The sequence below is a fragment of the Salmo trutta genome, chromosome 25, assembly GCF_901001165.1.
Source record: "Salmo trutta chromosome 25, fSalTru1.1, whole genome shotgun sequence".
Lineage (NCBI taxonomy): Eukaryota > Metazoa > Chordata > Actinopteri > Salmoniformes > Salmonidae > Salmo > Salmo trutta.
The window spans coordinates 30,436,921-30,509,009 of record NC_042981.1 but is presented as its reverse complement, the minus strand read 5'-3'; the positions used below and the strand labels follow the sequence as shown (position 1 = coordinate 30,509,009).

Sequence of the window (72,089 nt, the reverse complement as noted above, 5' to 3'; positions counted from 1 at the left end):
CGACACAGACAAACTGAACATTATGTGTAGTGTGGATGCTGCCAGCGGGTTACTCTTCTCGTTGTGTAATTGGGTGGATAATGTTCCGTGATTCCCTCTCTTTTGCGCCTCCATATATTCCGCTTGAGCAGCTCAGTGCCTTTAAGCATCCTGAAAACAAAGCCGGGTCAGCGAACGGTCGTGTCACCCCCCTTTGGTGCTCCGATTCGTAAGATGAGCCGGTCCCCCTCACTAGAGAAACCAGGGCAGAGTTCATTCACAATGTTATGGGCCCTAAGCCCTGGCTTAGTCTCAGGCTCCCTGGTGGCCCTGTTGTTGTTTACACTGGGAAGGTTTTTTATTTTGTATTATTAAGTTCATCAACGTTATAGCCTGGACTGTAGAATCGATACTGTTCGAAAGGAAGAAACATATGCTTTGGCAGACACAAAGAGTGAAATAAATATTTTCTTCATAAATCACAAAATTACATACATGTTTCTGTGTAGCGGCCAAGAACCTGGAAAGCTGGTAAAGTCATTGGGAACATACAGTTCTGTGTGAGTAGGAGAATGTGGGTGGCCCTACGCTAGGCCTGGGTAAGTTTTCTGCAGCATACCACTGTTGAACACCGAAGCCATGTGCATGTGGGGCTGTACATTTGGAGAAGTAATTACTGTATAACAGAAAGACAGAATCTTTACTGAGAGCACTGACTTGTTTCTAGACTGGAGAAGTGGAATCGCTTTAGACCCTGCGCAGTCATGCCTGTCAGGTCTTACCACAATGTATGACCCACTGTGCTGTGTAGAGCTGTCTTATTAAACGACACAACTTAAAAAGTCCAAAGCAACATCTTAAACGATCCAAAGCAATTTGTCCATCCTATGGTTTGTGTTTTGTAAAACAGTCTATTCAGTAAAGCAGTTGGAGAGGAGAGACCTAACAGTGAGGTTCTGACAGACTAATGTGTGTTCAATGTGTTTACGCGGACTTGTTTTGTGATTGACACTCCCGAGAGGCGCAGGTTTTGAGTGATGTCATAAAACTTCAGAACAGCAGGGGACCTCCGGCTCAGGTCCCTGTCTAATTATTTATAGACTGAGTCCAGACATGGAAATAGAGAAGGAGGATCATTTATATTGGAGAGTGTCAAATCCATGAAGACATACAACTGTCCTGAATTTCTGGAATTCTATGAACAGCAGTTGATTTGATGAACTTGTTGAGTCATAGATTCCAGTGGATGATATATTCTCTGCACACTATGGGGGAGATTTTAAAAGGAAAGCAGAAAGTGTAGATAGTAGGTTCTGGTGTGGTTTTAACAGTCATGAATTGACTAATGACAATTTATATAAGTTGAGCCTGACAGTGTCTACACCTCCGTTAGTCTGTTGTACGGAGTGCATCCATAGCAAATTCTTGATCGTCAGGCACTCAATCTAGTTTCAACACACTTTTGTAAAAGTTGCCCAACTCAAGTCTGACACCAACAGGTTCTTGAACAGCTTCTATCCCAAAGCAATACGACTGATAAATAGCTAACAAAATAGCTACACTGACTGAGTTTCCCTTGTATCTTTATTGGCCTTTTATTTCAATATTTTGCACTGTCTCTATGCACACTCACACACACTGTCACTCCAACACACACACACACACTGTCACTCCAACACACACACACACTGTCACTCCAACACACACACACACTCACTCCATCACTTGCTCACTCACACATAATATGCACATACATTTATACTGACTGTATACACCCGCACACCCACTCACATGCAAGCTGCTGCTACTCTGTTTATCTTATATCCTGTTGTGTTGTTACTGCTATACATATCTACCTCCATCACTCCAGTATCCCTGCACATGTAAGTATGGTATTGGAACTGACTTAAAAAAATATTCCCTGTATATAGTGTGCTTACTTACTTACTTTATTGTGTATTTCTTATTCTTATTTCTCATGTGTTTTTTTTCTAGTAATACATTGTTAGTGATTATTGCAGTGTTGGGTTTTGAGTTTGCAAGAAAGGCATTTCACTGTAATTGTGCATGTGACATTCAAACTTGAAACTTGAAACAACTCGGTCCTCATCCATGCAGTGTTTTCTTCCTGTCTGTACATAACGTCCCCAGGACACTGGAGGATACTGGAGGAGACCACAGCTGGATGAGGAATCTTACAGATCGTTTAAAACGTCTTTCTTCATTATGTTCTAATCAGTATCCTCCCAACAACCATTTCTTTAACGACCAGCATCTGTGGGCGATGTCTCTGTTTCCTGCCTTGCGTAAGTATCTCCCAGTATCCCAGCATTGTCCCTATCGTTAGCTTGTCTCTCCCTTTATGTCTCTGTCTTTAAGGTTGTAACACTCGTTAACTATTGATTTAACATGAGGTAGCTGTCTTAATTACGTACCCTGTGTTGTTTATGGCTATTAGACACAAGTAGTCCTCCTCCTTCTGTCAAGAAGGGAAATGGCAACAGCAAGCTGTTGAGAGTATTAACGTCTGTCCTACAGTAAACAACAATGTACATGGATTAGAGTGTTCAAAGAACTGACGTAAAACAGCACAATAATCCATGAGGCCCATTTTCTTCCCAAGTTCCTCCTCAAAAGCTTACATTGTCGAATTAGCCCTTAGTGAGGAATGACCGTGACCCCTCATCGTTCCAGGGGTCAGTGCTGGGCCGTTGACGCGCCTGAGACAGGCTCTGTTGACGGGATGATTGTGTGAAGATGTTCAGAGTTGACCTCGCTATGTTCTGTTTTGTTGTGTTTTCTAGCTAACGCTTTTATTTGATGACTGGGAATGCCAAACATGTTGCTCTTGACCTACAGACAACATCCAGCTCCCAGATCAGCTCTGGATTTGGCTCCCAGATCAGCTGTGTTCGAGTAAAGGACTTTCATAGGCCTACATCTCTCTCTCTCTCTGTCTCCCATACATCCTTCGCTCTCTCTCCCTCTCACTCTCTCTCTCCCTTTCCCTCTCACTCACTCTCTCTCAACTCTCTCTCTTTTCTCTCTCCCCCTCTTTCTCTCTCTTTCTCTCTCTCTGCCACACCGTGATGAACTGAGCAGTGCAGTGACAATGTGGATTACCACTTGATTAAGAGAGATATTTTTATGTTGAAGCTCCAAATCAAATCAAAGTTTATTGGTCGCATACATAGTTAATTTATTTATTTTATTTATTTCACCTTTATTTAACCAGGTAGGCAAGTTGAGAACAAGTTCTCATTTACAATTGTGACCTGGCCAAGATAAAGCAAAGCAGTTTGACACATACAACAACACAGAGTTACACATAGAGTAAAACAAACCTACAGTCAATAATATAATAGAAAAATAAGTCTATATACAAAGTGAGCAAATGAGGTGAGATAAGGGAGGTAAAGGTCATGGTGGCGAAGTAAATAAAATATAGCAAGTAAAACACTGGAATGGTAGATTTGCAATGGAAGAAAGTGCAAAGTAGAAATAGAAATAATGAGGTGCAAAGGAGCAAAATTAAAAAATTAAAAAATACAGTAGGGGCAGGGGTAGTTGTTTGGGCTAAATTATAGATGAGCTATGTACAGGTGCAGTAATCTGTGAACTGCTCTGACAGCTGGTGCTTAAAGCTAGTGAGGGAGGTAAGTGATTCCAGTTTTAGAGGTTTTTGTAGTTCGTTCCAGTCATTGGCAGCAGAGAACTGGAAGGAGAGGCGGCCGAAGGAGGAATTGGCTTTGGGGGTGACCAGAGAGAGATACCTGCTTGAGCACGTGCTACAGGTGGGTGCTGCTATGGTGACCAGCGAGCTGAGATAAGGGGGAACTTTACCTAGCAGGGTCTTGTAGATGACCTGGAGCCAGTGGGTTTGGCGACGAGTATGAAGCGAGGGCCAGCCAACGAGAGCGTACAGGTCGCAGTGGTGGGTAGTATATGGGGCTTTGGTGACAAAACGGATGGCACTGTGATAGACTGCATCCAATTTATTGAGTAGGGTATGGGAGGCTATTTTGTAAATTACGTCGCCGAAGTCGAGGATCAGTAGGATGGTCAGTTTTACTAGGGTAAGTTTGGCAGCATGAGTGAAAGATGCTTTGTTGCGAAATAGGATGCCAATTCTAGATTTAACTTTGGATTGGAAATGTTTGATGTGAGTCTGGAAGGACAGTTTACAGTCTAACCAGACACCTAGGTATTTGTAGTGTCCACATATTCTAAGTCAGAACCGCCCAGAGTAGTGATGCTGGACGGGCGAGCAGGTCCAGGCAGCGATCGGTTGAAGAGCATGCATTTAGTTTTACTTGTATTTAAGAGCAGTTGGAGGCCACGGAAGGAGAGTTGTATGGCATTGAAGCTCGTCTGGAGGGTAGTTAACACAATGTCCAAAGAAGGGCCAGAAGTATACAGAATGGTGTCGTCTGTGTAGAGGTGGATCAGAGACTCATCAGCAGCAAGAGCGACATCATTGATGTATACAGAGAAAAGAGTCGGCCCAAGAATAGAACCCTGTGGCACTCCCATAGAGACTGCCAGAGGCCTGGACAACAGGCCCTCCGATTTGACACACTGAACTCTATCTGAGAAGTAGTTGGTGAACCAGGCGAGGCAATCATTTGAGAAACCAAGGCTATTGAGTCTGCCGATGAGGATGTGGTGATTGACAGAGTCGAAAGCCTTGGCCAGGTCAATGAATACGGCTGCACCGTATTGTTTCTTATCGATGGTGGTTAAGATATCGTTTAGGACCTTGAGCGTGGCTGAGGTGCACCAATGACCAGCTCTGAAACCAGATTGCTTAGCGGAGAAGGTACGGTGGGATTCGAAATGGTCGGTAATCTGTTTGTTGACTTGGCTTTCGAAGGCATACATAGTTAAACAGATGTTATGGCGGGTGCAGTGAAATGCCTTGAGTTGTCAACATCACAACTCTAAATAGATCATCAAAATGGCTGATGTCCCAAAACTCTAAGCACATTTTCAATCGAATGAGTACAACGAACACATTTGTTCACTGCACCAAATCACTTTTTCAATTTGGATGCATATTCAAGCTAAGTACAATATCTGCTTTTCAAAATGCAATATTCACTTTACTTCTGATTCGATTTTTGTCATTGGTTAACAATACAATGAACTAACACTTAATCAAACTGCTCCAAAAAGATAACTACTGAACAAAAATGAGGTAGCGCCTAGTTAACATATATAGTTTCTATATTATCATTTGTATATTTTTATGTTGGAAGATAAAGCCAAATCTTATATGGATGTGGCTGTAAATACTGAGCCAGTGTGCTTCAATAGGACAAAGTGGAATTGTAGTGTAGTGTACAATGCATTGCTGAAAATGTGGGTTGTACATAACAATATTCCACTCATTACCTGAATTTATCTGAATTTCATTGATACACTGTAAGCTGATGAATTTCAAGCAGAGAGACAGGTGATACTGTATCAGTTGACAAGTCATGTAGAATAGGTGATGTTGTACAATGTTGCACGGGGAAGAAATGGCATAAGACACCATGCAATCTTTTTACACTAGCCAACTGCTTTACATTACACTATTTCCGATTTTTTTTAAATGTATTGCTTTGGTACTATTTTGTGTGGTGAATTTTCAAAACTATTAGTACAAAACTCCAAACTGGTAACACTTGTAACGCAGACAGTCTTACATTCAAAACCTTTAACTGTGTATTAATTCTGTTTGTAGACATCTTTCACCACACAATCATTGATTCAAAATATAAGTTCACTGTGAAATATGAGTACGTTGTTTAATCACCCAATACACAACATAATATCTTTTCAATTTAGCTGCTTTAACAACCAGTTAATACCCCCCTTCCCCCCCAAAAATGCAAGATACATGTTTCAAAATTGTCATTGGAAGTGCTGAAAGTAATATGCTACTGTACTGTAAATTACAGTACATTACACTGTTTTCACATAAGGCTACATACTTGCACTACCCATAAAAATTGACTGAACATAAAATGTCCATTATTTCTATCCCATGTGTAATCAAAGGTGTGTTCATTGAAGACATCTTTCACAATCATTGATGCAAAATATAAATGTACTGTTCAGATATAATACAACAAAAAGTTGTATTGTCACATACACTGGGTAGATGCAGTGAAATGTTTTGTTTTACAGGCTTTTACAGGGTGTTAGTAATTACACTACAGTACTGTATTGTGCATATGTCGTGCATGTAGCGGTCCAGTATGGCTCAGTAAGAGCATAGCACTAGCAACACCAGAGTTGTGGGTTTGTTTCCCACTGGGGTCACATATGAAAATGTCACTTTGGATGAAAGTGCATGCTACATAAATGGTATATACAGTGCATTTGGAAAGTATTCAGATCTCTTGACTTTTTCCACGTTTTGTTATGTTACAGCCTTATTATTAAATGTATTAAATTGTTGCTTTTTCCTCATCAATCTACACACAAAACCCCAGAATGACAAAGCATAAACGAAATGTATAATAAAAAAAAGAAATATCACATTTACATAAGTATTCAAACCCGTTACTCAGTACTTTGTAGAAGCACCTTTGGCAGCAATTACAGACTCGAGTCTTCTTGGGTAGGACGCTACAAGCTTGGCACGCCTGTATTTGGGGAGTTTCTCCCATTCTTCTCTGCAGATCCTCTCAAGCTCTGTCAGGTTGGATGGGGAGCGTCACTGCACAGCTATTTTCAGGTCTCTCCAGAGATGTTTGATCGGGTTCAAGTCTGAGCTCTGGCTGGGCCACTCAAGGACTTGTGCTGAAGCCATTCATTCCTGCTTTGTCTTAGCTGTGTGCTTAGGGTTGTTGTCCTGTTGGAAGGTGAATCTTCGCCCCAGTCTGAGGTCCTGAGTGCTCTGGGGCAGGTTTTCATCAAGGATCTCTCTGTACATTGCTCCGTTTATCTTTCCCTCGATCCTGACTAGTCTCCAAGTTCCTACCGCTGAAAAACATCCTCACAGCATGATGCTGCAACCACCATGCTTTTCCACGGGGATGGTGCCAGGTTTCCTCCAGACGTGATGCTTGGCATTCAGGCCAAAGAGTTCAATCTTGGTTTCATCAGACCAGAGAATCTTGTTTCTCATGGTCTGAGTCTTTTAGGTGCCTTTTGGCAAACTCCAAGCGGGCTGTCATGTGCCTTTTACTGAGGAGTGGCTTCCATCTGGCCACTCTACCATAAAGGCCTGATTGGTGGAGTGCTGCGGAGATGGTTGTCCTTCTGAAAGGTTCTACCATCTCCACAGAGGAACTCTGGAGCTCTGTCAGAGTGAACATCGGTTTATTGGTCACCTCCCTGACCAGGGCTCTTCTCCCTCGATTGCTCGGTTTGGCCGGGCGGCTAGCTCTGGGAAGACTCTTGGTGATTCCAAACTTCTTCCTTTGTAGAATGATGGAGACCACTGAGTTCTTGGGGACCTTCAATGCTGTAGAAATGTTTTGGTAACCTTCCCCAGATCTGTGCCTCGACACAATTCTGTCTCAGAGTTCTACAGACAATTCCTTTGACCTCATGGCTTGGTTTTTGCTCTGACAGGCACTGTCAATTGTGGGACCTTATATAGACAGGTGCGTGCCTTTCCAAATCCTGTCCAATCAATTGAATTTACCACAGGTGGACTCCAATCAAGTTGAAGAAAAATCTCAAGGATGATCAATGGAAACAGGATGCACCTGAGCTCAATTTCGAATCCCATAACAAAGGGTCTGAATACTTCTGTAAATAAGGTATTTCATTTTTTTTATTTCATATATTAGCAAATATTTAAAAAAATGTTTTTCGCTTGGTCTTTATGGGGCATTGTGTGTAGATTGATGAGGAACAAAATATATTTAATCCATTTTAGAATAAGGCTGTAACGTAACAAAATGTGGAAAAGTCAAGAGGTCTGAATACTTTCCGAATGCACTGTAGGCCGTATGGCTTGTATTGTTTAGCCAGCTATTTGTTATGTGGGGGAACTGCCCCGGATTTTCATAGCATTAATTATAACAGCACAAAGTAAATGGACCGTCCTGCGGCGCTCAAATGTGCATCCGTTCAGTCAGAACTTCTGGGTCTGCTCTCCCTCCCAATGAGTATCTCGCGTTAGACGGCTTATTTCAGCATGTGAGACTAAATCTTCTTTGTCAGGTACAGAGGACACTAAAGTAAACAGCAAATTGTAATTAACTTGTAAATAAATGATCATAGCAGTTATGGAAGCCTGGGACCTGATAAACAGGACAACTACTGTACATCCGACAAGGGTCAAAGTACAGAGGGATACTGGTAGAACAAAAAATCACGGTTCATTTTGTTTCACACATGTTGTTCATTGGGTTCTACTGTAGTTGATAGGGTGACATGTTGTGTGGACTAATACAGCATAGAACAAAGCATTATTGAGAAATAGTTTGGTCGATTTTGGGGTCAGATTTGCCAGTTACAGTTGAAATCGGAAGTTTACATACACCTCAGCCAAATTCATTTAAACTCAGTTTTACACAATTCCTGACAATTAATCCTAGTAAAACTTCCCTGTCTTAGGCCAGTTAGGATGACCACAATATTTAAAGAATGTAAAATGTCAGAATAATAGTAGAGAGAATGATTTAGTTCAGCTTTTATTTCTTTCATCACATTCCCAGTGGGTCAGAAGTTAACATACACTCAATTAGTATTTGGTAGCATTGCCTTTCAATTGTTTAACTTGGGTCAAACGTTTCGGGTAGCCTTCCACAAGCTTCCGACAATAAGTTGGGTGAATTCTTCCTGACAGAGCTGGTGTAACTGAGTCAGGTCAGTAGGCCTCCTTGCTCGCACACACTTTTTCAGTTCTGCCCACAAATTTTCTATAGGATTGAGGTCAGGCCTTTGTGACTTTTGTTGACTTTGTTGTCCTTAAGCCATTTTGCCACAACTTTGGAAGTATGCTTAGGGTCATTGTTCATTTGGAAGACCCATTTGCGACCAAGCTTTAACTTCCTGACTGATGTCTTGAGATGTTGCTTCAATATATCCACACAATTTTCCTGCCTCATGATGCCATCTGTTTTGTGAAGTGCACCAGTCCCTCCTGCAGCAAAGCACCCCCACAACATGATGCTGCCACCCCCGTGTTTCACGGTTGGGATGGTGTTCTTCGGCTTGCAAGCCTCCCCCTTTTTCCTCCAAACATAATGATGGTCATTATGGCCAAACAGTTCTATTTTTGTTTGATCAGACCAGAGGACATTTCTCCAAAAAGTATGATCTTTGTCCCCATGTGCAAGTTGCAAAACGTAGTCTGGCTTTTTTATGGCGGTTTTGGAGCAGTGGCTTCTTCCTTGCCGAGCGGCCTTTCAGGTTATGTTTGCTGTTGTTTTGGGATTGATTTGCACTTTTCGCACCAAAGTACATTCATCTCTAGGAGACAGAACGCGTCTCCTTCCTGAGCGGTATGACGGCTGCGTGGTCCCATAGTGTTTATACTTGCTTACTATTGTTTGTACAGATGAACGTGGTACCTTCAGGTGTTTGGAAATTGCTCCCAAGGATGAACCAGACTTGTGGAGGACTACCATTTTATTCTGAGGTCTTGGCTGATTTCTTTTGATTTTCCCATGATGTCAAGAAAAGAGGGACTGAGTTTGAAGGTCGGCCTTGAAAATACATCCACAGGTACACCTCCAATTGACTCAAATGATGTCAATTAGCCTATCAGAAGCTTCTAAAGCCATGACATAATTTTCTGGAATTTTCCAAGCTGTTTAAAGGCACAGTCAACTTAGTGTATGTAAACTTCTGACCCATTGGAATTGTGATACAGTGAATTGTAAGTGAAATAATCTGTAAACAAGTGTTGGAAAATTACTTGTGTCATGCACAAAGTAGATGTCCTAACCGACTTGCCAAAACTAGTTTGTTAACAAGAAATTTGTGGAGTAGTTGAAAAACGAGTTTTAATGAAGTGTATGTGTATGTAAACTTCCGACTTCAACTGTATCTACCTTTGATAAGCAGCTAGCGAGATAGATATTACTAGCTGGTAGCTTGCTAGCTAGTTAGCTCACATGCCAATTTTAAGTCTTTCTAAACTATTATCTTATTACCTCGATGTCAGGTGTGTGCGTACTGGTAGCGAAGTCAGGTGCAGAGAGTTGTGAACAGGCGCACACTTTATTGAGGCAGGAGACGGACGGACGCAACTGCATCAAAACCTCCAGCCCATAGGCAAAAGTTCAAAAACGCACAAAACAGTCACAATAATTTATGTTTAACAATAAACATCTTCGTGGACAACACGGTATAAGCAAACCAGTCTGGCGCGTCAACAATTAACACGTAACACAAACAATTTCACACAAAGACATGAAGGGGAACAGAGGAATAAATACATGCAGTGTGATTGGGGAATGAAAACCAGGTGTGCAGGGAACAAACAAATGGATCAATGAAAAATGGAGTGGCGATGGCTAGAAAGCCGGTGATGTGAACAGCCGAACACCGCCCGAACAAGGAAAGGAGCCGACTTCGGCGGAAGTCGTGACACTCGAAAATATGAAGTTATTTCAAAATGAAAGTTAAATGGCTAGCGCATCATGCTTTGTGACGTTTTGTTAGCTTGCTATCCCCAGTTAAATAATGTGTTTTCACTTATTGCATTTGCATGCTTGTTGCATTCTCCCTGCTGCACTCGTTTGTTCGTGAGCTGGCAGCTCGTTCTAAATAGTATAACTAATCTGTTCAAAACAGTGGCTGCATGTGCAGCAGTGGTCATTCAGTTTTTGACATGCAAAAGGGAAATATCTGTGTTTATGCTGTTGTTCAAATGCACAGATCGCTTTATATATGTTCTCAAAGAAACTACTGGTAGTTTGATCATATTTCTGTTAGGCTGCTTTGTTGACAACTCCAACCAATCAGTGTCCGCTGCTGTTAGGTACAGTGCCTTAAGAAAGTATTCATACCCCTTGATTTATTCCACATTTTGTTGAGTTACAGCCCAAATTTGAAATGGATTAAGTTGCAATTTATTTTTGTCACTAGCCTACACACAATACCCCATAATGTCAAAGTGGACTTATTTTTTCTGAAAGTTTTATTAATTAATAAAAAAAACATAAAGCTGAGTCAATAAGTATTTAACCCCTTTAATGGCAAGCCTAAAAATGTTAAGGAGTAAAACATTTATAAACAACTCACCTAATCTCTGTGTGCAATAACATGATACAATTATCTGCTCAGTCGAACAGTGAATTACCAACACAGATTCAACCACAAAGACCAGGGAGGTTTTCCAATGCCTAGCAAAGGGCACCTATTGGTATATGGGTAAAAAAAGCAGCCATTGAATATCCCTTTGTATAGTGAAGTTATTAATTACAATTTGGATGGTGTATCAATACGCCCAGTCACTACAAAAATACAGACTTCCTTCCTAACTCAGTTGCCAGAGAGGAAGGAAACTGCTGAGGGATTTCACCATGAGGCCAATTGTGAATTTAAAACAGTTACAGAGTTTATGGCTTTGATAGGAGAAAACTGAGGATGAATCAACAACATTGTAGTTACACAACAATGCTAACCTAATTGACAGAGTGAAAAGAAGGAAGCCTGTACAGAATGCAAATATTACAAAACATGCATCCTGGCTCTAAATTAATACTGCAAAAAATGTGGCAAAGCAATTAAGTTTTTGTCCTGAATACAAAGTGTTATGTTTGGGGCAAATCCAATACAACACATTACTGAGTATCAGTCTCCATATTTTGAAGCATAGTAGTGGCTACATCAAGTTATGGGTATGCTTGTAATCGCTAAGGACTAGGGAGTTTGTCAGGATAAAATAAATAAGTAATTGAATTCACCTTTCAATGGGCCAGTAACCAAAAATTAAAGGCCTAATCTACACTGGAGTTGATTAACAAGAAGACAGTGAATGTTCCTGAGTGGCTGAGTTACAGTTTTGACTTAAATCTTGAAAATCAATGACAAGAAATGAAAATGGTTCTCTAGCAATGATCAACAACCAATTGGACAGAGCTTGAAGAATTTTGAAAATAATATTTGGCAAATATTTTACAATCCAGGTGTGCAAAGCTCTTAGAGACTTACACCGAAAGACTAACATCTGTAATCGTTGTTAAAGGTGATTCTAACATGTATTGACTCAGCGGTGTGAATACTTATGTAAATGAGATATTTCCGTATTTCATTTTCAATATATTTGGAAAAAATTCTAAAAACATGTTTTCACTTTGTCGCTATGGGGTATTGTGTGTAGATGGTGAGAAAAAAATATATTTAATCCATTTTGAAATCAGGTTGTAACACAACAAAATGTAGAATAAGTCAAGGGGTATGAACACTTTCTGAAGGCACTGTAATTCATTGAAATAATTGTACCAACCTCATGGGATCAGCGTTTGGCGCCGTGTGTATAGATGTGGAGTGCCCTTCTCTATGTGCACACTGCCAATAATTAGAACTATTATCTCCATGGATATACAGACAGCATTAGAAATCTCACTGAGTGAAAGTGAAGCTAAATATACTGAACAAAAATATAAATGCAACATGCAACAATTTCAAAGACTTAGTCAGTTACAGTTCATATAAAGAAATCACTAAATTTAAATAAATACATTTGGCCCTAATCTATGGATTTCATATGACTGGGAATACAGATATGCATATGTTGGTCACAGATACCTTAAAAAAATGGTAGGGGTGTGGATCAGAAAACCAGTAAGTATCTAGTGTGACCACTGTCATGACGTTGGCCTGTGGGTAAGGTTTATGACCCCCCCCCATAAATACCTTTCTCCCTTCCCCTCTCTTACTAACCCTACTGAAGGACTGCTGTCCTGTTAAATATAGAGAGTCTGGGAACATCAAACAAATGGGGAAAGGAACCATATTTTGGTAATAAAACCAGGTGGAAATATGCTTGATAACGTAATGAGTATGTATGTCAGTTCATTGTTATCTGTGACATTATGACTGATGACAGGACGACATAAACTGTTCCGTGGGAAAGTATACACCCTCTAGTTATCAGAGTCACATGGAATTGTTATGCAATTGAAATGTTTGATATTGAAATTGTTTGTTAGGAGATTAAATGTAATTTTAGCTTCCAAATGAGAGATTTGGGTTTTCATAAGGAAAGTGCCCTGCTTGATCAGTGGCCCACCCCTGTGAAGAGGAGGGGTTATAAACGATGAAACACACCCATCCCCCCTCTCCACTATATAAGCCTTTGACGAAAAGATAACAGGGTGGTTCCAGTATGTGAGGTCTGCAGCCTCTACGCTAGAAGGACACACATGTCAAGAACAGAACTAAGCCAAACTTGGCGTGAGCTATGGTATGAACTGGTATGAACTTTGAGCTTATTCACTACAGAAGTGATACTTCCTAGCCGCTGAGTTAGCAGCGGCCGCTGTCGACGTGGGCTAGGAAAGGACGGACGACGGATCCAGTCTAACAAACAGACGAAGATACCACCACGTATCCAATTTACCACCAGAGACATTGTTCCGAGTACAGGAAGATCTGTTGGCCAACCCGGCCAGCATCTACGACCAATCTACCGAAGCGCAGCTCAGAGTAAATATTTATTGCATTTTCCTTTTCCAAATGGGCGGTAATTTAGAATGCATAAGATAATGTATTTACGATAGCATAGCTGCTGTTTGTGGTTCCTAAGTCTTCCCGCTCTTTCATTCAAGCCCAACCCCCTTTCCTTTGTGTAACCAGGTTCCGTCCACCGGGACGTTTTCTGTATGACATTCGTTTGTATTCTGTGTATTTGTAATTCTGTGTGATTAGTTTAGGTATTTAGTAAATAAATAATTAAACCCAATTTTGTATTGCTGATTCAACTTGTTAGCCAGGGTTCGTGAAGATAGCCAAGAATTTACAACTTTCATTATGAGACTGAAAATAAGTTAAGGGTTAATATTGACTGCTATCGATGTAAAATATTACTAAGTATTTTAAGAGTTTATTCGGAAGATAACAGCTCTATAAACGTTCTTTCGTGGTGCCCCGACTTTCTAGTTAATTACATTTACATGATTAGCTTAATCAGGTAATATTAATTACAGAGAAATCATTTTATAAGTTAGCATGTCATATCACTTAATCCGGCATAGCCAAAGACACAACATAATGGTGCCCCGTGTGAGGACTCTAAAACTAGGACGCACGTTTGGGTCATTTTGATAACATATGACGCCCCGTGCGAGGAATCTAAAATAGGATGAAGCTTTCATTTTGATTCAGCCTATATAAAATTGAAAAGCAGATTACATAATATACCAAGTTGATTATATACATCATGGGAAGTGTAGACCGGATTTATTGGTGCGTGTGTGCTCTGGAGAATCGCCTCCGTGTTGTGCTCTGAGGTAGTCAGTGGCGAGCATAAGCTATACAGTTCTGTAGGAGGACTGATAAAGCTATCTGAGAAATAGCGCGTTTGGCCAAACGCTGGGCTATTTCTGCCTCGCGCGTTTCAGACGCGTGTTGGCTAGGTCATTATTAATTTCTCGAGCGAGGACAAAGAGCCAGCCTATTGAAATTTAGGAGAGATTAGCTTGACCAGCGATAAGTATCTCTCTGTCTCTCTCGCGTTTCGATGCGAGTAGACCACGGTGCATTTTGTTGTTTACCGCGAGTTCCGGTTAAAACATCGTCAAATATCACCGAAAAGGGTTTGAACATAATACGTTATAAGTAAAACCTTTCCCTTGCCAAGGGAATCCTATGTGAGCATTTTTCAGGCATCAAGTAGCATTAGCTTGCTCGAGATGCTAAGCTAACAAAAGGGAAAACAGCCATTTTGTTTTGCGCCACATTGTAATTCATCCGACTTGCGGAACGAAAGTCCCGCCCTGGGTACTTCCGTTTGATTTCAGTGTGTGCCAGCAGGGACCTCTGAAGAGTCACCAGTACTTTCCTTCAATTAGAATTAGTCAGGTGACACTCAAGTCGTTACTCGTGATATCCAGACGGATATCGATGTCTTATTCAATTGAACTAATAAGTGAAATTGCCAGATTTACATTCTCAAGTTTAAATAATATCCAAATTGATGAGTTTTCTAAATGAGACATTGTAATCTTTTTCCCACATTAACCTAGATGAATAAACCTTTCAGGTTAATTAAAGTTTAAATCCCAAATAGCCTATACAGGTTTGATTTATCATTAAAATTGATCAATCAGTAAAATTTGGTTTTTGCAAAACCCATTCAGTAATCCAGTACTGACAGAAGTCCCGCCCCAGCCGGAATCCCATGTGGCTTCGGCCCAAGGAAGAAGTGTACCATAGTGGGAAGTGTGCCAACATTTGATCTACTGTTTACACTTATGATATCCAATCAATGGAGATTGTATGGATTATCATCTCATTCAATTTAATAAGTTAAATTGTTGAACATACCTTAATGTTCTTCCAATCAAATGAGACACTTTTAAAACTTCTCATATTAACCTGGATGAAGCAACCTCTAAGGTTAATTCAAGTTTAATACCCAGATAGCCTACCCAGGTAGGATTAATCATTGGCATTGATTAATTCATTCAATTTGCTTTTGTAAATTCATTCACATCCAACTTCCACATTACTGGTACAGTACTGATGGTTCGTCAACATCTATAAATAGATTTAACTTGTCTTTGCAGCTTCCAATGAATTCCAAACCCAAACATTGAAAAAAAATAGGAACATTTTTCTTCTAAATTTTTCTAATAATGTGCAAGCTACCAAAGGAGGTGGTCACCACCCCTCCGCTAATTAGTGAACCTCCACCCATAAAAGGATTGATCTCTGACCTCAGCAGCGATACCAACCCTAATTATGCCATTAGTGAAAAATCAGCCGAAATTGCGAACGCTGTCCAAAATCAACCATCAAACACAGGCTTTGTGACGGTTCTCTCCACTTTAGCACTTATGTATCGCCATCAAAGGTTGGCATCGATCCAATACCACAGTGCACAGCTGAAGCACGTGCAAGACATGGCTAACATGAGGGCACAGGTGGAGAGAACTGAGCAACTATTGACAAAAGCAGGAAATGAAAACATTCTGCTAGTCAAGGAACTGCGTTTGAAATCGGAACAATTAAAAGTAATTGCAAATACTTATGACGATGAACGAGCACAAGCTCTTCAACAAAATCATATGCTACAGGAACAACTCGATTTAGCCAAAACTAAATACGATGATGTCCACGCCAAACTAGATAAATCTGAAGAGTTATCTACAAACAGGAGCGCTCAACTTGACAACATGCATGCTGTTTTGTTGAATGTTACTCAAAATAACACGGTGCTCCTCAAAGCGCTGCAGACCAAAGACGATCAGTTAATGAACACAGTGACAAAGTTGGATGATAAATCAGCAGAACTTATTGAAGTTGCTGACCAAATGAATGATGAGAGAACTCAGGTGATGAGGATGGACATATTGATTTCTAAGCAAGCAGAGGAAATCTCATCACTGAATCTCTCGCTCCGTACTCGAGACCTCTATCTGCAAACCATGACAGATAAGTTTGAGACCGAAAGGAGCAGGTGTGACACTCACATGTCCAAAATTGGTACTCTAAGCGCTCAAGTGGACTCTGCAATGCAGCAGAAGACCACCCTTAGGTACCATCTGGAGGAAGTCCAGAATGGTCACGCTCTACAGCATGACTACCCATCCAAGCAACCGGAGTCCGGTACTCAAAGGAGTGAAGACGATAGGTTTCAGACATTGCCTCCATCATGTGTCCCTCAGTCTTCTCCTCTTGGCCATTCGGCACTGAGTAATATGGAGCCTCTTGGCCAACAAAGCCAAAGCTTGGCTTCTCCTCTTGGCCTGTCGGCCCCAATTTCTCCACAAGATGAAGCCAACCCTCTCCGCCCGCTTGGCGCGGAATACCTTGACAAACGATACTCAGACGTTCCTAGCTGACATAGAGGACGCGTTGGGTGGCTACCCGAACGCTACGGGTTCTGACAGGGTTTACCTGTTGAAGCGAACGTCGAATAGACACGTGACGAGGTTCATTCGCCTACAACAGCAACACGTGCTAAATGACTACGCTAAACTTGCCACAGCTTTGAAATTAGAATTCAGTGGTTCTGCGACTCGCAAACACGATAGCTCACTGGCTAACACGGTCAAACAAGCTCAGAACGAACACCCACAAGCTTTCTATCATAGGCTTCGTTCAGCTTACTTTGGCCTACTCACGGAAACAGGAATGGAAGAGCTGTTACCATTCAAACAAATGTTTCTGTCGAACATGTATCCAACCTTCATTACCTACTTGGGCCCTGCAGCCCACGTTGGCTTGCCTATCTTACAACTCAGAGAGCTTGCAAGCACAGCTTTTGAGGCATCAAAAGCTCGCAACGCTAAGAGCCCTGACCACTCGGTTTTGAAGTTTGACCAGGAGCACTCACTCCAGTTAGAGGGTGCATTATCAGGTATTGGAGCGTCGAGAGCTGACGCACAACAACAGTTTCTACCACGAAACCATGATTCCAATAACCGCCGCGGTCGAAATAACTGTAAAGTACGTCGCCTTCAAAACGACTACCGCTACAATCGACCTGTTCGCTACGTTCCTGCACCCAACCCACACAAAGTGTCAGAACACAAGGGTAACAAAGGGTTGAAGGACGATCAAAACGTAGACCAATGTTCTCCAGAAGTTCCACTACGTGAAGAACTAAAGCTAGAACAATTTGAGAAAAGGGTAAAAGATAAGTCACAAGGACTAGACGGGGAATTACTGGACACCAGGTCCACAGGAATTAACACCCATAGCATGGACGTTAAAGTTGGTTAAAAGTGGAACGATGCGACACTAAACTTCGAGGGATCACTCAGACTACCTCGCCTCTCACATTGAGAGTCATGCTGAAACTACACTTCCAGGACGTATCGCTCGTTCACCCTGTGTATGTTACCAGCCTCGAAACTGTAACCCTGCTACTTGGAGCAGACTTGATGGATCGGTTACTCCCATTGATGGATTGGAAAACCAACCAGGTATGGTCACAGGCCACAGTGCCTTCTCCACTGACCACACTGTCTTCCCCTAACGCTAGCTGCAATGCAGTCATTCACGAGGGGTATCTGTCAAAAGCACCCCTTGGGAAAAAGACGTTTAGAAACCTCTTGGTGCAGAATCCGATCCAAGGAGATATTACGATATCTCGACACATTCCATCAGCCAATCTGATTGACCATTCTTTTCATGATTTCGAGCCAGCTGTCTCTGTGAATGAGCAACTTCCCTCCTTCTTGCAGTCGTGCAATACAGTAGTTGAGATGAACTTCTCTTGCCCTTCGGACACTTCCGCAAGCACTGCGGCCGTCTCAGCAAGAAAAACATTGATGCGCAGAGTACACTCTGCTTCCGATGATACACCTTCTGCTTTGTTGGGGACTGTCACCCCTTACAATGACACTAATGGCGTCAGTCCAGCAACTGACCCGATGACTCCCACTGGTGAAACACTTTGCGATATCACAGACCGATATCCTCGTCTCAGTTTGCAGGTACTGAAGAGGTTGCCACACGCGGACGCGGTGGTGACTGACAGACCTCGACAGCCACTGAGGGTGTTGAAAGGTTACAGCCATTCTCATAATAACGCGGCCACTGACAACTCGTACATAGGGTCCGACCTTTTCGTTTGCGCCTCGGACACCAACACCACCCGCTGGTGGGGGGGTCCCGAGACACAAAGGGGGGGATAGTAGCCCAGACCCATGATGAGCCTCATCGAGGCCGGTGGGGGTGTCGAGACTACGGACAACACCGTACGAGGCCGCCAGAGCATAAATCAAATCTAGTTGTAAACTCCCCTATGAGAACAGTGAGGAACAGACAGGCCCCTAGACGGGGATAATCTTAGAACACATCTAAGAACACACTGGTCGTAAAGGAAGTCCAGTGGACTTGTCCACCTCCAAAACAAATGGCAACAATAATCATTCCTTGCCATGCGTAGGTTCAACTACAATACAACTAGTAATATGCTCCAATCATGTGTTCCGGTAGATAATATTTCAGAATAAATCGGTAGGACAACTGGACCCCTTGAATATCAGTGCCAATACCACAGTCAGTCCAGCAACACTCAGTAAGAGGATTAGCAACCTCACAAGTTAAATTACTATTGATAATAGCGACATAGGAGTTACTCAGAGTGCAACACGGGGAAGGGAATCTCCAGTGCACTCTTCCAATGGTTAACACATGCCACTAATAAATAGAACCCTCCGTTCAGGAGAAAAGTTATTAGAAGTCATGAACCATGATCACACCACGTACGACTGGTCGAATACTTAGAGTACTTCCGTCGTGAGGTTAGCTCCTCCGTGGATAACATAGCTATGAAATAGACTTCATACCTACCGCCACTACAATAGTGGAAGACACCGTGACTTGTAGAAAACTACTACAGACTCCCTTGACACCAATTCTGACTGACCTCCAGGCATTGACCTGAAAATTACCTGACTACGTCAGACTCATTCTGAACAAGTTGTAATCTGCCAGAACACTTGGTTTTCTTCCCTTGACATGCGCGATTGTGTAAGCATAAACGCACATGCACAACGGAACATCCAATTAGGATTTATGCTAGGATCACTTAAGGGTTCAAGCAAAATACCAGCCTTAGTAAAGTTGAACATTTACTTCTAGGCCTTTGACTCTACAGCACTCACCAGTTTTCTAACCAGAAGTCCATAGGTCATCCTGTAGACTGCCCAAAAACTAGTGCCTTACAGCTGTAGACTTATCATATAGTTGTCAACTTAGGATAGTACCCTAAGCGCCACCCCGCAAATTAGGAAAGCCCTAAATATGTCATTAGACAATGCCATGATAGGGTCATTTTGCCAAGGCCATGGACGTAGATAGAATACAGTCCAATTAGATGATTAAGGTGGCATAACTATATTTTGTTTTGTTTATGCTTTCATTCATTTTGTTTCATTTTCTTCGGCACATAGAAAGTGATAGAGCCATAAACAACTCCCCCATACAACCATCAGTTAGTGCCACAACACCGCTCATTTGGGAGGAAATGTAATGATATATTTCATGAGTGTGTGTGCGTTGTTAACATCTGCCTAAGTTACTGCCCAGATATTCCAGTCTGGACGACCAGACGACGGGTCCGGAACGGCGATCCCAATCCGGACATCCGCTGCCCAGTCATGGAACGGACTTCTTCATTTGCAGAGACCCTACCCGGGTCGACCACCAGAGGGGGGGCTGCAAAGCAACCACCAACTGGACATCTGCTGCCCAGCCTTGGAGCGGACTTCTTCATTTGCAGACACCCTACCCGGGTCGACCGCCAGATGGGGACCACAACGATGATCCACAACCAGGACAACCCACGTTCATTTTTATGATTGGTTTACAACATGCAGTTTAATCGCAAGATTGAACCCAACATGGGGGGACTGTCATGACGTTGGCCTGTGGGTAAGGTTTATGACCCCCCCCATAAATACCTTTCTCCCTTCCCCTCTCTTACTGACCCTACTGACCCTACTGCTGTCCTGTTAAATATAGAGAGTCTGGGAACATCAAACAAATGGGGAAAGGAACCATATTTTGGTAATAAAACCAGGTGGAAATATGCTTGATAACGTAATGAGTATGTATGTCAGTTCATTGTTATCTGTGACATTATGACTGATGACAGGACGACATAAACTGTACCTGGGAAAGTATACACCCTCTAGTTATCAGAGTCACATGGAATTGTTATGCAATTGAAATGTTTGATATTGAAATTGTTTGTTAGGAGATTAAATGTAATTTTAGCTTCCAAATGAGAGATTTGGGTTTTCATAAGGAAAGTGCCCTGCTTGATCAGTGGCCCACCCCTGTGAAGAGGAGGGGTTATAAACGATGAAACACACCCATCCCCCCTCTCCACTATATAAGCCTTTGACGGAAAGATAACAGGGTGGTTCCAGTACGTGAGGTCTGCAGCCTCTACGTTAGAAGAACACACATGTCAAGAACAGAACTAAGCCAACCTTGGCGTGAGCTATGGTATGAACTGGTATGAACTTTGAGCTTATTCACTACAGAAGTGATACTTCCTAGCCGCTGAGTTAGCAACGGCCGCTGTCGACGTGGGCTAGGAAAGGACGGACGACGGATCCAGTCTAACAAACAGACGAAGATACCACCACGTATCCAATTTACCACCAGAGACATTGTTCCGAGTACAGGAAGATCTGTTGGCCAACCCGGCCAGCATCTACGACCAATCTACCGAAGCGCAGCTCAGAGAAAATATTTATTGCATTTTCCTTTTCCAAATGGGCGGTAATTTAGAATGCATAAGATAATGTATTTACGATAGCATAGCTGCTGTTTGTGGTTCCTAAGTCTTCCCGCTCTTTCATTCAAGCCCAACCCCCTTTCCTTTGTGTAACCAGGTTCCGTCCACCGGGACGTTTTCTGTATGACATTCGTTTGTATTCTGTGTATTTGTAATTCTGTGTGATTAGTTTAGGTATTTAGTAAATAAATAATTAAACCCAATTTTGTATTGCTGATTCAACTTGTTAGCCAGGGTTCGTGAAGATAGCCAAGAATTTACAACTTTCATTATGAAAAATAAGATAAGGGTTAATATTGACTGCTATCGATGTAAAATATTACTAAGTATTTTAAGTTTATTCGGAAGATAACAGCTCTATAAACGTTCTTCCGTGGTGCCCCGACTTTCTAGTTAATTACATTTACATGATTAGCTTAATCAGGTAATATTAATTACAGAGAAATCATTTTATAAGTTAGCATGTCATATCACTTAATCCGGCATAGCCAAAGACACGACACCACCATTCATCTCCTTCGCATAGAGGTGATCAGGCTGTTGATTGTGGCCTGTGGAATGTTGTCCCACTCCTCTTGAATGGCTGTGCAAAGTTGCTGGATATTGGCGGGAACTCGAACACGCTGTCGTACACGTCAATCCAGAGCATCCCAAACATGCCCATTGGGTGACATGTCTGGTGAGTACGCAGGCTATGGAAGAACTGCAATTGTGTTCGTGGTACCATAACCACGCCGCCACCATGGGGCAATATGTTCACAATGTTGACATCAGTAAACCGCTCGCCCACACAATGCCAGACACGTGGCCTGCGGTTGTGACATGCTGCCAAACTCTCTAAAATGATGTTGGAGGCTACTTATGGAAGAGAAATTAACATTACATTCTCTGGCAACAGCTCTGGTGGACATTCCTGCAGTCAGCATGCCAATTGCACGCTCCCTCAAAACTTGAGACATCTGTGGCGTTGTTGTGTAACAAAACTGCACATTTTAGAGTGTAATGATATGGCACACCTGTCAAGTGGATAGATTATCTTGTCAAATGAGAAATGATCATTAACAGGGATGTAAACAAAATGTGTGCACAAAATCTGAGAGAAATAATCTTTTTGTGGGATCTTTTATTTCAGCTCATAAAACATGGGACCAACACTTTAAATGTTGCGTTTTATCTTTTTTTTGTGTAAATAGAGCTCATCCCTCCAAACCGTGGGCCAGGTCAGTGATGGGACAGGGGCCTGCGGGTCATCAGCCACAGCCTCCCTATGGAGGCAGAGTCATACAGGAAGCTAGCCTTTAAACGGACCCCTCCCTCCTCCACCGAAGGTGATACATTTATCAATCCCTGGGCTCCCAGAGAGAAGGGGGTTGCCTCACCAGCCAATAGTTTGTGAGTGCTCCGTCTCAGAGGAGTCCCACACACACAATGTATTCCATATGGTCATGTGGAGGCGGAGAGGCACCCTACACGGCACATTTGGCTCAGACCACCTATACTACATCCTCTATGTTGAGCTCTGCTCTGACCGCTTCACTGGGGATTGGCTGCTGCTGAGTTATTTTTCATTTAGGATTTGGGTCCTCTCTTTGAGGCACGCTCAGCTCTCTCATGTGCGTTCAGCTTTGTTGTCCAAAATGAATGGGACGTCAATTTATGTAACAGAGAAATTGCATATTTCAATTGCCACGTTTTTGCCTCTTTAAGGGATATTTCACAGATATTACACATTACCTTAGTTTATGATACACAGACAGTAGTCCATTGACCTACAGAACCAGCCACCAAAGATTCCTGGCTCTTCATGTCCATAGACTACTTTAAAGCATGAGGCAGTACATATTTGTTGGTTGTTTTCCCTCTAATGTGAAATAAACTAAACAATTTGTTTGGAAGCATCTGGAGATAAAGGACTAGTTTTTCAAGGACTAGTTTGCAGCATTCTAACTAAGACCATTTTAATGCACAGAGGACATGTTTTTCTCGGTCAGATACTGGACAATAGCCCTGGTCCGCTGAGGTCTGCTGAGGTCTGCTGAGGCCTAGCCATGCAGAAATCCTGCCTGGCATGACAATGAGGTCACAGGACCAGTTGGGTGAGATCTCCTAACCCTTGAAACAGATAGATTCTCCGTTTTACTCTTTGAAGCTTATGAACGAACGAGGAACGCTGATCACTCGTCCCTCCCTTCCTCTCCTCCCTCGCTTTATTACCTCCGTCAGCCCTAATTTGGGTTGATGGGGTGGCTGTTGCATGATAAGACACACGTCTGGGCCCCTGCGTGAGAAGGCTGGCGGGCTCTGGCTGGGCTTGTTTTCTTTGCGTGACCATGTCTCTCCCTCTGTCACTCCCGGCAAGCCCACTCTGACCCCTTTCACAGCCTCTTTAGCTGGCGCGCTGCTGGTTTATTTGTTTTGGCAAGCCGCCCGTGTGAAAGGCACATTCTGACCAGGCTTAGGGAGGGGTCAGGGGGTAGGGGGGTAGTAATGAGGGGGGTCAGGGCTGAGGTGGCGTTTATGTTTACTCAGAGGGGGGGACAGTGGGATGGGAGGGACGAGCGGTTTGTACTCCTGCCCGCCCGGGCTCCATGCTGTATATGAGCAGCATGTGCGTGTTAGTGTGTGACTATGTGTGCTCCTGCATGTGTGTGACTGTTTATTTGAGTGTGTGACCTCCCTGCCCGGTCAAAGGGAAATGTGCCTCAGTGTAGCTGCTTTTGAGGAACGACATGCACATGCAGGTCATCCAGAGTTTAGAGATCCAGCCCAAATCCACGGAAAGCTGCTTGGAGAAAGGGAATACACTATGTGGATTGTGGCAATCTTTGGACATTTCACTGATTCCCACTGACCAGATACCCCTGATGCTCACGCTAGCATCTACATTATGGCCCTATGCAGACGCACTACTGGCAGATTTCACCAACTGTATTGTGGGTGGGAATATCAATCAAGATATGTGCATTGGAACTAGACTCACATGAAGCTACAACAAAAATGCATGACAAGAGGGTGATTATGTCATCCACAAAGCAGTCCCATGGTAATTCTCATGTACGGTATGGTAAGACACTGGGCTATGCCTCAGGTGAGTCGATGGGTCACTTGATACGTACATCACACAAACCCAAAGATAAATCAGCTTGTCTCAGCTGTCATACAGGAATGTGTTACACAACGTATCTGTTATGTCATATGACCGTGCTATCACCTGACAAAGTACAGAGACCACAATAAGACTGACATGACAGTACGTACATATCAAATCAAATCAAATGTATTTATATAGCCCTTCTTACATCAGCTGATATCTCAAAGTGCTGAACAGAAACCCAGCCTAAAACCCCAAACAGCAAGTAATTCAGGTGTAGAAGCATGGTGGCTAGAAAAAACTCCCTAGAAAGCTAAAACCTAGGAAGAAACCTAGAGAGGAACCAGGTTTTGAGGGGTGGCCAGTCCTCTTCTGGCTGTGCCAGGTGGAGATTATAACAGAACATGGCCAAATAATAATAATCACAGTAGTTGTCGAGGGTGCAACAAGTCAGCACCTCAAGGGTAAATGTCAGTTGGCTTTTCATAGCCGATCATTGAGAGTATCTCTACCGCTCCTGCTGTCTCTAGAGAGTTGAAAACAGCAGGTCTGGGACAGGTAGCACGTCCAGTGAACAGGTCAGGTTTCCATAGCCGCAGGCAGAACAGTTGAAACTGGAGCAGCAGCACGGCCAGGTGGACTGGGGACAGCAAGGAGTCATCATGCCAGGTAGTCCTGAGGCATGGTCCTAGGGCTCAGGTCCTCCAAGAGAGAGAGAGAGAAAGAGAGAAAGAAAGAGAGAATTAGAGAGAGCATACTTAAATTCACACAGGACACCGGATAAGACAGGAGAAATACTCCAGATATAACAGACTGACCCTAGCCCCCCGACACATAAACTACTGCAGCATAACTACTGGAGGCTAAGACAGGAGGGGTCAGGAGACACTGTTGCCCCATCCGATGATACCCCCGGACAGGGCCAAACAGGCAGGATATAACCCCACCCACTTTGCCAAAGCACAGCCCCCACACCACTAGAGGGATATCTTCAACCACCAACTTGAGACAAGGCCGAGTATAGCCCACAAAGATCTCCGCCACGGCACAACCCAAGGGGGAACGCCAACCCAGACAGGAAGACCACGTCAGTGACTCAACCCACTCAAGTGACGCACCCCTCCTAGGGAAGGCATGGAAGAACACCAGTAAGCCAGTGACTCAGCCCCTGTAATAGGGTTAGAGGCAGAGAATCCCAGTGGAGAGAGGGGAACCGGCCAGGCAGAGACAGCAAGGGCGGTTCGTTGCTCCAGAGCCTTTCCGTTCACCTTCACACTCCTGGGCCAGACTACACTTAATCATAGGACCTACTGAAGAGATGTGTCTTGAGTAAAGACTTGAAGGTTGAGACCGAGTCTGCGTCTCTCACATGGGTAGGCAGACCATTCCATAAAAATGGAGCTCGATAGGAGAAAGCCCTGCCTCCAGCTGTTTGCTTAGAAATTCTAGGGACAATTAGGAGGCCTGCGTCATGTGACCATAGCGTACGTGTAGGTATGTACGGCAGGACCAAATCGGAAAGATAGGTAGGAGCAAGCCCATGTAATGCTGTGTAGGTTAGCAGTAAAAGCTTGAAATCAGCCCTTGCCTTAACAGGAAGCCAGTGTAGGGAGGCTAGCACTGGAGTAATATGGTCAAATGTTTTGGTTCTAGTCAGGATTCTAGCAGCCGTGTTTAGCACTAACTGTAGTTTATTTAGTGCTTTATCCGGGTAGCCGGAAAGTAGAGCATTGCAGTAGTCCAACCTAGAAGTAACAAAAGCATGGATTAATTTTTCTGCATCATTTTTGGACAGAAAGTTTCTGATTTTTGCAATGTTACGTAGATGGAAAAAAGCTGTCCTTGAAACAGTCTTGAAATGTTCTTCAAAAGAGAGATCAGGGTCCAGAGTAACGCCGAGGTCCTTCACAGTTTTATTTGAGACGACTGTACAACCATCAAGATTAATTGTCAGATTCAACAGAAGATCTCTTTGTTTCTTGGGACCTAGAACAAGCATCTCTGTTTTGTCCGAGTTTAAAAGTAGAAAGTTTGCTGCCATCCACTTCCTTATGTCTGAAACACAGGCTTCTAGCGAGGGCAATTTTGGGGCTTCACCATGTTTCATTGAAATCTACAGCTGTGTGTCATCCACATAGCAGTGAAATTTAACATTATGTTTTCGAATGACATCCCCAAGAGGTAAAATATATAGTGAAAACAATTGTGGCCCATAAACGGAACCTGGACAAACCATTCACAGAGACAAACTGATATCTTTCCGACAGATAAGATCTAAACCAGGCCAGAACTTGTCCGTGTAGACCAATTTGGGTTTCCAATCTCTCCAAAAGAATGTGGTGATCGATGGTATCAAAAGCAGCACTAAGATCTACGAGCACGAGGACAGATGCAGAGCCTCGGTCTGATGCCATTAAAAGGTCATTTACCACCTTCACAAGTGCAGTCTCAGTGCTATGATGGGGTCTAAAACCAGACTGAAGCGTTTCGTATACATTGTTTGTCTTTAGGAAGGCAGTGAGTTGCTGCGCAACAGCTTTTTCAAACATTTTTGAGAGGAATGGAAGATTCGATACAGGCGGATAGTTTTTTATATTTTCTGGGTCAAGATTTGGCTTTTTGAAGAGAGGCTTTATTACTGCCACTTTTAGTGAGTTTGGTACACATCCGGTGGATAGAGAGCTGTTTATTATGTTCAACATAGGAGGGCCAAGCACAGGAAGCAGCTCTTTCAGTAGTTTAGTTGGAATAGGGTCCAGTATGCAGCTTGAAGGTTTAGAGGCCATGATTATTTTCATCATTGTGTCAAGAGATATAGTACTAAAACACTTTAGTGTCTCCCTTGATCCTAGGTCCTGGCAGAGTTGTGCAGACTCAGGACAATGGAGCTTTGGAGGAATACGCAGATTTAAAGAGGAGTCCGTAATTTGCTTTCTAATGATCATGATCTTTTCCTCAAAGAAGTTCATTAATTTATTACTGCTGAAGTGAAGGTGTGTTTCTGAGCAGTCCAAGCCTGAAACTTCTGAGAAAGATGGTGAGGTCACTGGGAGTCAAAAAGGCACGGTGCTGCCATCAAGTACGTGACTTAGGCAACCTTTGTGAACATTAAACAAAGAAAGAACTGAGGTTGAGGCAGGGGGAGCAGCAAGTAAGTACATGTGGTCCTACTTCTCTGGATTTCTCAGTCTGGCAGGGTTTAGTGGACTATCATCAGATCAGTACATCAGAATGAGATTGGACCCATGCTAAAAACACAACACGGTGAAACTGTGTGTATAGTGTTTATATGGAGCTGTGTGTATAGTGTTTATATGGAGCTGTGTGTATAGTGTTTATATGGTATAGTTAAAATGCAAATCATTAACCTCTTACATCTACACGTTCCGCTAGCGGAACGTCTGCTCCAATATCCAATGATGGGCGGGGCGCGAAATTCAAACTCCTCTAAATCCGAAAACTTACACTTTTCAAACATATGACTATGTTACAGCTATTTAAAGACAAGACTCTCCTTTATCTAACCAAACTGTCCGATTTCAAAAAGGCTTTACAGCGAAAGCAAAACATTAGATTATGTCAGCAGAGTACCCAGCCAGGAATAATCACACAGCCATTTTTCAAGCTAGCATATCATGTCACATAAACCCAAACCATATCTAAATGCAGCACTAACCTTTGATGATCTTCATCAGATGACACACCTAGGACATTGTGTTATACAATACATGCATGTCTGTTCAATCAAGTTCATATTTATATCAAAAACCAGCTTTTTACATTAGCATGTGACGTTCAGAACTAGCATTCCCACCGAACACTTCCGGTGATTTTACTAAATTACTCACGATAAACGTTCACAAAAAGCATAACAATTATTTTAAGAATTATAGATACAGAACTCCTCTATGCACTCGATATGTCCGATTTTAAAATAGCTTTTCGGATGAAGCACATTTTGCAATAATGTAAGTACATAGCCCGGCGTTACAGGGCTAGCTATTTAGACACCCACCCAGTGTAGCCTTCACCAAAATCACATTTCCTATAAGAAAAATGTTCTTACCTTGCTTGTTCTTCATCAGAATACACTGCCAGGACTTCTACTTCAATAACAAATGTAGGTTTGGTCCCAAATAATCCATCGTTATATCCAAACAGCGACGTTTTGTTCGTGCGTTCTAGACACTATCCCAACGCTAAATCTCGGCCACGAGCATGACGCAAAATATGACAAAAAATTTCGAAATATTCCATTACCGTACTTCGAAGCATGTCAACCGCTGTTTAAAACCAATATTTATGCAATTTATCTCGTAGAGAAGCGATAATATTCCGACCGGGAATCTGCCTGTCTGTAAACTGAGGAAAAAACCAAAAGCCGGGGGCGGGGCGTGTCACGCGCCTAAGGCTTAGTCCATTGACTGACCACTCAGCATTTGCTCTCGTGTGCTTCAGCCAGGGCTTTGAATGACATCATTCCTGTTTTTCCCGGGCTGTGAGACTCCATTGTTGACGTGAGAAGTGTCACGTAAGAGCAGAGATCCTTTGTAAACGACAGAGATAATAAAGAAGGGCAAGAAATGTTCAGACAGGGTACTTCCTGAACAGAAGCATCTCAGGTTTTTGCCTGCCATAGGAGTTCTGTTATACTCACAGACACCATTCAAACAGTTTCAGAAACTTTGGAGTGTTTTCTCTCCAAAGCTAATAATTATATGCATATTCCAGTTTCTGGGCAGGACTAATAATCAGATTAAATCGGGTACGTTTTTTATCCAGCCGTGAAATTACTGCCCCCTAGATGTAACAGGTTAAAATGCAAATCATTTTATATCATTTTTTAAATGCGTTTTTTTCTGGATTTTTTTGTTGTTATTCTGTCTTTCACTGTTCAAATAAACCTACAATTAAAATTATAGACTGATCATTTCTTTGTCAGTGGGCAAACGAACAAAATCAGCAGGGGATAAAATACTTTTTTCCCTCACTGTAGGTTACAAAACAGAGGCAAGCACGCACATACACACACACACACACAAATGCAGGGAAACGCAGGTGACGTCAGGTTCAGTAATCCTTTAAGTCAGAGAGGAGACATGGCAGACAGCAGCAATGTGATGAATGTAATAAATCAGACAGAAGTGTCGGCACCAGAATAACACAGGCTAACATAGTCACCAGTATGTTCCAGATTAACCTCTGCCATTGCCTCACTCAGAGCCTCTGCAGGGATGGAAGTAGTTGTGGCCTGCTGGCTCTGGACCCTGGAAGTTCAGCTCTCACTCTGGGTGTAAACACACTCTCGCTGCCTGGCCTGGCTGACACACTGAACACCATAGAGCTGTAGCACTCTCTCACTGCCTGGCTGGCACTCTGAACACCACATAGAACTGCACAGTGGGCCCTGGATGAGCCAGTCTGGCTTGAGGTGTTTGCATTGAGTTGTGAAATTCACAACGGCAGAGCTCCTGTTTTACCACATTTATTATCACAACCATTAATAGAAATGTTTAAAGAGCCATGTTGAGAAGATTTATTAGCTCCAAATTAACACTCACCAACGACAACTGGCGTGGTTTGTCCGATGACACTTTCAAAGAGTTGGAGCCCATATTTTTGTGATGATACCCCGAGGGCTCGTTCAGCCACATCCGTATTTTCCGAATTTGAGACTTCTTTAAATGACAAACGAGAGACATTAAAAAAGACCATTGAAAAAAAGCTTCCTCTCATTCCTGGAAACAAACGCTTCTGGTGGTCCCTGAAATTAAATTGCAACTAACTCAAACGCAAACACACAGATGCAAACAAGATCTGATTAGGATTGGCATGAGAATGGATACTTTCCCCCCCTTGAGACATTGCATGCTTGTTTATGCAGACGAAGATTCTCACACTTCCATGTGTAAGAATATACCTCTAAAGATGGAGAAAGGCCTCTCCACAATGAGACAAAAGAAACATCCACAGGGAATGAATGCTACACTTGAGCAACAGTTTGGCTAAACTGAAAACAGATCCCTCTGGGCCGAGTGCATGCAGACAATCACACACAAACACCTAGTACTTACACACACTAGATATGTTGTTTTGCAGTAATGCCAGTGGAAATACACACAAAGTAAATGCTTTCCATACTGTGGAATACTGTGAAAGTTTTCTACATGTAAAAAAAAAACCTACAGCTTAACCATGGGGTGAATCACCCCTTCTAATATACTTTACTTCACTGTGGTAAAGCCTCACTGCTTGTGTGAAGCAACATACCACAACTTAACCACGTGTGAATATTAAAGGGAAATGACAACCAAGTCGGTCACACAACACAATGCAATGGTTTGAGGAAATCCAGACCTCTTTAGATTTTTAACCGGAGCTCCTTAACCGGGGCTCCTAAACCGGGGCTCCTTAACCCGGGCTCCTTAACCGGGGCTCCTTAACCGGGGCTCCTAAACCGGGGCTCCTTAACCCGGGCTCCTTAACCGGGGATCCTTAACCGGGGCTCCTAAACCGGGGCTCCTTAACCCGGGCTCCTTAACCGGGGCTCCTTAACCGGGGCTCCTTAACCGGGGCTCCTTAACCGGAGCTCCTTAACCGGAGCTCCTTAACCGGGGCTCCTTAACCGGGGCTCCTTAACCGGAGCTCCTTAACCAAATGTGAGTCCAGAGTTATAAGACTTACTCAAATCCAACTGAAATGAGTAAGTAGTTGAGAGAGATATGTTGTCAGGATGATATCATTAGCATTATCTAAGAGGATGAGAGACCTGATTTATGTAACATGTAGTTATATACTGTAGACTACTCTACATAGTTTTCTGGACGTTCTTAAGCTTAAAAATGCGTTATGCAACTTTGATTTATTGGTTGGGATGTACACTGAGTGCACACAACATTATGAACACCTGCTCTTTCCATGACATAGACTGACCAGGTGAAAGTTAGCATCCCTTATTGATGTCCTTGTTAAATACTCTTCAATCAGTGTAGATGAAGTTGAGTAGATAGGTTATAGAAGGATTTTTAAGCCTTGAGACAATTGAGACATGGATTGTGTATGTGTGCCATTCAAAGGGTGAAAGAGCAAGACAAAAGATAGAATTGCCTTTGAATGGGGTATGGTAGTAGGTACCAAGCGCTTCGGTTTGTGTCAACAACTGCAATGCTGCTGGGTTTTTCAAGCTCAACAGTTTCCCATGTGTACAAAGAATGGTCCACCACCCAAAGGACATCCAGCCAACTTGACACAACTGTGGGAAGCATTGGAGGGAACATGGACCGGCATCCATGTGGAACGCTTTCGACACCTTTTAGAGTCCATGCCCTGAAGAATTGAAAGTGTTCTGAGGGCAACAAAAAAATCTATATTAGGAAGGTATTCTTAATGTTTTGTACACTCAGTGTATACAGTGCCTTCGGAAAGTATTCAGACCCCTTGATTTATTCCATATTTTGTTAGGTTACAGCCTTATTCTAAAAGTGTTTAAATAGTTTTTTTTCCTCATCAATCTACACACAATATCCCAAAATGACAACGCAAAAACATTTTTTGTATTTTATGCTTATTTTTTATTTTTTTTAAAACAGAAATATAACAAGTATTCAGACCCTTTACTCAGTACTTTGTTGAAGCATCTTCGGCAGCAATTACAGCCTCGAGTCTTCTTGGGTATGATGCTACAAGCTTGGCACACCTGTATTTGGGGAGTTTTTCCCATTCTTCTCTGCTGATCCTCTCAAGTCCTGTCAGGTTGGATGGGGAGCATTGCTGCACAACTATTTTCAGGTCTCTCCAGAGATGTTCGATCGGGTTCAAGTCCAGGCTCTAGCTGGGCTACTCAAGGACATTCAGAGACGTCCCAAAGCCACACCTGCTTAGGGTTGATGTCCTGTTGGAAGGTGAACCTTCGTCTCAGTCTGAGGTCCTGAGCACTCCGGAGCAGGTATCCATCAAGGAGCTCTCTGTACTTTGCTCCGTTCAATTTGGCTTCGATCCTGACTAGTCTCCCAGTCCCTGCTGCTGAAAAACACCCCCACAGCATGTTGCTGCCAGCACCATGCTTCACAGTAGGAGTGGTGCCAGGTTTCCTACAGATGTGACGCTTGGCATTCAGGACAAAGAGTTGAATCTTGGTTTCATCAAACCAGAGAATCTTGTTTCTCATGGTCTGAGAGGTGTCTTTTGGCAAACTCCAAGCAGGCTATCATGTGCCTTTTACTGAGGAGTGTCTTCCGTCTTGCCACTCTACAATAAAAGCCTGATTCGTGGAGTGCTGCAGAGATGGTTATCCCATTTCCACAGAGGAACTCTAGAGCTCTATCAGAGTGACCATCGGGTTCTTGGTCACCTCCCTGACCAAGGCCCTTATCCCCCGATTGCTCAGTTTGGCCGGGTGGCCAGCTCTAGGAAGAGTCTTGGTGGTTCCAAACTTCTTCCATTTAAAAATTATGGACGCCACTGTGTTCTTGTGGACCTTCAATGTGTCAGACATGTTTTGGTACCCTTCCCCAGAACAGTGCCATGACACAAAGCTGTCTCGAAGCTCTACGGACTATTCCTTCGACATCATGGCTTGGTTTTTGCTCTGACATCCACTGTCAACTGTGGGACCTTATATAGACAGGTGTGTGCCCTTCCAAATCATGTCCAATCAATTGAATTTACCACAGGTGGACTCCAATCAAGTTGTAGAAACATCTCAAGGATGATCAATGGAAACAGGATGCATCTGAATTCAATTTTGAGTCTCATAGCATAGGGTCTGAATACTTCTGTAAATAAGGTATTTCATTTTTTTTTTATTATAAAAAATCATTTGAAATTAAATCTAAAAACCTGTTTTTGCTTAGTCATTATGAGGTATTGTGTGTAGATTTGCTGAGGATGTTTTTTTGTTTAATACATTTTTGAATAAGGCTGTAACGTAACAAAATATGGAAAAAGCCAAGGGGTCTGAATACTTTCCCAAGGTTACTTTATTTTACTGTACCAACAAGGCACGCTTACAGCATGTGATTGTAACAGTGCTTTGATAAGAAATAAATACAGTACCAGCTCAACAGCGATTCAGGGTACACAGGGCTTAGTAGACTGTAAGGACAGAACCCCATATGGTCTGTGGTCCTTTTGTCCTGTCAGTTCTAGCAGTATGTGTGAGAGTGTGAGTGATGGGGTGACAGTGCAGCGGGGTTAGAGGGTAAGGGGTTAATGATTTGCCAAGGTCTCAGAAGGACATAGACACCCCCAGTACGTGACACGAAGAAGAACCATCCACCCCGCACCCCCACATGACGTGAGAAGGGGAGACAGGCTCCAGTGGGGAGGAGAAGCATGAAATCAGAGGTCAAGCTCCCCCAATCTGAACGCTTTTACATTCTCCCCCGTCCAGCCACTCTCCGCTCCTCAGCCAGGCCCCCTACCAGGCCCATGTATCCTAACCTGATGACAGTAGCTGATGAACAGTAAAAGTGAGCAGTGAGACACACGCTGAAGGAAGCCATACCTATGGGGATCTAGGCAGGCATGGTAGTTTGTCTCAACCAAGTATACCCTCTTGCCTCCATTCACCCCTGGCTTTCAGAACCACCATCCAGCAAAGCTTTTTCCCCCTGCTGTAGTCTGTAACCTGAAAGCACCTATCAGATTTTTTCCCTTTTCCTGTAGGACGAGGCCTCAATTTGTGCTCATTGCAACAGTAACTCTGCTTCTCTGACCCGCCGTAACCGCCCATCATAAATCCATACACTTAACGCAGGACCCTCTAATCTATCAGCTTGAATCCTGCGTCTGGGTCCTCGTGGTGACATGCATGAGGTGGGGCCCTCACAGTTGCTCAGGTGCTGAGACTTATGACCGGCGCTCCCCCACTCTGCAGTCACGCAAGCCCTGCCCCTCGCCTGGACCTCAGCCTGCTTTTACTGCAGCCGGCAGGGAAACCAGACGCTACAAAGGTCCCGGGTTCACATCAATTTCACGAGCAAAGTTACTGGGAAATAAATCATTTCAAGGACTTATGAGAAAGAAGCTGAGGAGGGAATGGAAGGGATGCTAGTGAAGTTGGGGGTGCTTCCTGGATCTGAGAAATGCCGTGCGTAAAACAAAATCACCCTGACTCGTTTGACTTGATCATATTTCTGTCAACGAGATAAAGTGAGATAATATCGTCTTTGATAACAAGCATCCTTTGTAGCTTCAAGTAGAGATATGTAAATTACACGATAATTACACGATTAAGTGTTCTGTGTAGATCAAAGTGTCCACCCTCTGAAAATAATAAATTAAGATACTGCTTAGACTAATCATATTTCCCCTAGACGTACCAAGTGTCCGGGAAAAGGGGTTTTAGATTTACAGGTCATTTGAGATAGGCAATTTGGCTTTTACAAGGCAGGATTTGGCCCAGACTCTATAACATAAAATACCTGTGAAGCTGAGGCCTGTTTTTCCCTCACCTGAAATATGTGCATCATAAAGCTCAAAAGTCATTCTCACACTTTAGCTGCTGTTGATAACGGCTCAAACAGAGGCCTGTGTGTTCAGACATGAATGCCATTATTAGCCTAAAATATGGCAAAACAATTTCATTTTCAGAGAGAGGAGTTACCTTTGAGTTTTCATAAAATCAGGTAGTCTGCAAGCTGTGTGATGTGAATGTGCATATCCAGAGTCCTTGATAACCACAGGTCTAACCTTATCTCTGTTTGTGTGCAAGTTTAGCTTATGTCCCATCTTCCATGTTAGTCAAGTGTTACCTTCATTGACAGTCTGTATCCAAAATGTTGGTGTTGTTTGAAAAACATGCGGACATACAGTGTGTTCTCCTTCTCTGGGTGATGACTGTTTATACAGTATGTCATGTTGTAAGCTACACACTTGGTTTTGCTGTTTGAATTTTTTTAATGTTTTTCTAATTCACACTTTACAAATCACAATAAAGAGTACCATGATGACAGTCACTTCATCCTTGTGCTGTTTTAGTTTGTCCTATTTTTTAAAGATTAGACCCACAAGACATTTAGCTAATCTACATGTGTACAACCTAATGTGTCGTGGCCTTTCAACAATTGAGGACTTTTGTAGACAATAATGACAGACCCCCAAGACATTAACCTTATCTAAATAGCTCATGTACAAAGCAGTACTGAGTGACTGATTAAGAACAGAAATATATTTTCTGCCACAAGTACAAATATCCAGACAAACATATAACTTTTTTTCCCAGGTAACGATCACAAGAGGAAGTATCACAAGAGGAGGTATCACAATAGGATGTGTCATGAGGAAATATCACACAAGGAATTGTCACAAGAGGAAGTATCACAAACGGAAGTGTCACAAACGGAAGTATCACAAACGGAAGTATCACAATAAGAAGTGTCATACAAGGAAGTGTCACACAAGGAAGTGTCTCAAGAGGAAGTGTCACGAGGAAGTGGCACAATATGAAGTGTCACAAGAGGAAGCATCGCAAGAGGAAGTAACGCAAGAGGAAGAGTCGCTAGAGGAAGAGTCGCTAGAGGAAGTGTCGCAAGAGGAAGTGTCGCAAGAGGAAGAGTCGCTAGAGGAAGTAACGCAAGAGGAAGAGTCGCTAGAGGAAGAGTCGCTAGAGGAAGTAACGCAAGAGGAAGTGTCGCAAGAGGAAGAGTCGCTAGAGGAAGTAACGCAAGAGGAAGAGTCGCTAGAGGAAGAGTCGCTAGAGGAAGTGTCGCAAGAGGAAGTAACGCAAGAGGAAGAGTCGCTAGAGGAAGAGTCGCTAGAGGAAGTGTCGCAAGAGGAAGAGTCGCTAGAGGAAGTAACGCAAGAGGAAGAGTCGCTAGAGGAAGCATCGCAAGAGGAAGTAACGCAAGAGGAAGAGTCGCTAGAGGAAGAGTCGCTAGAGGAAGTGTCGCAAGAGGAAGTGTCGCAAGAGGAGGTGTCGCAAGAGGAAGTGTCGCAAGAGGAAGTATCACAAGAGGAAGTGTCACACAAGGAAGTATCGCAAGAGGAAAAGCCACAAGAGGAAGTATCACAAGAGGAAGTATCACAGGAGAAAGTATCACAGGAGAAAGTATCACAGGAGAAAGTGTCACAGGAGAAAGTGTCACAGGAGAAAGTGTCACAAGAGGAAGTGTCACAGGAGGAAGTTGTAGATGGCACTTGCTGGACAATGACGATCTTTCTTTACATCCTAAACTGTATAATATTAGTGTCCAAAGGATTCTCAGCTGTGTCACTCTTCCGGCCACTGGAGCTGGGTCGGGAAGTTGGGGGGGATTGATGGAGTGCCAGAGCAGAGAGTGAGGTTTGTACGTTAGTGAGAGGGGCCGGGGACGTGATGAACAAGGTTGGGGAGATGATGAACCAAGGGGCGATGAACCACCTGTAGATGGGCCTTCGGGGCTCAGTTCTGTCTCTTGTCTGTCCACAATGCCATCCTACCTCTCCAACACCTACAAGCAGATGGTGAATACGTTAGAATACATTGCAAGCAATCTCTCCACGGGCTCCTTTGACTTAAAATGCTCACTCAAAATAACTGATTTAATAAACATCTCAATCTACCTAGCACAAACAAACACACACACAGTGTCTGTTTTCATTATGATAACAACACAGGCACAGGCCATTTCCCACTCACAATTTCTCCTATCCAGAAACAAGCTGATTTCACATGTTCTAACTAGGTCTGCTAAACATAATATCACAAACATACACTGTACAAAAGGAATCAGCTGCACGACAAGGGTACATACCGGATCTGGCATATTGGCGTCTGCCTGATGATGAAGCCAACCCAGTTATCGGACAATTGGCAGCAGCTCACTCCTTGTCTTCTTCACCTTTTTCAGATTGCGAACATACTGGTCCGAATTGTTCTACATTTTTCTTTGATATCGGTGTTCAAATTTCATGATATCTCCCTCCAGCTGTTAGCTTTTGTGTTCTTGTCCGAATACATCTGCATCTCATACGGTGCATCTCAATTTCCAGATAGCAAAAAACTGTGTTGAATGTTGGAGTGTATAAAAATGACATTGCAACACTGCTCCGTACTTTCCGTCTCCGCAGTGTGTGGATTTACAATGCATTCGGAAAGTATTCAGACCCCTATATTTTTTCACATTTTGTGAGGTTACGACCTTGTTTTTTCCCCCTCATCAATCTACACACAATACCCCATAATAACAAAGCAAAAACTGGTTTTTAGAAATGTTTGCTAATGTATAAAAAAAACAGAAATATAAAATGTTAATAAGTATTCAGACCCTTTACTCCATACATTGTTGAAGCACCTTTGGCAGCGATTAGAGTCTTGAGTCTTCTTGGGTATGACGCTACAAGCTTAACACGCCTGTATTTGGGGAGTTTCTCCCATTCTTCTCTGCAGATCATCTCAAGCTCTGTCAGGTTGGATGGGGAGTGTCGTTGCACAGCTATTTTCAGGTCTCTCCAGAGATGTTAGAATGGGTTCAAGTCCGGGCTCTGGCTGGGCCACTCAAGGTCATTCAGAGACCTGTCCCGAAGCCACTCCTGCATTGTTTTGGATGTGTGCTTAGGGTCAATATGAACTCCTGCTGAATGAAGCAGTTCTTGCAGTAAAATGACACCAAATGTGCATTTTGACTCGGGAACAGGAGAGAAATATGATTTATTTATTTCAGAATCTTGAGAGAATGAAAGCTGCTGCATTTATTAACATCATAAAATCTGATAGTATTTCAACCAAATAAAATATGCATCCAAGCCAAACTAAAATCTTGTTGGGTCGTTTTCACAACTTTTAATTCCCTTAAAACCAGTCAAACTGATTGTAACGGGTGTCATAATGATTGGACCAAGGTGCAGCGGGCACGTGTATACTCATCTTCGTTAATTGGTTAAAAGAAGGAAAAACAAACAAAACACCTATACAAACACAACGAACGACACTAACAGTCCTGTCAGGTGCTCAGACACTAAACAAGGAGACAACTAATCACAATTCCCATTACAAACACACCCCTATACATAGGACCTTCAATCAGAGGCAATGAGAAACAGCTGCCTCCAATTGAAGGCCAATCCCAATTAACTAAACATAGAACTAAACAACCTAGATCTAACATAGAAATACACTAACCTAGAACATAACCCCAAGACCCCACAACACTCTAAACAAACACCCCTCTACATAAACACATAGCCCAACAAACCCCGAACCACATAAAACAAACACACCCCTGCCATGCCCTGACCAAACTACAATGACAAATAACCCCTTATACTGGTCAGGACGTGACAGTACCCCCCCCCCCCCCCCCCCCAAAGGTGCAGACCCCGGTTGCACCTGAAACAAAACCCAACAAAACAAATACCCACAACAAACTAAAAAATCCCAAAACTACATGGGAGGGAAGGGAGGGTGGCCACCGTCACTGACGGTGCTTCTGCAACACCCCCCCCCTCCTTCCCAATATTCCCCCCTACGGAGGTGGCTCAGGAGCGGGACGCAGACCCTGCTCCACCCCTGGCTCACCCCACTTACATAATGTCTCTAGAGCGAGGTCCCTCTCCGTTGACCTCGGACTGGGGACCCTCGCAACAGGTGACTCTGGCTGCGCCGTACTGGAGGGCGACTCTGGCTGCGTCGTACTGTAGGGCGACTCTGGCTGCGCCGGCTCTGGACTGTAGGGCGACTCTGGCTGCGCCGGCAACGGACTGTAGGGCGACTCTGGCTGCGCCGGTTCTGGACTGTAGGGCGACTCTGGCTGTGCCGGCTCCGGACTGTGGGCCGACTCTGGCTGTGCTGGCTCCGGACTGTGGGCCGTCTCTCCCGGCTCCGGACTGTGGTCCGTCTCTCCCGGCTCCGGACTGTGGGCCGTCTCTCCCGGCTCCGGACTGTGGGCCGTCTCTCCCGGCTCCGGACTGTGGACCGTCTCTCCCGGCTCCGGACTGTGGTCCGTCTCTCCCGGCTCCGGACTGTGGTCCGTCTCTCCCGGCTCCGGACTGTGGGCCGTCTCTCTCGGCTCCGGACTGTGGGCCGTCTCTCTCGGCTCCGGACTGTGGGCCGTCTCTCTACGGGGCACTGTCGCCGGAAGCTCTGGACGGGGCACTGTCATCGGACACTCTGGACGGGGCACTGTTGCCGGAAGCTCTGGTCGAGGCACTGTTGCCGGAAGCTCTGGATGAGGCACTGTCGTCGGAAGCTCTGGGCGGGGACTACGCACTGAAAGCCTGATGCGTGGGGCTGGCTTAGGAGGCGCCAGCCTAAGGACACGCACCACAGGGCTAGTGCGGGGAGCAGAAGCAGGATGAGCTGGACTGGGCTGACGCACTGGAGGCCTGGTGCGTGGGGCTGGTAGTGGAGGTACCAGACTGGAGACACGCACCCCAAGGCTAGTGCGAGGAGCAGGAACAGGACGAGTTGGACTGGGCTGACGCGCTGGAGGCCTGGTGCGTGGGGCTGGCAGTGGAGGTACCAGACTGGAGACACGCACCCCAAGGCTAGTGCGAGGAGCAGGAACTGGATACACTGGGCCATGGGTAAGCACTGGAGGTCTGGAGCGCACCTCCTGCACAACCCGTCCTGGCTGGATGGTAATAGCAGCCCTGCACGAGCGGAGAGCTGGCACAGGGCGAACTGGGCTGTGCAGAGGCCTGCTGGTTGCCGTGCGTAGAGCAGCCTGGGCCTAGGAGGCGCACCGGTGGCTAGATGCGCTGCGCAGGCATCCTCCTTCCAGGCTGGATGCCCACTCTAGCACAGCACTTGCGAGGGGCTGGGATTGCTCGTACCGGACTGTGCGTGCGCATGGGCGAGATCGTGCGCACTTCTGCATACTCCGGCGCTCTCCACTCCGTATGCTCCCCATAATAAGCACGGGGAGTTGGCTTAGGGCTCACCCTTGGCCCAGCCAAACTACCTATAGCCCAGCCAAACTACCATCTCTCTTAGTTATCTGTCTGAGAGTTCTGGAGATGGATGCCAGTGCTGAAATGCACATTGGGCCTTATCCAAACCTCAGCTGTACATTTGGGCTTCCAAGACTTAATAGATTGAGAGCAATTAAAAGTGTTTCCTCAATTTTCCTCCGCTAAAGGAAACACATGTATGAATTTTATAATAAAGTGGAATTATGGCTAAAATGCACATTCTTCGTTGCTTCTTCATATTTTTTTTAAACATTGTCAGCCTTGTAAGTAATGGAGATTGTGTCCCAAAGTTTTAACATGATTCATTTATCGTTTCTGCACTTCACAAGCCATATGTTCAGGCACTAGAATGTCTTTTTGACTGTTCTGAAATGTAGCCTCAGCAGAGATTTACACACAATAGGAAAAAATGGAAATCAGCCATTATTGGTCCAAGTCAATATACTAGAGAGTTAATCACGAATGGCCAATTTTTAAGACAGACATTTCGATGAACAGAGATAGAGAGAAAATAGAGAAAATAAATACAAATAAATCATAATGTTGAGTTTTTTTCTGAGTTCCTCGACATTGTTGGAAAATGAGATTTTGTATTTGAAGCCACCATGACTAACGTGCAGCACAATGAAGGGAGCTGCTTCAGAGTGCAGCAGGATGCCTCTCCACAGAGTACTGTATGTCGCAAGGCCAGAGGCAGACACATGCAGGGACCAGCTCACCTCATAGTCAGGCTGTGCTGTAGCTGTATATAAGAGGCCTTTCTGAGCAATACCTAATCAAATGTTTATGGCAGTAATTACCCGATAGATTTTGTCTGGCACACCAACTCATTTGGAAGATGAATCACTTATAGATAAATAAACAAGGCTGCCTCTCTGGATGTCATTCTACAAACTCCTGCTTGTTCTCTTCGTCTCAAGAGTTCTGCGTTAGTTAAGTGGGACTATGAACTGCTTCCACTGGGACTTAAAAATCATCACTATGAGTGGAATTGCAGAACAGGACTGCTCTCTCCAACAACTTCCCGAGCTGATTCAGTACATGCCAGTGATGCCACATCAAATGTCAGTTTGATTCACAAAAACAGTTTCACATCTGTACGATAGAACACATGCTTTGTCCCGACCCACACATTCCAGCAACAATGCAATACAAATGTCAGTTTAGCAGAACCTGGCCACACACAGAACACTGTGCCAACTAATTGTATCAGCGGGCAGACGCCGTTGAAACAATCCTGCATGGTTTCAGCATTGACAAGCCACCCCTTATGAGGCCGGATCTTGTGGTTTCAAGGCTAGAAAAATGTAACAGATGCTTTCAAGGTTGGGGGAGGTAAATACTGTATATCCCAGGCCAAAACTCTTCTGAAAGTAAGAAATATTGGAAAAGAGAAGCTGGATTGCAATAGAGTAGTCGACTTATACACTACGGCAATTCTTCCTTTTTGCTTTGTACCACTAAACCAAGTTTGTCTGTCTATACTTAATACAAAATCAAAGTTACTGCACACTCTGATCTTAGAGGAATGCAGACAAACTGAGAAATTTGACTTGCCTTCAGGCTGCTAATCACTATAGGTAACCATGAGATCATTCCTGGTTAGACTGCTTAGACCCCCACTCAGTGGATACTGCTCTCTCTAGGCACTAGGTAATTTTCTCCAGGCACGCAAAAGCGCTAGCGCAGCCCCAGCGGTACTTTATCTCTGCAGTTACAGAAAGACCTTTTCCTCCTGTGTGGAACTGCATGTTCCTCCTTTTGGTGTGTGGTGACCACTTGTCAACCACATCGCTTATAGAAGGGTCATGTATTTCTTGATGTCCTTACTGTTGTTTCTTAAAACAAGTGATTGAACCATGCCTTGGTTTTGGATGTCTCTCCTTTAGTTTAGTCAGAGTGAATCACTGCCTTTCCTCAATGTTTTACACAGTCAGAGGACACACACACATTCACCACTGCTGTTACTATTTATTATTACTATTTATTTAGGCTGCTATTCCAAGTGACTTTACTTTACTCGCTTTACTACTTGTATAAAACAGTCTAGATCGATACAGAGAGAGAGCGAGAGAGAGACAGAGAGAGAGAGACGTAACTGATCAGCTCTCACATTATAGTAATATATAAAGTTGGACAAGACTGACCCCTTGTGTCAAACTGATTTCATTACCTTGAAGGGACATTTTTAAAAACGTCAACGTCATATTTATCATCTCCAGCACCACCTAAACATCAACATACTGTATGTGAAAATGGCGCAATTCTATGTGTTGTAGTAAATAAGATAGAGGAAGATAAGTGTTTTTAATGACATCATCGGTGTGCATCATGTATTTTTTTTTGAATTTGTAATTCGCTCTGGATAAGAGCGTCTGCTAAATTTTTTATTTATTAATTAATTATTAATTATTATTATTAATTAATTAATTTTTAACCAATTATGAGTAGGATTTGCCTACTAATTGTCTACTAATTGGTTGATGATGTTTATCGGGAACACTTATCCTTTTAGTAGAAAACATAGAAATGTGCTATTTTCACGTATGTTGATGTTGGGGTGGTGCTGGAGAGGATCAATGTCACGACTTCTGCCGAAGTCGATGCCCCTCCTTGTTCGGGTGGTGCTCGGCGGTCGACGTCACCGGTCTTCTAGCCATCATTGATCAGTTTTTCATTTTCCATTGGTTTTGTCTTGTCTTACATCACACCTGTTTCCAATCCCATTAATTACTTGTTGTGTATTTAACCCTCTGTTTCCCCTCATGTCCTTGTCGGTGATTGTTTGTGATGTTATGTACGCGTGATGTTGTATCGGTGGCGATGGGTTTATTTGAACCATGTTATTTTGTAATTTGGTTTTGGAGTTTGTTTTATTATTAAATACTCAAGTTTACCCATTTGGTTTTCTCCTGCGCCTGACTTCCCTGCCACCTACCTACATGACAATAAATTTAATCAAAATTATTTTGTTAACCTTCTATACAGTAGCAACATTGATATTAATAGAATTTTCAATATGTATATTTTATTTAAGGGATTATACACTACCGGTCAAAAGTTTTAGAACACCTACTCATTCAAGAGATTTTCTTAGTTTTGACTAAGCTGTCCTCAAGACAAAGAGTGGCTACTTTGAAGAATCTCAAATATAAAATATATTTTGATTTGTTTAACACTTTTCTGGTTACTACATGATTCCATATGTGTTATTTCATAGTTTTGATGTCTTCACTATTATTCTACAATGTAGAAAATAGTACAAGTAAAGAAAAACCCTTGATTGAGTAGGTGTTCTAAAACTTTTGACCGGTAGTGTATATAAATTACAGAAATTTCACAAAGATAAGCATACTTTTTAATATATTAAATAGAGTATTAAACATGTTAAAAACATGTTGTGCTTAGTGTATTGCAATTATAAACCTAGTGTAGTAAGATACACCATCGGCCCCAATCTTAGCTACTTCTTGTGAACGGGAGTGTCGTCATAGTTGGTTGAGCAAGTAGAGCTGCCCTTGTTGGTGATTACAGAGTTCCTGTCATCACCAACAATCTTGTTGGTGTTGTAGTAGTAGAGGAACAGGAAGAAGCCTAGAGGAAGATGGAAGCTCAGTCACTATCAGTCCTGGAATAGCTTTAGACATAAACTATAATACACATCTATGGTCAGGAGTTCCCCATGGCCACATGACCTGACCAGGAAAATCTCTAGATCTGGAAGTTTAACCTGGTCAGGTCACATGGTTAGGCAAGAGGTCCTGACCCTATGATAATGTACATGGACAACCACACCAGTCATTGTGTGTGTGTGTGTTTTTCTTCAGTTAAATGCAAAATGCACAACCACACCAGACAAACACCAGTCATTTTTGAGTGATGCCTACCCTGGAAGGAGTTGAGGATGCTGAAGATGTAGTAAGATGGGATGATCATGGGTCCGTAGCTGAAGAAGGCAAAGCCCCAGGTGAGGCCCAGCAGGAATAGGAGCCCCAGGATGGTCAGGGTGTTCTTGGACGCTGGGTCGTTCTGGCCCTTGCCTGCATTGGTCTTCCTCAGGAACAAGATCTGTCTCACTACAATGATGAAGATGGTCAAAGTCCAGACAAACACCCAGGCGTAATAGCCGATGTTGACTCCATAATGGATGTAGATGTCAGTGATCCAGCACCTGGAATGTACAAGGGAAATGTATTTAACTAGTCAAGTCAGGTAAATGGTTTGTGATTGTCGTCTCATTAGGGCAAAGAACAGACTATTCCAAAAGTCACATTTCCACTTACATGTTCACTGATTTCCCATCATCTGTTTTTATGGACATGAATGTATATTTTTGCAGTCCCAGAAGGATGATGACCACTAGAGCTGGAAGGACTGGAGAAAATGAGAAACATTTACACTGGGTTGATGCCAGATGCCTCTTGCAACTGGTATGATTTTGTGTAATCAGAGGAGATAATACCATAGGCACATTTTATTTAATTTGAATAGTTTCTCACAGTAGGAAAATAACCCTGCAGCAACAGGAAATGTGAAATATGTGTATTATAATTAATGGACAGTACTGTAGGAGTTTATACATTTTTAGTTAGGGAAAATCAAGTCTGTCATTTTTAAGTGGAAATTACAAACTTTAAAAGCTTTTTTAAACCTTGAATACACTGCAAGTTTGCATTTCCTGCTTTGCGGGACAGTTCTCTGTGACACCAGTGATTAAATTAAGATTGTTGTGTCAATCAGTAATGTACATTGAGCAGCATTCTAATACACCCTAATATGACTCTGTTCTCACCCCATCCCACAACGTAAACTTTCAGCATATAGTGTTTGATGTTAGCGTTGAGTTTCTTCAGCTGCAGGAACAAGTGGACCGCCTCAATGAAGAACCAGGTGAAGGTGGACAACATGGAGTAGTGCATGACTGCTGCTATGATGACACATGCAACATAGCTCCCCATGGCTGCAATGGTCTCGTTGGTCAGAAAGGTCAGGTTCAGGAACAACATAGCCAAGAAGAGGTTGACAAGGATCTTGGTTGCTTGGCTAGATTTGGTTTTGCTGTGAAACCAGAAGAAAAAAAGTTTGTTGTTTCAGCGTCAGTATTCCCAGTTAACTCGTCATGGCCAGCCTGCTATAGAGCTCTACTGGTCATCATACTCACACTGTACGGTGTTGTGTTGAATAATGAAAAATACCTTATCACAAACTGCATGAACAGAGCCAATCCCAAGAAGAACATAGACAGTCCACAGCCGACGTAGCTAATGTAGGTTAGAGATGCCACATCTGAGGCACTGATGTTCTTTGGTGGAGGTGACTGTGTATGATCACAATAAGAAGAGCAAGTGAATAAGCTTATGGATGTGATTAAAAGTGACACAGAAACATAACTTCAAACAGGAGATGATGGAGAGGATGTCTCACCATTAGTATAGCAAAAAAGGATAAATGAGTGCATTGGCACGTTATGCTGTTGTTGCTCTCCAAGGTTTGACAACCATCTGTGGTCCAATTGGGTAGTTTTCCTATAAGAGAAAAAGATCCCACAATCCTCTCTGTTGGAAGTTGTTGAATATTTGGCTTTTAAATGATTAAAGTTCGATAAATTAAATGAAAAGGGTCTGAAAATGTACAGAAAGAAAGAGAAATACCTTTGCCATTCCAAGAATTACAAAAGACATTGAATCCCACCTGTGTAAAACATATAATTTATGCATCTCCATATTTATTTCGTGCATAGACTTACCAATCAAAATATGTTCCTGCAACATAATACAATTTCTCTCTTACCTTATCAACATTTCTGTACTCAATATCAATGGTGTCTGTGAGATTAGCTATGTGGGCTCCAATTTCGATTCCGAATACCTCACCATTTAGAACAATGCTCTTCTTTTCATCCTAGAAAGAGCGAGGAGATGACATGTTGGAAGGATGAAGTGTAACGTAACCTGTCACTTGTAACATGATTACCTCTTATGCTTAACAATACAGTATATCAAATTACTGCTTTTAAAAAGTAACTTTTAGTCAAAGTAATTTTTAGGTTTACCTGGGACATGCTGGGAAAGACAAGAACCCCGACAAAAGTTCCACTCTTATTGAGTGCCATTTCATAGGCTTCTTTGGACAGACGCACAGATCGATTGAAATATTTCTCCATAGCGTGCTTGTCTTCAACAATCTACAAAGGAGAACAATTATCCTTTCAATCTTCATCAGTCTGTGTACAGTTCTCTGTATTCAGTTTAAGAATAAAACAGTTACTTTCATAATAAGTTAACGGACTATTAGTAATCAGTGTTCTACCTCTAGTGATCAAGTTACTGTACTTACACTCATATCCTTGTCAGGGGAAAAACCAAAGTTGATATCCTTGGGGTCTTCTTTATGAAGTCTACTAAGGAATCCTTTGACCTTGCCCATTGAAATGGCTGCAGTGCTGGCGTTTCCCATCAGTTCAATCAACGAGGAGAGATTTTTCATAGCCTCACTGTCATAGTGAGAGAACGTTGAAATATAGATGAGATCCGAGTTTGCCATGCTCTAGACTTTGCTGTGATGAACATAAAACCCTAAACATAAAATTCCCTAAAACCAACATGATTATTATCACCACCATTACACTAGCTCCACTAGAAGATGTTTGTTGCCACATAAACTATTAGTATTACTGTATTAATACACTACATGACCAAATGTATGTGGACACCTGGTCGAACATCTCATTCCAAAATCATGGGCATTAATATGGAGTTGGTCCCCCCTTTGCTGCTATAACAGCCTCCACTCGTCTGGGAAGGCTTTCCACTAGATGTTGGAACATTGCTGCAGGGACTTGCTTCCATTCCATCACAAAAGCATTAGTGAGGTCGGGCACTGATGTCGGGCGATTAGGCCTGGCTCGCAGTTGGCGTTCCAATTCATCCCAAAGGTGTTTGATGGGGTTAAGATCACGGCTCTGTGCAGGCCCGTCAAGTTTTTCCACACCGATCTCGACAAACCATTTCTGTGTGGACCTTGCCTTGTGCACAGGGGAATTGTCATGTTGAAACAAGAAAGGGCCTTCCCCAAACTGTTGCCACAAAGTTGGAAGCACAGAATCGTCTAGAATGTCATTGTGTGTTGTAGCGTTAAGATTTCCCTTCACTGGAACTAAGGGGCCTAGACCGAACCATGAAATACAGCCCCAGACCATTATTCCTCCTCCACCAAACTTTACTTTTCTCCTGGCATCAAACCCAGATTCGTCGTCAGACTGCCAGATGGTGACGAGTGATTCATCACTCCAGAAATGTGTTTCTACTGCTCCCGAGTCCATTGGCGGCAACCTTTACACCACTCCAGCCAAGGCTTGGCATTGAGCATGGTGATCTTAGGCTTGCTCAGCCATGGAAACCCATTTCATGAAATTCCTGGTGAACAGTTCTTGCTTCCAGAGGCAGTTTGGAACTCAGTAGTAAGAGTTGCAACTGAGGACAGACGATTTTTGTGCGCAACGCGCTTCAGCACTCGGCAGTCCCGTTCTGTGAGCTTGTGTGGCATACCACTTTGCGGCTGAGCCGTTGTTGCTTCTAGACGTTTCCACTTCACAATAACAGCACTTATAGGCAGCTCTAGAAGGGCAGAAATTTGACAAACTGACTTTTTGGAAAGCTGGTATCCTATGACAGTGCCACGTTGAAAGTAACTGAGCTCTTCAGTTACTGCCAATGTTTGTCTATGAAGATTGCATGGCTCTGTGCTTGATTTTATACACCTGTCACCAATCCACTAATTTGAAAGGTTGTCCACATACTTTTGTATATATTTTGTATACTGTATGTGCTTCTTAAATGTAAAAACTTACGATGCCAAATCAGCACTTATGACCCCACTTGAGCTTTCCATTTGGCCGCTGGGTACACATATGTTTATATCTGGCTTCTTCACAGGGTTGTCACATGTTAGACAACTAATTGGTCCCGCCGCAGTGGTCTTGAGAATGAACTTATCTGGGGTCTTATCTGCAAATCAATCAAAACAAAAACAATGCATTTTGCTCAGACCACATTTGAATGTCTAGTATGAACTTCTTCATTAGAACCACAGTACAGTAAATAATTATTCATTTTAACATTATGACAGTATATAAATGTTTGGCATGTACTGTACTTCTGCAAGCATCTGCATCATAGGTTGAATCCTTTCCACAAAAGGTTTCTGGCTTCACCGGAGTAGTCTGATCACCTTTTAGATAATTATAAAAGCACATGGTTAAATCATACTGAAATCCAAATAGTAACTGTTACAAATAAAACTGTGCAGTTAGATCACTCCTGCTGTTTATGATATCAAATCAAATCAAATTTTATTTGACACATTAGCCGAATACAACAGGTGTAGAACTTACAGTGAAATGCTTACTTAAGAGCCCTTAACCACAAATAAGTGCTAAGTAAAAAAATAGATAAGGATAAAAAAATAAAAAAGCAACAAAGAATTAAAGAGCAGCAGTAAAATAACAATAGAGAGGCTATATATAGGGGGTAACGGTACAGAATCAATGTGCGGGGGCACTGGTTAGTCGAGGTAATTGAGGTAATATGTACATGTAGCGACTATGCATAGATTATCAACAGAGATTAGCAGCACCTTAAAATAAGGGGGGGGGGGGCAATGCAAATAGTCTGGGTAGCCATTTGATTAGCTGTTCAGGAGTCTTGTGGCTTGGGGGTAGAAGCTGTTAAGAAGTCTTTTAGACTTGGCGCTCTGGTACCACTTTCCGTGCGGTAGCAGAAAGAATAGTCTATGACTAGGGTGGCTGGAGTCTTTGACAATTTTTAGGGCCTTCCTCTGACACCGCTGGTAAAGAGGTGCTGAATGGCAGGAAGCTTGACCCCAATGATGCACTGGGCCGTACGCACTACCCTCTGTAGTGCCTTGCGGTTGGAGGCCGAGCAGTTGCCATACCAGGCAGTGATGCAACCAGTCAGGATGCTCTCGATGGTGCAGCTGTAGAACCTTTTGAGGATCTGAGGACCCATGCCAAATCTTTTCAGTCTCCTGAGGGGGAATAGGCTTTGTCGTGCCCTCTTCATGACTGTCTTGGTGTGTTTGGACCATGATAGTTTGTTGGTGATGTGGACACCAAGGAACTTGAAGCTCTCAACCTGCTCCACTACAGCACCGTAGAGAATGGGGGGGGGTGCTCAATCCTCCTTTTCCTGTAGTCCACAATCATCTCCTTTGTCTTGATCATGTTGAGGGAGAGGTTGTTGTCCTGGCACCACACAGCCAGGTCTCTGACCTCCTCCCTATAGGCTGTCTCATCGTTGTCGGTGATCAGGCCTACCACCGTTGTGTCATTTGCAAACTTAATGATGGTGTTGAAGCCGTGCCTGGCCATGCAGTCATGAGTGAATAGGGAGTCCAGGAGGGGACTGAGCACGCACCACAGAGGGGCCCCCATGTTGAGGATCAGCGTGGCGGATGTGTTTTTACCTACCCTTACCACCTGGGGGTAGTCCAGGACTCAGTTGCAGAGGGAGGTGTTTAGTCCCAGGGACCTTAGCTTAGTGATAAGCTTTGAGGGCACTATGATGTTGAACCCTGACTTGTAGTCAATGAATAGCATTCTCACGAAGGTGTTCCTTTTGTCCAGGTGGGAAAGGGCAGTGTGGAGTAGATTAGAGATTGCATCATCTGTGGACCTGTTGGGGCGGTATGCAAATTGGAGTGGGTCTAGGGTTTCTGGGATAATGGTGTTGATGTGAGCCATGACCAGCCTTTCAAAGCACTTTGTGGCTTCAGATGTGAGTGCTATGGGTCGGAAGTAATTTAGGCAGGTTACCTTAGTGTTCTTGGGCACACGGACTATGGTGGTCTGCTTGAAATATGTTGGTATTACAGACTCGTGAGGGACAGGTTGAAAATGTCAGTGAAGACACTTGCATGTTGGTTAGCACAAGCTCGGAGTACACGTCCTGGTAATCCGTCTGGCCCTGCGGCCTTGTGAATGTTGACCTGTTTCAAGGTCTTACTCATATCGGCTACGGAGAGAGTGAGCACACAGTCGTCCGAAACAGCTGATGCTCTCATGTTTGTTTCAGTGTTACTTGCCTCGAAGTGAGCAAAGAAGTTATTTAGCTCGTCTGGTAGGCTCGTGTCACTGGGCAGCTCGCGGCTGTGCTTCCCTTTGTAGTCTGTAATAGTTTGCAAGCCCTGCCACATATCCTGACGAGCATCAGAGCCAGTGTAGTACAATATGTATGATATGATATGGGCTCCTAAGAATGGCGGTACATGCATGCGTCTGAAAATGTACTAGCATAATTATTTTACATCCGTTTATACAGGCAGGCTTTACAGTTGGGTGTAGCAGGTAGCCTAGTGGTTAGAGTGTTGGACTAGTGACTGAAAGGTTGCAAAATCAAATCCCCAAACTGACAAGGTAAAAATCTGTTGTTCTGCCCCTGAACAAGGCAGTTAATCCACTGTTCCTAGGCTGTCATTGTAAATAAGAATTTGTTCTTCATTGACTTGCCTAGTTAAATAAAATAAAAAACAGTCAGATGAATAGACCCTGGAGCACACAATGAATACTGTATACGCTGCAATGTTTTGCCTAATTGCTAACGTTATGGATTTCGTGTAAGTGCTTGTAGATGTATTATTTTGATGGGAATTAAATGGAAATGTACAACCCGTTGAAAGGTCAGGACTAATAGTTTAACAGTAGTTGTAGGCTGCCTAGAGGATTGCAATACAGAACTTGTATGTTTGATCTAGCATATACCAGCAGAGGGCACTATATAACAGTTATTGAATGGAAAACATGAAACTGCCTTCCAAAAGTAAAGTATGCTGTAGCCTTCACCTCAACGGCTGCAGTAGCTTGGCTATGTTATCCAAACATGTCTGATAAAAGTATATGTTATGAAGAAAAACTATTATGTCTACTTTACCTGTGGTATTTTGATAGAACTGTGATGGAATACATGTTATGTTCTTTCTCAGTGGAAACCAGAAGTTGAGCTCTTGATTGTTGACAGTAACATTACTCAGAGTTATGAAGTATGAATTGTCATCTTTCCTCACTTCAAATGTACAGTTGGGGAATCCTGGATTACATTTTTCTAAAGACACATACAGCATTACAACAAAGTATTCATAAAATGAATTTGAATGTTTTGAATAACCATAACTGGACTCTGTAATATAGATCTACATAAGGTTTTACATAAAGTGACACTACCTGATGTTGTTGTGTTCTCTCCAGTGGATATGATGCAGAGCCTCTGGATTTCCTTCTGTAAGGTACAATTCCCTATCCAATCCGGAAATAAGGCAATGTACACTGAGTATACAAACATTAAGGACACCTGCTCTTTCCATGACATAGACTGACCAGGTGAAAGCTATGATCCCTTATTGATGTCACTAGTTACATTTTTAAGCCTTGAGAAAAATTGAGACATGATTGTGTATGTGTGCCATTCAGGGGATGAATGGGCAAAACAAAATATTTAAGTGCCTTTGAATGGGTTATGGTAGTAGGTGCCAGGCGCACCGGTTTGTGTCAAGAACTGCAACACTGCTGGGTTTTTCATGCTCAACATTGTGTATCAAGAAAGGCCCACCAATGGACATCCAGTCAACTTGACACAACTGTGGGAAGCATTAGAGTCAATATGGGCCAGCATCCCTGTGGAACGCTTTCGACACCTTGTAGAGTTCATGCCCAAACAAACTGAGGCTGTTCTGAGGGCAAAAGGGGGTGCAACTCAACATTAGGAAGGTGTTCCTAATGTTTGGTATACTCAGTGTATATCTTAAGCTGTGGCACAGACATGAGCTTATATTTTGACAATGTTTCACCTCTCCGTTAAGTAGTTAGTTATCACACTGTACCTGAAAAGTTAATCTGAGATGGACTATCTTTCCCATTCCTAATGACTCCTGAATATGTGTCATCGTTCACTATCAGTACTATACAACCTGGAAATACAATGACGGTTAATGCACACATTTAAGGACAAGATCTATTGAAATTTGTTTAAAAAATATATATATATACACTACTGTTCAAAGGTTTTAGAACACCTACTCATCAAAGGGTTTTTCTTTATTTGACTATTTTCTACATTGTAGAATAATAGTGAAGACATCAAAACGATGAAGCTGGTTGAGAGAATGCCAAGAGTTTGCAAAGCTGTCATCAAGGCAAAAGGTGAGTATTTGAAGAATCTCAAATATAAAATATATTTGGATTTGTTTGACACATTTTTGGTTACTACGTGATACCGTATGTGTTATTTAATAGTGTTGATGTCTTCACTATTATTCTACAATATAGAAAACAGTCAAAATAAAGAAAAACCCTTGAATGTGTAGGTGTTCTTAAACTTTTGACCCGTACCATGTACATATGAATCCCTTTTTAAAATGCACCAGCAATACATTAGAGTTAAGCCCCTTGAAATGTAATGTTCACTTTTTAAGAAAAAATATTATTTGCAATGCATTTCTGACTGACGAGTATGAAAAATATAGCATTCAATCAAATTATTTTGGTGTTGTTTACGTTACAAGGGAAAACTTAACTTACGATGTTCACTTGGATTGTATTGGCAGCCAATGCCACAGAGCAGAATGGCTGTGGTCAAACAAAATCCCCAAAGTTTCCCTTCCATTGATAGCCTTAATCTGTCAAGCGAAAAAAACATGTATCATTACAGGCTCATTACAGTCTAATAAAAACATCTGAAGAGCTTAATTCCAAAATGCCATATTTCAATTTTCAGAAATGTTGGTAAATTAGCTTTTATTGATTGAAGAAATGTAATCATGGCATGGGGTTGTTCAATGACAGACATGTATTTGGCTAAAATATATCACTTGATGGTTTCATTTCAGAGACAAATAATCATGTTATTTTGCTAAATGCTATATATCCACTTCACTCTCGGAGAAATACACAGTATTGCTAGGTTTTACACAGTAAAATATAACAAATAACTACATTTTTACTACAACTACATTTAAATAAATGTACAAATTATACATTGGTGGCATCAATATTGAAAAGAATGCAGTAATATTGGACATTTTAGTCATTTAGCAAATGCTTTTCTTAACCATAGCGACTTACTGTAAGTGCATTAATTTAAGGGGGGGTGCATGCAACTCAAAATTAGGAAGGTGTTGTTAATGTTTTGTAGAGTTTTGAAAAATAAACACATTTCCATACACATCTAAGATCGATGAATAAAAAATCTGAGAACAGTAATATTTTACACACATGAAGGTACCCATAAGCCAACATTTCTGGATATAGTGGAAATAGCGTTTTGGAAATAAACTCTTCAACTATCAAACTATCTTCTTTTATATTGTTTTCTAGAAGAAAAAGTATAATTGTCAATATCAGCAAAATGGTGAAACAGAAATTATAAGACCAATCAAGGATTCTTACCCATCTGATGAGAGAGTCATGGCTGAATGTTTTGTTAGCACTCTTAACTTCTGTTACAGTTACCTGTGAGCTCTAGGTGATATACTGTTGCCATTAAGTCTCTGTAAATTTACCTTGCAAATGAGACACATTCATGTCCTCTGAGAATCCATTGTGTTCCTGTGACATGTGCAGTGGGCACTTACACAGACCGTACATCTATTTGAAATGTTGTTTGACAGGCCTACTCAATGGTGTAAAGTACTTTAAAGTACTTCTTAAGTCACTTTTGGGGGTATCTTTACTTTACAATGTATATTTTGGACAACTTTTACTTTTACTTCACCACATTCATAAAAAAAATAATAATATGCATTACATTTTGAATGTGTGATGTAAGTGCGTTACTGTGTTTGGACCCCAGGAAGAGTAGATGCTGCCTTCACAGCAGCTAATGGGGATCCCTAATAAATTCAAATATAAATAGTTAGCAGGACAGGACATTGGTGGAAAAAGTATCTAATTATAATACTGTAGTAAAAGTAAAGATACCTTAATAGAAAAGGACTCAAGTAAAAGTGAAAGTCACCCAGTAAAAAAGTACTTGAGCAAAAGTCTAAAAGTATTTGGTTTTAAATATACTTAAAATTATTTGAAATGATTTATACTTTGACACTTTAAAATGATTTATACTTTTACTTTTGATACTTAAGTATATTTTTGCAATTACATTTACTTTTGATACTTAAGTATGTTTAAAACCAAATACTTTTAGACTTTTACTCAAGTGGTATTTTACTGGGTGACTTTCACTTTAGTCCTTTTCTATTAAGGTATCTTTACTTTTAGTCAAGTATGACAATTGGGTACCTTTTCACCACTGGGCCTCCTGTACCTTATGGCTCACAGGCATAACTTTAAACACTTTAATAAAATATTGTCTTATCAGACTGAATCAATTCAGTTTTCATTAATTGAACACAAAAATTAACGGCATGCAATTGTTTCTAAATCAAGTAATGCAAAATTAGGGATTATTTATATTTTACAAACATACAACACATCCTTTAATAATTTAAAGGATCTCAAAACCCAGAACCTAAATGTATTGTGCACTAGTCAGTTTCAGTTTCTGTCAACAGTCTGTTTGGACAGATTATAGAGCAATGACTAATGTGCTTTTCACACTTATTTCTCTGTAACCCAATCCAACTGATCTAGACATATTTTTCATTCTTTCCAATATTCACAATAGCAGGATTTTGTTTGGTTGTTTGGAAATGTTGTTTTGTTTCAGTACATAGAAAGCCTTTGGTCGATGGAAGAGATAGACTTGGGTGTCCAGCAAGTTGGTATAAAGGCTTGACAGGACTCTATGATACAGACATGCAAATAGTTTTGCCGAGGCACAGTAGATGCTGGTATAGACTTTCACAGATGCAAATAGACCATGCAAATGATCCCTGTATTGGAGACGCAAATGTCAGATTTAAGCCAGTTTGCTACAACAGCAAAATAATCCTGAGGCAACAGGAAATGTGAATTAATATGTGGATTATAATGAATTACCATTTTTGCAGTGGTGGAAAAAGTACCCAATTGTACTACTTGTCCTACTTGAGTAAAAGTAAAGATACTGTAATGTGGGTCGTACAAAGGGGACCAAGGCGCGGCGTGTGAAGTGCTCATATTTAACTTTAATGAAACACTATAACAAAATAACAAAAACTACCATCAACAGTTCTGTCAGGTGAACATACACTAAACAGGAAACAACTACCCACAAACAGGAAAAAAAACACCCCTACTAAATATGACCTCCAATTAGAGGTAACGAGGAACAGCTGCCTCCAATTGATGGTCAACCCAATAAACCCCAACCTAGATATAGACAAACTACAAATCCAACATAGAAATAGAGAACATTGAACAAACACAAAAACACCCCCTGTCACGCCCTGACCACTACCATAAAAAATAACAACTTATATTGGTCAGGACGTGACAGTACCCCCCCCCCCCCCCAAAGGTGCAGACTCCGAATGCACACAATATATATATAAAAAAAAAACACAAACCTAAAGGGAGGGAAAGGAGGGTGAAAAAATGTCTATGGCGGCGGATCTGGTTCCGGGCGTAGTACCCCCACCACCCGCTGATCCCCCCGCTTCTGTTTGTCCGGAGGAACCAGACCATGGATCATCTTCGGAGGCTTCGGACCACCAACTGCCGCCGAAGACTCTGGGCTAAAAGCCGCCGCCGAAGGCTCTGGGCTGCAGACCACCGCCGAAGGCTCTGGGTTGCAGACCACCGCTGAAGGCCGAGTGCTCACAGCAGGCACTGGCTGTACCGGGTTATGGATGCGCACTGGAGGGAGAGTGCGAGGAGCAGGAATCGGTCTCACTGGACTGGGAAGACGCACTAATGGCCGAGTGCTCACAGCAGGCACTGGCTGTTCAGGGTTATGGAGGCGCACTGGAGGGCGAGTGCGGGGAGCAGGAACAGGACGTACTGGGCTTGGCAGGCGCACTGGAGGCCTGGTGCGTGGGGCTGGCTTTGGAGGCGCCAGACTAGTAACACGCACCTCAGGGCGAGTGCGGGGAGCAGGAACAGGACGTATTGGGCTGGGCAGGCGCACTGGAGGCCTGGTGCGTGGGGCTGGCTTTGGAGGCGCCGGGGCGCAGGAACAGGACGTACTAATGGCCGAGTGCTCACAGCAGGCACTGGCTGTACCGGGTTATGGCTGCGCACTGAAAGGAGAGTGCGAGGAGCAGGTACAGGACTTACTGGACTATGGAGGCGAACTAGAGGCCTGATGCGTGGGGCTGGCTTTGGATGCGCCAGACTAGTAACACGCACCTCAGGGCTAGTGCGGGGAGCAGGAACAGGACGTACTGGATTATGGAGGCGTACCGGAGAGAGAGTGTGAGAGGCAGGCACATGCTCACCCAAAAAAATTTGGGTCTGCCTCTCGTACTTCGCCGGGAGGCTCCGATATCTTTCAATAACTTGCCCCCAAGTCCAGTTTCTCCTCTCCATCCATTCCATGTATAACCAGGTGTCCATCTCTGCCTGGGCACGCCGCTTGATCCAGTCATGGTGGGTAGCTCTGTAACGCGGGTCGTACAAAGGGGACCGAGGCGCGGCGTGTGAAGTGCTCATATTTAACTTTAATGAAACACCATAACAAAATAACAAAAACTACCATCAACAGTTCTGTCAGGTAAACATACACTAAACAGGAAACAACTACCCACAAACAACAGGAAAAAAAAAAACTACTAAATACGAGGAACAGCTGCCTCCAATTGAAGGTCAACCCAATAAACCCCAACCTAGATTTAGACAAACTAGAAATCCAACATAGAAATAGAGAACATAGAACAAACACAAAACACCCCCTGTCACGCCCTGACCACTCTACCATAGAAAATAAGAACTTATATTGGTCAGGACGTGACAGATACCTTAATAAAAATGACTCAAGTAAAAGTGTCACGCAGTAAAATACTACTTGAGTAAAAGTCTAAAAGTATTTGGTTTTAAATATACTTAAGTATCAAAAGTACAGGTAATTGCTAAAATATACTTAAGTACAAGTATAAATCATTTCAAATTCCTTATATTAAGCAAAGCAGACGGACACATTTTCTTATTTACAGATAGCCAGGGGTTCAATCCAACACTCAGACATCCTTTAGAAACAAAGCATGTATTTAGTGAGTCCGCCAGATCAGAGGCAGTAGGGATGATCAGGGATGTTCTCTTGATAAGTGTGTGAATTAGACCATTTTCCTGTCCTGCTAAAGCATTCAAAATGTAACGAGTTTTGCTAGCACAGATTGGAATATGTTCCGGGATTCTTCCGATGGCGTTGAAGAGTACACCACATCAGTCACTGGCTTCATCAATAAGTGCATCAATAACGTTGTTCCCACAGTGACTGTACGTACATACCCAGAAGCCATGGATTACATGCAACATCCGTACTGATCTAAAGGGTGGAGCTGCCGCTTTCAAGGAGCGGGACTCTAACCCGGAAGCTTCTAAGAAATCCCGCTATGCCCTCCGACGAACCATCAAACAGGCAAAGCGCCAATACAGGACTAAGATTGAATTGTACTACACCGGCTCTGACACTCATCGGATGTGGCAGGGCTTGCAAACTATTACAGACTTTTTTATTTAACCTTTATTTAACCAGGAAAAGCCCATTGAGACCCAGAGTCTCCTTTTCAAGGGAGACCTGGCCAAGAAGGCAGCAACAATCAGTACATTACATAATTAAAACATACAACAATACCATACAACACAACATGATCCAGGCAATAAAAAAAAGCATTCACACTCTTCTGTAACAGAGTCTCCCATCAATATTTTAAATTAATTCAGTGGCACTAACATATCTAGAGGAAGCATGGATTGTAGACTGTTCCATGCCTCTGGTGCACAACAAGAGAAGGCAGTCTTGCCTAATACTGTGAATGTCCTGGGGACTTTAAGTAGCAACCACCTAGCAGACCGGGTATGGTAACTGCTAGTGGTGAAGAAGACCAGACTACAGAGGTAAAGAGGGAGTTTACCCAAAAGGGCTTTGTAGATGAACACACACAAATGTATCTTTCTGCTCATATAAAGTGAGGTCCAACCTATCATTTGGTACAAGGTGTAATGGAGGGTGAGTGACTTGGCATTTGTAATAAAGCGCAAGGATGCATAATAAACAGAGTCCAGTCTCTGTAAGATGGAGGTTGCATGCATATACAATAAGTAACCATAATCAATTACAGAGAGAAAAGTGGCCTGAACAAGCTTCTTTCTAGCCATAAGTGGGAAGCAAGCCTTATTACGAAAATAAAAACCCAATTTCAATTTAAGGTTTGTCACAAGATTATCCACATGAACTTTAAAAGACAACTTGTCATCCAACCAAATACCTAGGTATTTGTAGGATGACACTTTTTCAATGGATAAGCCACCAGATGTGACAATGCTAACCTTCTCTGGCAGAGTTCCAGCTCTGGTAAAGGTAAAGAATTTAGTTTTTTGACCATAAAGGGAGGACTGCAGTGACGGAAAATCAGTCTGGAGCTCTTCAACAGCCTGAACCAGAGAAGGAGCACATGCATATATGACTGTATCATCTGCGTATAGATGTAACTTTGCTGTTTGCATCCCATTTCCCAAATCATTAATACAAATTGAGAACAACACAGGAGCTAAAATGGAACCCTGGGGCACACCTATATTAATCTCAAGAAAGCTATACTTGTGATTGTAATTATATACACATTGTGTTCTGTCAGAAAGATAGCCGTGAGCTGTGAGCTGCCCAGTGACACGAGCCTACCAGATGAGCTAAATAACTTCTATGTTCACTTCGAGGTAAGTAACACTGAAACATGCATGAGAGCATCAGCTAATCCGGACGACTGTGTGATCACGCACTCCGTAGCCGATATGAGGAAGACCATTAGGCAGATTAACATTCACAAGGCCGCAGGGCCAGACGGATTACCAGGACGTGTACTCCGAGCATGCACTGACCAACTGGCAAGTGTCTTCACTGACATTTTCAACCTGTCCCTGACTGAGTCTGTAATACCAACATGTTTCAAGCAGACCTCCATAGTCCCTGTGCCCAAGAGCACTAAGGTAACCTGCCAAAATGACTACCGACCCATAGCACTCACATCTGTAGCCATGAAGTGCTTTGAAAGGCTGGTCATGGCTCACATCAACACCATTATCCCAGAAACCCCACTCCAATTTCCATACCGCCCCAACAGATTCACAGATGATGCAATCTCTAATTTACGCCACATTGCCTTTTCCCACCTGGACAAAAGGAACATCTTTGTGAGAATGCTAGTCATTGACTACAGTACAGCTCAGCATTCAACACCGTAGTGCCCTCAAAGCTCATCACTAAGCTAAGGATCCTGGGACTAAACACCTCCCTCTGCAACTGGATCCTGGTCTTCCTGACAGCCCGCCTCGAGGTGGTAAGGGTAGGTAAAAACAAATTCGCCACGCTGCTCCTCAACACGGGGGCCCCTCAAGGGTGCGTGCTCAGTCCCCTCCTGGACTCCCCATTCACTCATGACTGCATGGCAAGGCACGACTCCAACACCATCATCAAGTTTGCCGATGACACAACAATGGTAGGCCTGATCACCGACAACGATGAGCCAGCCTATAGGGAGGAGACCTGGCCGTGCAGTGCCAGGACAACAACCTCTCCCTAAACGTGATCAAGACAAAGGAGATGATTGTGGACTACAGGAAAAGGACGACCGAACACGCCCCCCATTCTCCTCGACGGTGCTGTAGTGAAGCAGGTTGAGAGTTTCAAGTTCCTTGGTGTCCACATCACCAACAAACTATCATGGTCCAAACACAGTAAGATAGTCGTGAAGAGGGCACGACAAAGCCTATTCCCCCTCAGGAGACTGAAAAGATTTGGCATGGGTCCTCAGATCCTCAAAAAGGTCTACAGCTGCACCATCGAGAGCATCCTGACTGGTTGCATAACTGCCTGGTATGGCAACTGCTCGGCCTCTGACGGCAAGGCACTACAGAGGGTAGTGCGTACGGCCCAGTACATCACTGGGGCCAAGCTTCCTGCCATCCAGGACCTCTTTACCAGGCGGTGTCAGATGAAGGCCCTAAACATTGTCAAAGACTCCAGCGACCCTAGTCATAGACTGTTCTCTCTGCTACCACACAGCAAGCAGGACCGGAGTGCCAAGTCTAGATTCAAAAGGCTTCTTAACAGCTTCTACCCCCCAAGCCATAAGACTCCTAAATAGCTAATCAAAGGGCTACCCAGACCCCTCTTTTACACTGCTGCTACTCTCTGTTTATTATCTATGCATAATCACTTTAACTCTACCTACATGTACATATTACCTAAATTAACCGGTGCTCCCGCATATTGACTCTGTACCGGTACACCCTGTATATAGCCCCGCTATTGTTATTTTACTGCTGCTGTTTAATTATGTGTTACTTTTATTTTCTACTTAACACTTATTTTTCTTAAAACGGCATTGTTGGTAGGGCTTGTAAGTAAGCATTTCACTGACCATAGAGAACCATTCTTTCTCTATGGTATAGTAGGTCAGGGCGTGACTAGTGGGTGATTTAGTATATGGATGTCTATGTTATATTCTAGTTTATTATTTCTAGTTTTCATATTTCTAGGTTGGTGTGCTTGATATGGTTCTCAATTAGAGGCAGCTGGTTATAGTTGTCTCTAATTGGGGATCATATGTAAGACGTATTTTTTTCCACCTGTGTTTTGTGGGTGTAACGCGGGTCGTATAAAGGGGACCAAGGTGCAGCGTGTAGAGTGCTCATTTCTTGACTTTAATGAAGACACTTAAACAAAACAACCAAACGACAGTCAACAGTTCCGTCAGGTACACGTGACAAAACGGAAAACAACTACCCACAAAACCCCATAGACAAACCCCAACTTAAATATGATCTCCAATTAGAGGTTACGAGGACCAGCTGCCTCCAATTGGAGATCAACCCCAAACAACCCCAACATAGAAATAGAAAAACTAGAACTAAACATAGAAATAGAAAACATAGAAAAACACAAAACACCCCCTGTCACGCCCTGACCTACTCTACTATAGAAAATTACATCTTACTAGGGTCAGGACGTGACAGTGGGATCTTGTTTTTTGTGTAGGTGCCTATTTGTACTTCGCTGTCTTCACGTTTCGTTTGTTCATTTATTGTTTTTGTATTTTGCTAAGTTTCACATTATAATAAAGATGTGGAACGCTACTCACGATGCGCCTTGGTCCAATTATTACGATGAACGTGACAGTATGTATTCGGCGCATGTGACAAATACAATTTGATTTCATTTCATTTGAGTACTTTTGGGTGTCAGGGAAAATGTATGGAGTAAAAAGTACATAATTTTCTTTAGGAATGTAGTGAAGTAAAAGTTGTCAAAAATATAAATAGTAAAGTAAAGTACAGATACCACAAACGACTTAAGCAGCACTTTAAAGTATTTTTACTTAAGTACTTTACACCACAGCATTTTTGTAGGGGTTGATAACTTTTTCGTAAGTGAAAAAAAGTGGAAATTACAAACTTCAGAAGCCTTGTTAAATGTCAAATACACTACACATTTGATATGTTTTACATTTTCCATTAAAGTTATTGTGCAGCAGAGTGATCAAATTAAGATCCTACATCTGTAGCAGCATGTCTAGACCGCAGATGATCAAGCTTAAAGCACTGAAAATAACTGTTGTTGAGGGGATGTATTTGCTGCTTATAATAATTTTGCAAACATTGTCCTCACCACATATTCAGTTTGGACAACAAGTCTCAATAGTTTTAGATTACTATAAAACCAGATATAAGGCTACATTTTTCCTGGTGTGTGTGTGTACATGTGTGTGTCAGAGAGGTTAATCTCCTGGTTGTGGAGCTACGGGGTGTGATCCTCTGCAGCTGGGGGCTCTTCGGAGGGCCAGCATCTCAGGTTTCAGCCAGGCGTGTGTGTGCTGCTGCCTAGCTGTCCATGGCTACAACGACTCCCTTGTGTCCCTAAATCACACTCTAAATTACCTCAGCTAGACTCAGGCCTGAAGAGTATTCATTTATGTGTGTAAAAGTCTTTAGGCTATGTGTAGAGTGCATAAATAGAGTTTATGAGCATCAACAGGTGCTTTTTGTTTGTGTGGCTTTGAGCAAATGAAATAACATGTTATTGGTCACGTACACATACAGTGCATTCGGGAAGTATTCAGACCCCTTGACTTTTTCCACATTTTGTTACGTTACAGCATTACTCTAAAATTGATTAAATCTTTTCCACCTCATAAATCTACACACAATACCCCATAATGACAAAGCATAAACATGTTTTTACATCAAATTTTAAAAACTTAAATATCACAGTTACATAATTATTCAGACCCTTTACTCAGTACCTCGTTGAAGCACCTTTGCCGGCGATTACAGCATCGAGTCTTCTTAGGTGTGATGATACAAGCTGATGATACAAGCAAGTCAGTAGAAAGGCCTCTTTAGTGTCCTAGCATGGGAAACAGTATTTAAACCCTTTTCAATGAAATCTGTGAAGTTATTTGCATTTTTCCGAATGAACATTAAAAGACACGGTCCTGAAAAAGGGACGTTTCTTTTTTTTGCTGAGTTTATATGTATATAATGGTGTGTATACGGTATGGACAGCGTATGAATAGAAAACGTGTGTACAGCAGTAGTTATATAGGATGATGTCACGCCCTGACCATAGAGAGCCCTTGGTTCTCTATGGTGTAGTAGGTCAGGGTGTGACTAGGGGGTGATCTAGTATGTTTATTTCTATGTTGGTGCTAATATGGTTCCCAGCTGTTTATCATTGCCTCTGATTGGGGATCATATTTAGGTAGTTATTTCCCCACCTGTGTTTTGTGGGATATTGATTGATTGTTAGTGTGTTTGGGCACTACGTCCTCCCGGTCTTTGTAAGTTTTGTTATTTTGTTAGTTTCACTTAAATAAATATGTGGAATTATACTCACGCTGCGCCTTGGTCCGCTCATTTCCAAGAACGTGACAGATGAACCTTGACTAGAATACAGTACAGTATATACTGTACATATGAAGTGGGTAAAACAGTATATAAAATTATTAAAGTGACCAGTATTCAATGACTCTATGTACATTGGACAGCAGTCTCTTAGTTGCAGTGTATAGTACTTGGTGGTAGCCGGCTAGTAACAGTGAATAAAGTTCAGGGCAGGGTACTGGGTGGATCCTGGCTAGTGGTGACTATTTAACAGTCTGATGGCCTAGAGATAGAATCTGTTTTTCAGTCTCTCAGTCCCAGCTTTGATGCACTTGTACTGTCTCCGCATTCTAGATGGTAGCGGGGTGAACAGAACATGGCTTGGGTGGCTGAGGTCCTTGATGATCTTCTTGGCCTTCCTGTGACATCGGGTGCTGTAGATTTCCTAGAGGGCAGGCAGTGTGCCCCCGGTGATACGTTGGGAAGACCGCACCCCCCTCTGGAGAGCCCTGCGGTTGCGAACGGTGCAGTTTCCGTACCAGGCGGTGATACAGCCCAACAGGACGCTTTCAATGGTGCATCTATAATAGTTTTTGAGGGTCTTAGGAGCCAAGCTAAATTTCTTCAGTCTTCTTTAACACACTGTCTGTGTGGATGGATAATTTCAGGTTGTCAGTGATGCAAGCCGAGGAACTCAAATCTTTTCACCGTCTCTACTGTGGCCCCGTCAATGTGCATGTGGGTATGTTCCCTTTGCTGTCTGCTAAAGTCCACAATCAGTTCCTTCATTTTGTTGACATTGAGAGGTTATTTTCCTGGCACCTTTCCACCAGGGCTCTCACATTCTCCCTGTAGGCCGTCTTGTCATTGTTGGTAATCAGGCCTACCACTGTGTCGTCTGCAAACTTGATGATTGAGTTGGAGATGTGAGTGGCCATGCAGTCATGGGTGAACAGGAAGTACAGGAGGGGGATGAGCACGCACCCTTGTGGGGACCCTGTGTTGAGGATCAGTGTAGCGGAGGTGTCGTTGCCTACCTTCACCACCTGGGTTCGGCCCGTCAGGAAGTCCAGGACCCAGTTGCGCAGGGTGGGGTTCAGACCCAGTGCCCCGAGCTTGCATGCATGTGTGATAATTCAATTCTTTCCATAACAGCTATTATCAGGCAGTGAAGTGAATAGGTACTATTTAAATATTATAACATGTCAACATAAGGGCTGTATTTGTGTAGCAATCAATGCTGACCCATGTCAGAGGCTCAAGTTAAACTGTACCAGGTAAACAGCCTCTGTCACATGGATAGACACAGCAATCTGACTGGTCAGAACATTATTTTACACTTCAACTGGTCAGTCAGTGGCTGGAGCAGAGCTGGGTTTGTTCAGAAACTCAATTCATTTTCCTAGGCACGAGGGAGTATACGTGACAGTACCCCCTCCCTAACGCGCGACTCCAGCCGCAGAACGCTGACCAAAGGGCTGATCACAGGGATCAGGAGCTGACCGGTCACCTCTGCTGAGGTGCGGGAACCTGACGAACCAGCTGAGGCGCAGGAGCCTGGCAACCTAGAGCACCGTAGAGAGGGAGTATACTTGACAGTACCCTCTCCCTGGCACACGGCTCCAGCCGCAGGACACCGACCAATGGAACGATCCCGGGGATCAGGAGCGGACCGGTCGCCTCGAAAACCAGACGGAGCCCGAGAAGCCAGCTGATGCGTGAGAGTCCGACGAACCGGCTGAAGCTTGAGAGCCCGACGAGCTGGCTGAAGCTTGAGAGCCCGACGAGCCGGCTGAAGCGTGAGAGCCTGACGAGCCGGCTAAGGACTCCGCGGTAGCTCCGGTACTGATACCCGGACCTGACATCCCTTCCAACACCAAAAAACAAAAAAACACTCCCTGATGCTTCCCTTAGGTGAGGCGTTATTCTGTAACGAATGTGCTGGGTGTCGGGAAGCACGTTCAGGGAGTGAATAATTGAATAAATAAACTAAACATAATACAAAACAAGAACAACGCACAGGCATGAAACTGAAACAGAAACAATAACGCCTGGGGAAGGAACCAAAGGGAGTGATATTGGGAAGGTAAATTAGGGAGGTGATGGAGTCCAGGTTAGTCTGATGACGCGCTGGTGCGCGTAGCGATGGTGACAGGTGTGCTCCATAATGAGCAGCCTGGTGACCTAGAGCGCCGGAGAGAGAGTATATGTGACAACATTCATGGGAATTTAGAGAGTGTAGTGAATATAGGCCTAGTGTATAACACTGCCCCCCAGTGCCGATGAAATATTATAATTTCGCCGGTCAATCCTTACCTGTGGTTCATGTTCAAGCGCTCAATTTTGCATAAACACATAACTGTGTTTTAATGTGGTATTATGTTCCAAAATGTGTTGTTATTATCAGGTCACATGATCTGGAACAACTCCTGGCCCTACCAATAAATGATGGACCCACCATAGAGAACTGTGGTCTGTAGCATGGAGGTTTTATTGCAAATCATTTGCGACAGAAAACCCAGACAGAGGAGAACATACAGAGCAATATAATTTACCATAAACCGACAAATGCATCAGGCCAAGGTCCCAGGGGGTAGAGGAAAGGAGATTCACGGTGGTTGTTAACATGTTTCTAATCTGGTTACAGCGAGCCTGCCAGGGGGCCAAGGTGAAAGGTGCCCAGGCAGAAACACTAAACACATTAAAGACCTGCTTATGGGATGAATATGGATGGACCTGAATGGAGGGACTTATTGATTGAGTTGTTATTGACAGTCAGCAACACGCTCTAAGTTAGTTCAACAGATCGATCCACGTGGTCACCCGTCGGGTGATGTCATTGGCTTCTTCATTAATGGACGCCGTGTCCATTAGTTCCTTGTTACCGCTGAATAACATGTTGCCAGGTCAAAGGTCAAACACACCCTCCATTAAACTGTCATAAGTCCAATTAGTCATTTAAATGTAATGAGATTCTTAGAGCTGAGAATCATTTTTAAATTATTATCAGATTAGTGCTAATTGCATCGTAGATACCATACCCACCAAGACCCATTGTAACTGATTGACGTTTCAGATAGAGATGTCAAGTCTGCCAGAATTGACCAACACGGGCAGCAAGTAGCCTAGCAGTTAAGAGTGTTGGTCCAGTAACCAAAAGGTTGCTGGTTCGAATACCCTTGTTGAAAAATCTTTTGACTTGCCCTAATTGCTAGTGGAAGTCGCTCTGGATAAAAGTGTCTGCTAAAATGTACATCAATACCATACATAGTGATAGACAATATAATAAGTCATACATTTTTAAATCATAGCTGTTTGAAGACAGAAGGTATTGTAGGAAAACGATAGGTATTATTATTATTTGTTGTTTTCAGAGACAGTCAGTGTGCTCTGCTTCCAGCCTTCTGTGTGGTTAGCTGCACGATACAGCGGGAGAGGGCTCAGTGCCATATGAATATTTGATGGCCCATAATGAAGCCTTTGCCCGCCTGCTGTGGCACTCAGTGTCCAAGCCTGGAGCAACTCGGGCTGCATCTCAGTGCTAGAGGCGTCACTACAGACCCTGGTTTGATTCCATGCTGTATCACAACTGGCCATGTTTGAGAGTCCCATAGGGCAGCACACATTTGGCCCAGCGTCGTCCAGGTTAGGCTTTGGCTGGGGTAGGCTGTCATTGTAAGTAAGAATTTGTTCTTAACTGACTTGCCTAGTTAAATAAAGGTTAAATAAAAACTAAAAACAAGGGTGGCTGAGCCGTGAGACTGGGATCCATTTCGGTGCTCCCATGGTGAAATCTGGCCATCATTTTGGCCGTGTCAACAAAAACAACAGCTGCTGTCATTTCATCATGCCTTTAGGGGCTCGCCACAAGATTACCAGGCAACTGGTGGGCGTCCCTGGGTTCCATCGGAGAACTGAGTGTACTAGGAGCTAACATACTCCTACCACACCCCCATAAATCCCCCTTTCCATGTTACAATGCCCTGTCCATGAACCCTGTGGAGGATGGAGGAACTTCACTGTAGACATGGGGCCCTACATACTGGGCCATTGTAGGGAGCGATCTGGCAGAGCAGGAGAGACAGGAGATCAGCAGCCATCTGTGCAGGGGATGCTCTGAGGGCAGACTCTGGTCATGTGTCATTGGCATATTGCATATGTATACTGCATGTTTGTATGTTTAACATGACTATATATTTCTGCTCTAATTCTGTTGAGGAGATAGAGATCTTGACTAAACACAGATATTACTCTTTTCTTACTCTACCATTCCAATTGGGAAAGTGACAGTGAACCAGACCAGCATTTTTCAGCAGGGATGACATCACCACTTGTAGTACACAGCACTGAATCTATGCATCTCCAATACATTTCCCCATCAGTGTTGCTTGGTGTAAACATAGTGATACTATGCATGTGACTTGTCTGAGGGACTTGAGAGCCATTTCCATGACTGAGGGAATGGTGTGAGGGAGAGGAGGAGCAGTTTGGCCGTGTGTAGGAATGTTGGACATCAGAGGGTGCAATCTGGAGGCAGAGAGTGCATTGCTGACCCCTCTGTCCCCCCATGCCTCTGGCTGAATCTGTGGGTCAGAAATAGCCGTGCGGTGTGAGGAGCAGCTGGGTGTGAGTGGGTCTGATACTGTACAGGCTCTAACATGCCTCACCAGGTCCAGAGTACCCCAGAAGAAGACAGGTGCCTTAAAAACGCACACTGAAGCAGGCATACATACCACACACACTCTCTCTCTCTCTTTTACTCTCTCTCTCTCTCTCTCTCTCTCTCTCTGACACACACGCACACTCACATGGACACACACACATACAGTACATACGCACGCACACACACGCTCACGTTTATGCACACAAACAAGGCCTGTCAAACCATATTGTTTTGAGGAATGAATGTCAATGCTATCAATTGCGTAAATAGACATCCCTTAATACATATGTGAAGTGAAGTTGCTTAAGGTGTTATTTGATTCAAACAGCAGCAATGTTGACTCTGTTTGAATCATCATTTTACTGTTTTATCAATGTAAAGCGGATTATTCCCCTATTATGAACTAATGTAATTTATGTGATAGAGCGAGACCCTGGGCAGGTAATGATTTCTCCCCTGCCTGGCTCTTGTGTTACCTTGGTGTGTCTCACCAGTACCCTAGTGTGTGTGTGTGTGTCTCAGTAATGATTGATGTGGCTGTGTGGTGAGCTCACTGATTGCTTTACTACCCACTGTAAAACCTGATCAGCATCTCAGTGAAATATTCTGCATGGCAAATATAAATCATGATGCTGTAAACTGGAGCCCCCTCTCTTGTTACGTCCCTCCACAGAGCCAAACCCCATTCCCAGTATTATCGCTTCATGTCTGGGAGGGGTCAAAAAATAAAAGAGAGGAGAGAAAAAAACGGAGTAAACATAATTTATGACCCCTGGAGCATTTAAATGGCAAACAAAACAGGCGGTCGTATTTCTCGCATTCATTTTTCATGAGTTCTCTTTTACAAGGTCACTGGATTGCACCCTAGACTGGTCAGTGCTGCCTCTCCTAGACCTCCACCAAACAAACAAACAAACAAATACACAACTAGAGAAAAATAGCAAAGTCCTGTGGAAAGTTTTATACAGATATATGACAGTGTGAATATCCTCCAGCATAAGGTTACAGTACACAAGGCACTAACAGATTTCTTGCCTGTGCATGAGATGAGATCACTCAAGACGTTGTTTAGACTGCATGGAGATGCAGTGCCAGTTACAGTAAATAAGATATAAAACATGTGTATGGTAGATATGCTCTATTCATATTCATACTACCGAGATATTTTACATACATGGATTACAAACGGGTCATTTTGAAGAAACTATTGGGGAAAAAAACAATTATTGCAAAATATCAACTTAATTCTTCTCAAAACATTATTAAATATGTTAATAATTATATTGAAAAAAAATAACCAAAACAGCAACAACAACAAAAAGTATTGCATATTCTGTCAAACGAAAGATATTACTTTTTCCCTTAAATAATGTGCAGCTTTTTTTCCAAAGTATAATCCACATGACTAAAAAGCTGATTTTCCATAATTTGATTGTAGTATCATCTCGTTGACAGAAGTTTTACAAAATATTCATTTTGCTATATTTATGCGGTAAAAATGACTTCCCTTTATCTTTTGTTGGTAAATATATATATCCATATACATACACGTACATGCCCATACATATACATATGCATGCATAAACATTCATACATATACACATAAATACATACCCATATAGATATACATACTTCTTTTAGAATATACCTTTATTTTTCCCTGCAAACCCTACCACCCTTCCTCTAATTGGAGTAAACTAATAAACAATAACACTTAGGCTTCTATCTTCAGTTTATACATCTTATACACATTTTACAGACACAATCTATTTTACAATAGTTATATTTTGTTTGTTTTTAGTCCTTCCTCTATTTCTGATGTCCATCCAGTTTGATTTCTATTTGTAACTGTGCTATTTCACAAAAATGTTGAACCTATATACATTTTACAGACCCCGTATGTTTTACATTGGTTATCTTGTTATTAGTCCCACCCTTCAGCTCCATTCAACCCCTCCCATCTATCTCTTAACATCCATTTTGGATTTCTATTTGCCATATATTTTTCAACTGTGCTGTGATGCTTCACAAAAGTACTGATCCTTTCTATTCTCATAGCTTCTACAGATTTTAAATTAAAGATAAACATTTTTGCTAAAATAATTCTTATGTTATTGATTGATTGACTATGGCTTTTCAAATCACCCAGTATTGCTATCTGCAGTGTTAGTTCTAGGCAAATGTTGCAATTCTTCAGCCATTCCTGGACCTGTGACCAAAAAACGAGCTACATATGGACAATACCAAAATAAATGATCTAATGACTCTGCCTCCTCACAGCAAAATCTGCAGAGCTGGGAAGATTGTATCCCACACATATTTAACATTCTATTGGTTGCAAGAATTTTGTATAGTCATTTAAATTGAAAAATTCGAAGTTTTGAATCTGCCGTCGTTTTGCGTATCAATTCATAAACCATGTGCCATGGAATGTGTACATCGAAATTCTCTTCCCAACTATTTAGCAATTTATATGGCACAGCTGTCAGTTTTTTGGTCCTTAAATGAAATTGGTATATGTTTTTATTTATTACACTTTTCTTTAACCTTTTATGTTCTTTAATGCAGGGCCGACATACAAGTTCCTTACTTTTCTCAAACTTGCCTTTTCCATTTTTGTGGTAATACTGCAATTAGTTGGTTGTAATTTTGGGTAGATCAGACATTTCCATATGTCTGTGTTAGCTGCTTGTGTGACATAACTCCACCAGTCCTGTTTATGATATCATTCACTCAAATTGTACCTTTTTTTTGTTTAAAAAAAAAAAACGTTTTTTTTTTTATCAATTAGTATATTTGATTTTAACTCCAATATTTGTTGTATTATTTGTTCAGTCTTTTTGGATGGATTAAACTGAAATTGCAACCAACTTTCTAAGGCTTGTTTAAAAAATTATGATATTTTGTAGATTATTTACTTTTCAAACAACCGAAAGTGAGCAGTTGTAATCTGAATAAAGGGAAAAGGCCATTCTTGAACATGGGGTGAGACATTCCTACCAATTTATTAGAGAACCAGTTTGGATTTAAGTATAACTTTTGTATGACTGATGCCTATTGTGAGAGTTCTAATGCTTTAATATTTAATCATTTCTGCCCTCCAAATTCATATTCGTTATGTAAATAGGCCCTTTTAGTTTTGTCTGGCTTGCCATTCCTTAATAAAATTGAATATTTTTTGTTCATATAATTTAAAAAGCAGGTGTAGGCAAAACCATAAGTAAATAGGTAAACTGTGATATGACTAAAGAGTTAATCAGGGTGATTTTTCCACAAATAGACAGGTATTTTCCTTTCCATGGTAGCAAGATCTTGTCTATTTTTGCTAACATTCTTTAAAAATGTATTGGAGTGAGATCATTTCTTTCTTTTGGGATTTGTATACCGAGTATGTTCACATCTCCGTCTGACCATTTAATTGGTAAACTACACGGTAATGTAAAATGTGCATTTTTTTGTGATCCAATACGTAACATAGTACTTATCATAATTTGTTTTTAATCCAGAGAGGTTAGCAAAAGTATCTAGGTCCTCAATAAGGCCGTGGAGGGACTCTAATTGTGGTTTTAAAAGAAAACATGAATCATCAGCGTACAATGACACCTTAGTTTTTAAGCCACGGATTTCTGATCTCTTAATATTATTGTTGGATCTAATTTTAACAGCTAACATTTCAATAAATAGATATGCCGATAGTGGACAACCTTGTTTTACTTCTCTAGATAGTTTAAAACTTTCTGAGATGTAGCCATTATTTACTATTTTACACATAGGGTTACTATACATAACTTTAACCCATTTTATAAGAGATTCCCCAAAATTGAAATATTCTAGGCATTTATACATAAACTCCAGTCATACTCTATCAAAAGCCTTTTCAAAATCAGCTATGAAAACCAGGCCTGGTGTCCCCGATATTTCATAGTATTCTATTGTTTCCAGTACTTGTCTTATGCAGTATTATCTCCAATGTACTGTATCATCCATGTAAAAAATCTGTCTGATTAAGAGTAATAATATCAGACAATACTTTTTTAATTCTATGCACCTGTCACGCCCTGACCTGAGAGAGACGTTTTGTTTCTCTATTTTGGTT

At 42.6% G+C, this 72,089-nt stretch overlaps 2 protein-coding genes and 1 long non-coding RNA gene across 5 annotated transcripts; 1 reads left to right on the top strand and 2 right to left on the bottom strand.

The window, feature by feature from the left end:
- Window positions 1-35,733: 35,733 nt before the first annotated feature.
- Window positions 35,734-36,586, top strand: LOC115162665 (zinc finger protein 853-like). Its single transcript, XM_029714158.1, has 2 exons — window positions 35,734-36,474; window positions 36,560-36,586. Exons 1-2 carry the CDS (start codon window positions 35,734-35,736, stop codon window positions 36,584-36,586), a joined length of 768 nt encoding a protein of 255 aa, XP_029570018.1.
- Window positions 36,587-36,639: 53 nt separating this feature from the next.
- On the bottom strand, window positions 36,640-37,497 carry LOC115162730 (uncharacterized). The gene is made up of 2 exons (XR_003869629.1): window positions 37,190-37,497; window positions 36,640-36,886 (listed from the first exon to the last, which is right to left on the bottom strand). It is a non-coding gene; the product is annotated as an uncharacterized LOC115162730 (long non-coding RNA).
- A 6,195-nt stretch (window positions 37,498-43,692) lies between these two features.
- Window positions 43,693-53,855, bottom strand: LOC115162377 (adhesion G-protein coupled receptor G5). 3 transcript variants are annotated; one of them, XM_029713618.1, is made up of 17 exons: window positions 53,803-53,855; window positions 52,936-53,033; window positions 52,239-52,325; window positions 51,583-51,654; window positions 51,293-51,463; window positions 48,501-48,575; window positions 48,196-48,352; window positions 46,683-46,839; window positions 46,399-46,530; window positions 46,137-46,247; window positions 45,998-46,037; window positions 45,771-45,871; window positions 45,542-45,663; window positions 45,139-45,404; window positions 44,630-44,720; window positions 44,234-44,517; window positions 43,693-43,940 (listed from the first exon to the last, which is right to left on the bottom strand). In XM_029713618.1, exons 1-17 carry the CDS (start codon window positions 53,820-53,822, stop codon window positions 43,810-43,812), a joined length of 2,115 nt encoding a protein of 704 aa, XP_029569478.1. In that variant the 5' UTR covers window positions 53,823-53,855; the 3' UTR covers window positions 43,693-43,809. The 3 variants fall into 3 exon arrangements, with proteins under 3 accessions (XP_029569478.1, XP_029569479.1, XP_029569480.1); XM_029713619.1 differs by lacking the exon at window positions 52,239-52,325; XM_029713620.1 differs by lacking the exons at window positions 52,936-53,033; window positions 53,803-53,855 and having other exon boundaries at window positions 51,583-51,637; window positions 52,239-52,304.
- Window positions 53,856-72,089: the final 18,234 nt, after the last annotated feature.

Bases quoted from the DNA above. Each gene is read 5' to 3' on its own strand.
- LOC115162665 (XM_029714158.1), top strand. From the start codon at position 35,734: ATGAGGAAATATCACACAAGGAATTGTCACAAGAGGAAGTATCACAAA. The intron at 36,475-36,559 runs GTATCACAGGAG...AAGTGTCACAAG, and splicing joins AGGAAGTATCACAAGAGGAA to AGGAAGTGTCACAGGAGGAA.
- LOC115162377 (XM_029713618.1), bottom strand. From the start codon at position 53,822: ATGACTCTCTCATCAGATGG. The intron at 53,034-53,802 runs GTAAGAATCCTT...TTCGCTTGACAG, and splicing joins ATGACTCTCTCATCAGATGG to ATTAAGGCTATCAATGGAAG. The intron at 45,405-45,541 runs GTATTTTTCATT...CTGGTTTCACAG, and splicing joins TTCATGCAGTTTGTGATAAG to CAAAACCAAATCTAGCCAAG.